Below are 56,916 nucleotides of genomic sequence, written 5' to 3'. Positions count from 1 at the left end.
TATTATTTATTAAACATTAATTCTTAGGTTTAGGCAAGGTATGATTCTTTTAAGCTTATTTCAGTTCGCTTCGCCGGCATGGATTGTTTTTTTTTTTTTTAATGGATATAGCGAGCAAACGAGCAGGCGGGTCACCTGATGTTAAGTGATTACCGCCGCCATGAATTTGCAGCACCAGAGGAGCCGCCGAAAGTTTATAGAAAGCCGAGGAAAGTTTATAAAATTTTGGTAGGTAGGGAGGTACCTACTCTTTAATTTTCCGGGATAAAAAGTAGCCAAGTCCGTTCCCGGGATGCGAGATGTCTGTGTACCCAATTTGGTTAAAATCATTTATACGGATGAGTCTTTAAAAATGCCGTGGGAACTCTTCGTTTTTTGGGGACGAAAATATTATTAGCCTTAGTCTGTCCCCGGGCAGTATCAAGCAAGAATCTTTTACCTTTCGTCAACAGGCGTTTAAACGGATGGGCTGTGAAAAGCTTGCAGATGCAGACAGACAAACACTTTCGCATTAATAATGTTAGTATGGATAATGATGAACGGACTTACACCCTATAGGTTGTTTTCTTACCACTTTGGTACGGGCAGTTAGCTCCTCACACCTCCTGGATTTTCAGGACTCTACTCCACAACTCTACTAAATGTCAACGTCGACGAATTCGATTTGGAACATTTACTTACCTTCTATTGAACTAGGTAAATGATATTGTAATACTTCGTTAGAGGAAAAGAAGAGAGAAAACATTGATGTCAGTATTTCAACCGTTTTACACCTGTTTACTTATTTAATGCGTCGCGTCGCGGTGAAACGGTTTCAATAAATCTGGAGCTGTAAGTACGCGAGTTGAGCGGCGCGCGGCTACGTCTTACCTTTGTACCTACCCGTAATGAGAATGTCATCAATTTTCGATGTATGTACTGTTCGGTATTATAAGGAACTTTTTAAAAAATCCATATCCATACTACCTATATAATATTACAAAATATGCCAAAGTGTCTGTCTGTCTGCTAGCTTTTCACGGCCCTTGCCTTCCTGCCTAATAAGTCTACTTCGACTGCTAATCATGTAGGGTGTAGTATCGTATCGGAGTATGTTTATCCCAAGCCGCCCGCAACGAGTTGCAGCCCGCAAAAATTATTGCTCAGTACCCGTCTATTGCGTATTACAACATTCCAAGAGAACTCCCAGCAACGCGACGCAGAGAGTAAAATATTACCTCGTAGAAAAAATACGGATGAAAGGACCAAAGGTGCCCCCATCAGGCTGGCAGCAATACCACGCTGAATGTTAATAGACAACCTTTGGACCAGGTAACCAAAAAAGGTAGTTTTCAATAAGTGGGGTATATTTACTGTAGAATTTATCTGGGAATTTTTTATCTTCACTAAAATGTTTTTTTTGGAAGTTTAATATTTCTTGTTTAAAATCTTTAAATAACAACAAAATTGTTCCAATGTTCGCACTAGAGTTAACCAAACCGTTTAATTCCGTGACACATTTGGTTTACTTAGTAAAGTTGAGCTGTGGTCGGAACTTGCAACTAAACGCAAACTATCGCGGTTTTGTAGTTGGTTAACTAAGGGATTAGAGTAAATACCCGTACCCTGTTTAAAATAAATTATAATATTAAACTGTGCCTTTTACCACCTACCGTGTTATATTTATATGGGCCCACTGTAGTAGGGGAGTACTGCATCCCTATGTACCTAATTGATGTCTTGTTACCCCATTCTTGCCCATTCGTGGTCTTGTCATTAATGGTAAATTGTGATTGGTCACAGATTTGACAGTTAGTATTTTTTTTATATATTACAAAAGTATCTTTTGCAATATTGAACAATGATATTATTCGTAGCGTGTCTTAAACTTCCACAAAGTAGGTTACTTCTGATTTTCTTGTGTATTTTGATTAAATTGCTTAATGCAGTTTTGTTCCACAGACATAATATCTAGGGCGAAAACATTCGTTTTACATATCTATCGACGTACTGTTATGTTTGGAGGTTTTTAACATTAGTTATTATCGTTTCATATAAAAACTTTTGTATTAATTAAAATACAAGCATAAGAAACAAGCCAGTTTCTTGAAAACAATACAATCGTATGATTTTGAAAGTAAAATAAACTGATTTAAGTAAATTCCTTTTAGATTAGTATTTTCTCTGTAACTTGAATTAACAAAAGCTCTATCTAGTAGCTATCAAGTATGTATAAAGTGAAATATACTGTTGAAATGGTGTCAAAGCACTCAAAGCTACTGACTGGTCAAGTGCGTGTCAAAATACGCAAATGTAGGATTCCGTAGTCATGCTAGTTGCTTTAAAAAAACGTTGATGGTCAATATTTCATAAACAGTAGTTTTTTTCCAAAACCCGTCTTAGAATACTGCATGACGATGCCGATTTTTTTTTTCACCTGTCTTCATGTTCAGAGGTCCCTGAATTAAAAAAAACCTCTGTATCGGTAACAGGTTTATATAACTGTGCTTTTTAACTTTACAGCTTTGAAAGCTTATTTTATTATTTTAATGACTGACACACAGACAGACGGATTGATTGAAATAATAAGAGTTCTTTGTTTTAGTTCGGTGCCCTAAAAATGCCATGAATTTAATGATTTTAAACTTATTTCGTGGTTTAACGACAATTGAGTCGAAATATCGACAAATGAATGGTAGGTACCTAATACCTATGTTCCCGTTATCTACATTATAATATGCCATGAAATTGTTTATGTGTACTACTAAAAAGCAAAAAACAATAAATCTGCTTTCAGTGTCTTACATGATCATCATTTTCATTTTTTTCTTTACTGGAAAACATATGTATTATTATTACTTAATAATTTTCCATTAAAATTATTGTTGTTCGAATTTGGAATCAACAAGCTTTATTAGCAGCTGTTAATTGTTTTTTACTTCATCAAATTATTCCCTCAAGTAAACTAGGAACTAGTCTCGTGGATCAAGACATTAGCACTGTCTTATCTAGGTATACCAAACATCTAAGTTTGTTATGTAATTTCTGTTATAAAGGAATAACTCCTACCATTTCATAAGAATTTACTAATTATTTGCTAATTATATTACGTATTATTTAGCGTTGTATGTTACCTTGAATGTAATTAATGTATTTATAATATTGATTTATCACACGGAAATCAAAAGCAAAGGAGGAGATAGTATACTATTATTATATGTAATATTGTATACACATACATATAAAAATATTGTGTGTTAACATTGTACGCATATTTTTTTTTTTAACGAAATATATTGTAAGTTAAGCATATTATATAAGTATTGGAAATAAATATTATTGAACTGTGTGTACCATTAAATGCATTTACCACTAAAGCACATAATTTTCCACTAACATTCACAAAACACTGTCTCTGGGCGTAGAACATGAAACACTCGAATAGACTCTATTCAGTTCTAATCAAGGTTGGTAAAGTTCTCGTAAATCGATAGTGAATAGATTTTGCATTTAGTTGATTGTTTCTTTCTTTTTTCAGAATGTGACGATGAATTGATGTCCATAGAGGCATTAGTCAGATCACCGTCCTTACCTATCCACTCAGCCTCCAACCATTGCTCGCCAAGTTTGTGGACTGTTGTCATGCGACTACAGAATGATATAAAAACTTTAAAGTTAGACGTTAAAAACTTACAGCTACAATTGAAAGAAGAGAAACAGGATCGGACTCTTGCCATTGCCGCTTTCCAATCTCGTAACATTTTAAAAGACGCGAAAGAAAGCAAATGCTAAAAATTGATTTCGCTTTACCTAAAGTATTATTATTACAATAAAGATAAATGTGTATTTAAACCAAGTCGTTTTATTGAAATTCTAGGAGACTGCAGTGATGACACATCACTTGATATTTTCACCTGTTTATATAATTACCTTGGGCCTTACTCTACTTGGTGGTATCTATTATCTAACTTATTATAACGACACCTAGATATTTCAAGCATAGGTTAGCTAGAGAAGATTTATTATATTATCAGTTCATGATATTTGCTTAGATAAATACGTTGAATTGATATAAAATCGCTAAGCATACAGTCAAGACGTAATGGACAAGTTTTAACTACATAATATAATGATCAATAATATGTTATGTTCAAATAGTAGATACCTGCATAATTATACGATACTAACTTTTGCCCGCGACTTCGTCGCATACATACCTACATAAATTATAGCCTATGCCCCTTCTGGAATAAGTATCCAGAAGTGAAAGAATTTTTGAAATCGGTCCGATTACAAATAAACAAAGAAATCTTTCCTCTATTAGTGTAAAATATATAGTAGGTAGTCAAGTAGGTATGCACTTGGTTAGATATATTTAATAGTACCTACCTAAAAATTTTATTTTTATATCTAGATAGAAAATGAATCAGATAATCTTTAGTGATGAGCGTCTCTCTATCGTAGGTATACATTACATATGTACCTATTAAATGGTTGTGAATACCTAATGTTCTGAAAGGTTATTAATATGTGTCAGCAGTTACAAACGGAATTGGACCAACTTAAGTTTAATCTGAACAGATTTCGAGCGAGCTTCAAAGCGCACATTATAATATATGAGCAAACTATATCAAGCTTTGCAATCCTTCAGCCATAATTGCACTATAATTCTGAATGCACACGTACCCGATGAAATTACAATCGCATAAGGCGGAATCGTTCTTTGCTATAAATAGGGGTGTAGGTATATATTTGAATATGAGTTATCTATCTAGTTTTATAAAAATAGATCTAGAGAGATTCTATAATTTATAGTAGACTAGCTGATGCCCGCGACTTCGTACGCGTGGATTTAGGTTTTTAAAAATCCCGTGGGAACTCTTAAATTTTCCGGGATAAAAAGTAGCCTATGTCCTTCCCCGGGTTGCAAGCTACCTCTGTACCAAATTTCGTCAAAATCGGTTGAACGGTTGAGCCGTGAAAAGCTAGCAGACAGACAGACAGATAGACAAACACACTTTCGCATTTACAATATTAGTATGGATTATTATTATTATTAATAAGTAATAACCTTTTGTAGTTAGGTATAAATAGTACCTACGCGACAGGTCGCTTTCCCACGCCAGGTTAGCGCGGGGGCTGCTGGGTGCGGGGCGCCTTCGCCTCGATAACCATTTCGACCTGTCGCGTATAGAGGTAATCTAAATTCAGACTTGTATAAAATGTTGACTAGGTATAATACTTCGGTTTCAAATAGGAAACTTGTAATGTACTTACCTACGAGTAGCTCGTATTGAACTACTAAACTACGTCGGGTTCTGGCGGCTGCCTCGATTCACTGGGTGCCCATTCAGGCGAATAGCCAGTGCACTACATGTAGGTGTAAAGCAAAGGGTAACAGAGTATTGTAGTCGAGATAAAAATGCCCACAACTTCTTATGGTTCACTGCAAACGACTGTACCAACGGAGGAAAAGGGAAATATTGACACAATAGCAAAAGCCATTGTAAATTCTAGGTACTCGTATATTATAAGAAAAATTGTTAAATTCTTTAATTTAAATATTTGTAAACCTAAAGGTATATCAGTAGATAGTATTTTTTATTTAAGTAGGTACCCACTTGATTTACGTAGGTACGTAGGTACGTACCTACTTATTTAAAAGGCTGAATAGCTAGATACGTTAGGTATTTATGCAAATAAGTTATAATATCTAAATATATACAAGGAAAAGGTGACTGACTGACTGATCTATCCACGCACTGCTGCACGATCGGGCTAGAATTTGGCATGCTGATAGCTATTATGACGTAGGCATCCGCTAAGAAAGGATTTTTGAAAATTCAATCCCCAAGGTGGTGAAATAGGGGTTCGAAATTTGTGTAGTCCACGCGGATGAAGTCGCGAGCATAAGCTTATAAATCGTAAGTAACTTATAAATCCTTAATCATTTATGTATTTTTTTTTCACTGAAAACCAGCGCTATAGCTTGCTGCAGCATGATGCTGAGTGGGAGACCTATATTTGGTCACACATGACACTTTATTTAGAATATTTTCACCTTTAAGTATAATTATGATGTAGTAGCTATTTAAATTAGTTTTAAGTTTTATTGTAGTGTTCCTAGTGATGTAGTGATCAAATAAAAAAGTTTTCTTTCTTTCTTTCTTCTAAGACACGCAAAATGCTAAGATGATCCCTTAAGATGTCTAAACCAACCATGACCAACGGCTGGCAACGGCAGGTGAACACCGTCCAAATTCTTTAAGAGGTAATCAAGGAAACGATCTTCTTTTAAGCACACTCACGACTGGCCTCTACACTTAAGATTGGTCGGAAGATTCACGGGCCTCTTAAGGGTGCCTGTCCACTGAAGCGAAGCGGAGTGGGAGATAGGTTGACCAGACCAATCAGATTTGTATTATTTGTGAAATGAAGAGATAAATCTTTCCACCACTGCACCAGAGGACTCCAGCCTCCATTCCAATGTAATGGAAGTGTCTCTCGCGCAAACTATTCAGTTTAGAAAGAAATTATATAAGAATCCTCAATATCATTTTTGAAGACCTATCCATAGATACCCAACACGTATGGGTTTGATGAAAAAAAAGTTTGTGAGTTTCAGTTCTAAGTATGGGGAACCCCAAAATTTATTGTTTTTTTTTTCTATTTTTGTGTAAAAATCTTAATGCGGTTCACAGAATACATCTACTTACCAAGTTTCAACAGTACCTATAGCTCTTATAGTTTCGGAAAAAAGTGGCTGTGACATACGGACGGACAGACATGATGAATCTATAAGGGTTCCTTTTTTTGCCATTCGGCTACGGAACCCTAAAAATTGGTATTAAAATTCATTTCCAGCTTCTGTACTAAAACATCAAAACAGATAGATGGTTTTATTGGTTTCGTAACGATGACAATTTGGAGCGATCGTGGCTACCGATAGGACGTCGCGTATTGGGGGCAAGAGCAAATGATATTTTAAATTTCAATTCAATGACGGCTCACGGCCCGGGCGCAGCGGTTGCGTAGGTACCTATCTGCTGTATCTACGTCCACCGCCAAAAATGAAAGATGAACATTGGATGGGTAGGTCATAGGTGTAATATACCTAAGTTTTGTAACTGAACAAATGTTTTAGTACTTATTTCATTATTAGAAACATAACTTGTGTTTATTGGAGTACTATAATGACTGATAGAGAAAAAACAATCCGGTCTTTGACAAATTGTCGTGTCTATCGAACTAATTCGAAATGTAGTAGTTTCAGAGTCAACAAAACAAAAACAACCCATGTTTGTGTAAAGTCTGTTTTAAAGGATTAATTAAAACCAATTTTGATGGGTGAAAACTCGTGGTGAAAACTAATAGAACAAAATCCAGCGCGTTCAAAAAACAAATGTTCCTTTCTGTGTTGTGGACAATACGCAGAGATACTTTCAGCTTTTATAAAATAACGGAGGTCTGGCACGCGCTGGCTCTCTCTCTATAAGGGTTCATTAGTGATTTTACAAAATCTAAATCTACGCGGGCGAAGTCGCTGCTCGTATTTTTACAAAACCCAAACTCATAGTTATTCTGCTCCTCCTCATAACTCATAGTTAACTCCTTTCTTAGTTACGTGGTTTCCTAATTAGGTACTAGTTAATTAACAATGTATTAAAAAGTTGAAATCACCGATTTGTTTTCCAAGAAGGGTATTGGACCGGGGACCTCTCTGCTTACAAAAGTCGCACCGCGTTGATTCAGAGGATTAATCTACTACGAAGAAAGAGGTAACACCTCTCTCATATAATTATTATACCTACCTATTGCTAATTTTCCACTGATACTGAAAAATAGGCGATAACCTAGTGATAAGACGTTGGCCTCCTATTCGAGAGTCTGGGGTTCGATCGACTTTTTGGAACTACTCATTATAAGAAATTAAATATCACGTGCTGCGAATTTGAAAATAATGTTCTCAAAGATTTGTGGAATCTGCCAATCCGCGCTTTACCAGCCAGCGTGGTAGATCATGGCCTAATTCCTTCTAATTCTGAGAGAAGACTCGTTTTCAGTTATAGATCGGTGATGGGTTGAGATGGAAAATAGACTTCTCATAGTTGCCATTTAAGAAGTTAAGTTCACACTGGCAGTTCTGGAAACGTTAAAAGGTTAAAAAAGACTAGGTCATCGTTGGAAAAGCAAACAGTAGCTAAATGAAAGTAGATACCTACCTACGTGGCTGTGTATGTTTGGTAGGTCTAATAGGTAACATCTACATACCTCAGTATAGTCATTATATAGTATAATAATAGTCACCGTCGTCTTTTAGGATGTCCGCTGTCGTCGTGTTACAGTTTCGTTTGTATTCCTTATCGCTTTCTTTCATACTTACCTACCTATTCATCTTACAATTTTCTTGAAAATATTACCTATCTCTTCAAATAGGGAGCGACCTACTGATATTTTTCGCGTATCGGAACAAAACCTTACAGAATCCCTTTATGTGTACGTGTCTTATAGGCAATTTTCTAGGTGGTTGTTCAAATTGAAGTTTATTTTTGGACATGATATTATTATAGAACCAAAAATAAAAGGAGCGTTATTCAGTAGGAAAATAAATTTAAGGCTCAGTAGGTGGCTACTTGCCGATAAATGTAGATAGGTAAACAAGTGAAAATAGGTCAAGTCGGAACAAATTTATACGAAGACGACACTAAATTATCCATACTAATGTGTGTTTGCCTGCTACGTCACAATAATAGTAATAGCTACGTTTTCACGGCCGATCCGTATTTAACTGATTTTGATGAAAGGTAGGTACAGACATACCTACCTACTCGTAGATCTTGGAGATGGACATAGTCGCATAGGACTTTTTGTCCCGGAAAATCAGACTTCCCACGAGATTATTGAAAAACATAAATCCACTGACATGGACGAAGTTGCAGGCATCGTCAAGTACTATAATAATCTGTGATACGTGTTTCATTATGTAGATAGACCGTAGGTATACATTTATTGTAGGTACAGACAAAAAGTATTGTAGAGATTTTGTTGAAAGTATCTAAAAAAGAATATTTGGTACTTTAGTTAAGTAGAATTACCTATTTACTGGACTGGATACTGATAGATACCTAAAGGATAGGAATAAGGATGGCATAAATAATAACACTATTTATCATATTATGTATACAGAGTTATTCATCAGTAAATATCAACAGAATTCTATACATATACAATTAATCAGTTCATTTACATTTACAATACAAAAAAATTCTTTGTCAAATTACAGTAGGTACCTATATTGTTAGTTTTAAAAAGAAATATAGATATTAAATTATTGTAAATCGTTTAGTATTAATTTAAATCTTTGGCCGAGCGCACATTAAAACACTTTTTGGTTGCGGGGGATAACATTCGTAACAAATAGCGCTTGCGATACGTAGGTATAATATGATATACTGTTTATTTCATTAGTATCCTGCATTTTAAACAAAATCATAATAACTTACATGAAATAAAAACCTACCGAGACTCTTCTAAAACTGCTTTTACAGCAACCCTGTCGGTATCAAGCTCTAGCACTATGATCGAATTCTACGGACTTCGCTTAGACCACTTTTGTTGTGTCGAAAGAACCCCCGCGTTCTTATACTTCACTATAAATACATCACAGTGAACTTACACTACGCGACGGAACTATACGGTAAGGCGTCACACTAAACGCGCGCGTACGCTTGTAAGTTTTGTTATGTATGTACAAAGAACTACATATATGAAGCACTTCATACGTTTAGTACAAAAAAGCTTTAGGGAGCCGCGTTTATACTTTAGTGTTCTTATAGACGAGCGTCACTATGCGTGTCAGCGCAAAGGCAGCTGTCAACAAAGTGCCGCTCGTCTGTAAGCACACTTACCGTTGCAGTGCGCTGCCGTCGTGTGTTGATCTCTTAATGGCGGATCACATGCTTGAGACAAACAGCATGCATGTGGACGGGTGTTTGCGTATGATTGCCAACGCTTCCGTTCGATCCGATCGGCAGGCAAGCCATCTGTGGTGTTTGCCGATGCTTGCTGTAGTTGTTTGTCGCAAGCGTCTGGCGGCACCACACGACTGAGACAAGTCGACAAACAGTTTAACGCATAGATTTTTTCTGTGGTGGCCAGCGTCTGCACAGTACACACAACGGTCATAATTAATTAACATTCTGTGGGGTCGTGTCCGCCTGGTATCTGTGCTGAAAGCGCCAACGGTCGCGCCAGCAGTGCACCTGGTTGCGTATCCGCGACACGTCAGCCGCGTAGGTGCGACAACACCCGCCTACGTACCGTACGCCAAGGTCCAGCCACTCTTGGATGAATACTTCCACCGGCTCGCATTTGTCACGGTCTATCCACCTGAAATAAGTTTGTAGGCTAAATAATCCATACTAATATTATAGATACGAAAGCGAGTGTCTGTCTGTCTGTCTGCTAGCTTTTCACAGCCCATCCGTTAAACTGATTTTGAAGAAGAGTACAAAAATAGTTTGCACCCCGGAGAAAATAATCTAGTCTCGTAATATTTTTTTAATTATTTGTATTAAAAATATTTACAGTAAAGAGAAAAATAGAGCAAACGTGGACAGGGAAGCACTTATCTCTATGAGAGATCTCTACCAGTGACCCTTGGCAGTGCGAGAGGTTAAGGGAGTAGAATAGGTACAAAAAGAAGATAGAAATACTCATGAAAAGAACATAATAGATACTATGTAATATTATATAATATATACACAAATTGATATATTTTAAACGCATCACGCTTTGGTGAGTATTAGGTATTGGCGATATTTTAACGATAGTTACCGCCTGCGGGTAGTTACCACCCACCCTACCAGCGAAGATTAACTACTATTTACCGCCCCGGTTCGATGCTACATTACTTACCACACGTTTCAAGTTAGCGCGATTATCATCACTTAATTTTTTTACCGTATTTGGGATTGGCTACAGCTGCGGCCCTGTTGACAAAGGTGTCTTCGATTCCTCTACGAAATACTACGAGTCTCTACGCCTTAGTGCTTTGGAGTCAATAATAATAAAAATCTATGGAAATACTCGTGGACCGTGCCATATACTTATTCTTAGGTAGTTCCTCTTTTTGCCACTTCACATAATATTAACTCTTTGCCACTGTAATAGGCGGCCGGTCGCGCACTATACTTAGATATAATATACTTAGTAGCGCAAACCTAAAATCAGCATAAACTGTTAGATACTCTTACAGGTTATAGTTATTATTTATACCTCATAGGTAAATTACATAGCGTATCATATTATCTTACCCAATCTGAGGGTTGTACTTTTCGCCCGAGCCCGGATAAACAATCAGCGGAATAGGGGCGTGTGGTCGGTCGTCGTTGATCCCTTGTATCAGATGCGACACAGACGACGGCGCGCAGCAGTTCGCTCCCACAGCCACGAGTTGATCCGGATTTGCTTCCCAACATTTTTTGGCCACTTTTTGAAAACTCTCGCCGTGTGCTATACTTTGGTTATCCTGGAAATTAACACACGACTAAAATATCTTTATCAGCAATGGTATTTATAGGTAGGTACACTAGGTGCTAATTTTTAATTAGGTATCGGTATCATGAAAAAAAATTATCTTAACACGTTTCTGCAGTTTTAAAACGGGCCGAATTGAGAACCACCTCTTTATTGGAAGTCGGTTAAAAATATTGAAATGGAGTGCCAATATTCATAAAATTAGCAATACTTAATTAATTGGTCAAAATATTGTTAGCGTTAGCGTACGTATAAGTCAGTCTGGGAGAGAACGCACAGCCCACGCGCTAACCCGGTGCGGGCGACGTGCGGGTGTGCGGGGCGTCCCCCTGCCTCATGCTCTCTCCGATGCCATCTCAACCTGTCGCGTACCATATGTACCTACCTACCTACGTACCTACATGCGTACGCGCGGCGTTGACATGACGTTTTGTTATTAGTAGCGTAAGTAGGAACTACATAAGTATAAGTATAATGCTTAGTGCACAGATCACTAAGGTTTAGTGTATTCACACATTTAGTCTAAAATCATATTTTAAACAAAACATACTTTAATAAAATTGTTAAATTAAAGTTTTAAAAATGTTTGCTATTTAAAACAATAAGCTTTTCCTGTATTCGCTCGTAAAACTTTTACGGCAGGTATCTAATTTAAAATTAGTATTGTGGACTGTGGTACGGTTAACCTAAGGTATTTATAGGTTTGATATTTGCAGCCTTTGCTCTGATCGCTACTGTGACCTATTCTGTATCTCAGTGGGCACGTAGTAATTTAGTTGTACACTACACTAAGCAAAGGTCCAATAAATAACAGTTAAACTCCGTAATTGTTATTGGCCAACTTCTGTAGCTAAACGAGGTGACATCAGAAGCACTGAATCTTCGTGATAGACACCGATAGAAATTACCATACCCTTTTTGTAGTAGGTATACAACGGCCATTACCAGTCAACACACATTAATCCTGATTCCTGATAGGGACCAGTGCCCGTAGTACAAGATTTTACGTCTCACCAAACGAAACTAAATTCGAGAGTCGAAATACTTCCGCGTTACAGTAAAATGGACCTAAACAGCCTTGAATTGAAGTCAAATATTCAATGCCACTGATTTTAATTTCGCAATGTTTCCGCTTGGAGCGCTGGCTGTAGGAGTGTAGACAAACTTGAGCTTTAAAACAAGGCATTTAAGATCCAGTTTACTGTAACGCGGAAGTATTTCGACTCTCAAATTTGGTTTGGTTTAGTGAGACGTAAAATCATGTAGGTACTACGGGTACAATTTGGTAGGTCAGACGATTAGCAGATTCTTCAAATGTTCCGTATGATAATATTATTGTATAGGTACAGATGTGTGTAGGTATAGGTACGGTGAACTATCTACTTATTTACCTAATTATTATTGATGAAACAATGATGATCGTTTCATCACCTACCTATGTATATACACGAGGGTATCTATCTACCGATTAAAACGTGGGCACGTAGGTACACTGGTATAGTACGTAGGTATATCGGGAATACTGGTCAACTATTTATTAATAACTAGCGGATGCCCGCGACTTCGTACGCGTGGAATTCGATTTTTTAAAAATCCCGTGGGAACTCTTTGATTTTCCGGGATAAAAAGTAGCCTATGTCACTCTCCAGGTCTTTATCTATACCCATGCAAAAAATCAATCACGTCAATCCGTTGCACAGTTGCGACGTGATTGAAGGACAAACCAACAAACAAACACACTTTCGCATTTATATAAGGGTACGGATATTTGGCAAACAACTTTGTTGATTTCACGTGTCCTACAAATTAATCACAATAGTTAAAACAGCACACATATAGATGTAGATAACTATACCTATTTGCTGTTTAGATATCAAATGTCATTGTTAATTAACTAATATAATTGATTAGTATGGCTATAAGTTAAAGCAAATGAATAAAATCTATATCTACCTACATAAATATTATATAACACTAGCTTATGCCCACGTCTTCGTCTGCGTGAACTACACAAATTTTGAACACCTATTTTACCCCCTTAGGGGTTGAATTTTCATAAATCCTTTCTTAGTGGATGTCTACGTCATAATAGCTATCTATCTACATGCTAAATTTCAGCCCAATCCGTCCAGTAGTTTGAGCTGTGCGTTGATAGATCAGTCAGTCAGTCAGTCAGTCACCTTTTCGTTTTAAATATTTAGATTATATTTGTTGGAACACTAGCTGATGCCCGTGACTTCGTCTCCGTGGATTTAGGTTTCAAAAATCCTGTGGGAACTGTTTGATTCTCCGGGATAAAAAGTAGCTAGTATGTCCAGGTCTTTAACTGTATCAATACAAAAAATCACGTCGATCCGTTGCGACGTGATTGAAGGACAAACCAATAAACCAACAAACAAACACACTTTCGCATTTATAATATGATATGATAGTATAAATTTTTATGTAGGTAGGTATACTCGTAGATATCAAAGCGTCTCTTGAATTCGGTTCTTTGTAACTTATCGGTTGGCTGACCTCGTGACAAGGCACAATCAGGGATTAAAGATGAAAGATCATAAAAGTAGGTAAGTTAAATAAGTTTCTCTGTACATTTTCTAAATTTTCTTCTTCATTTATCGAATGGCTCATCACAGCGTTTTCTACTTGCGAAATAGAAAGGTTTTGTATGCTACGAATGGCTACGAGTATTTCCGTGTTCGTTTTGGATGAAATCGACCTTCTGTCGGACATTAGGTCCCTTAGGTACAGAGATAGGCACAATACTAACCTTACAACTAAATGACAGCCAAGCTTTTATATTAGGGAATTCTCGTAGCAAGTCGCATAGCATTTCTGCTTCCTCTTGACAAGGTATCGTCTCCAATGCTAGTAAATCTACTCCAGCTTCTACTAGGGCCTGAATCCGTGGTCGGTGCCACTCGCGCATAGTCTGTAAAAGAGGAAAATATAGATTTATCTACGTATGTATATATTTCCGTTAAAATATTTAGTTTCAAAACTACACAGGCTCAAAGATTTACATACAAATCTTTAAAACCGCGTTACTTTAAAACTAGATTAGGTATTAGTTTCTAGAACGTGCCTGATAAATTTCATCGAGTTTGATTGGTCAATATTCAAATGAGGACCAAACTACATTTGTATGGAGCGCGCTGATAAATTGCTTCAGTTGTGAAATATTAATTGCTGCATGTTGGAATTGTAAACTACCATGGAAAACATACAGGAAATATTCCTACGAGTAGATATAAATCAATAACTATACCTAGTGCAAAATAAATACAGAGATCGTGATAGGTTAGTAAAATAAAGTAGGTACCTAATACCTATACCTACTTTCGTCGTTAATATTCACATTTTAACGTATTTTTATACGTCACGTATAAGTAAGCCAAGAAAATCTAGATAAAAACGTGAAAAGGAGAGATTTTATTTATAGAGCACATCTAAATTCAAGGCAAGCGGTGCGCTAACTACTTTTTGGAAAACCCGCCGAGACAGCCGTATTTGCAACGCCTTAAAATTCTCATTGCCTTACTTACAGCGAAACTCTACAAATAAATACTTAATTAATTAATTAATGTTTTGTTTAGTTGTAGGTTGCAATGTTTTCTTAAATAATGTTTTTGAAATCAACCCAAGAAATCTGACAATACCTCGTGGCACTCTTGTCTGGAGAAGCCAACCGCAGTTTGATCATTTTGTTGTATGAAGTAACAATTAAATAGGTAAATAGTTTTACCCACTATATATCAATTGTCCAATAACTAGAGGATGCCCCGACTTCGTCTCCGTGGGTTTAGATTTTTAAAAATCCCGTGGGAACTCTGATTTTCCGGGATAAAAAGTGGCCTATGTCTTTCCCTGGGATGCAAGCAATCTCTGTACTAATATCGTCAAAATCGGTGGAAAGGATGAGCCGTGAAAAGCTAGCAAACAGACAGACACACTTTCGTTTTTTTAATATTAGTTTGGAAGTATGGATTGATGATATCACAGTTTAGGTATATGTACATTAGCTGTGCCAGAACTGGGGAATTGGAACCTAGAGTTCAATATCAAGGTATATTTACCGACAAGATCAATGAATCACGATTGGCTGATCCTGAGATCTTCAAAGGCCGAGATCTATGAAGCGTAGGTAGGTACTTTGATTTTGCTCAAACTTTACTAGAGTCAAAACTAGATTTAGTATTACGTAGTTAACAATAAATACTTTGATTCAAGGTCAAGCCACGAGTTACACAGTCTGTCACAGCGAAGTTATTTCGTCAACAAATTCGTATACAATTAACTGCTTGGACGTATCTACACCACGGAGGATCTACAAATTAGGTTGAAGCCCCAAGAACCCTTCAAGTAAACATCGTAGGAACTATGTTAATTAGGTTGTAAAATATGTACTTCAACTTTGATACAACCTAATAAGGTTATACCTACCTGCCCGTGAGGCTGTACCCCGCTTGAAAACGTTAATTTGTAAATGCTCTTCGCAAAATGAAGGCATTACGGCGTGCGCCGATCAGCAAGACAATTTTTCCTGAATTTATCAGCTCTCCAATGTAGTGTCTTTATAAATATTTTTCCCATTTTACCTCTTACGAGGATTTTTTATGTTTTACATCACTACGTAGGTACCTACTCATTACAACAGGTGACAAAATTTCACCGAAATGTGAAAACTAGTTTTTAAAAACAATAGGTAGTAATCAACAGAATGGCTATACGTTTGGCAAACAGATATTCTGTTACCGACCACATCACATACTAAATATCCATGGTACATTGACTTATATATTACTTCGTAAGGACAGGGCCATTGAACAAGCAAAATGGCACCGATTCATTGGTCCTAAAATGTTTATTTAGCACCACTTGCAACCTCAGTGACGTCTGGATTTCAAACGGGTCGTTCATTAATATCTAAGAGGTGGCGGTGAATTATTTGGTTCCAAAACCGTGAAAAATTTTGTTCGCTTGGGCATATCTTGTCATTTATATCGATGCCATGGTATGACTGATGATGATGACTAACTACCTACCGACTAGAAATGGAAAAGAATATGAAATGACCTTTAAAGGCCTTTACAGATTTTTATCAAACAAATACTTACCCCTATTTTAAAATAAAAAGCGCATTAAAATCAGTATATCTATGAACTATGATGCCAAGGACAGACAATAACAGGGAACAAATTTTCAGCACCTCTCTTTTTCGCGTTTTTCGCCTATTTACAGTAGGTAGGTACGCTCTTCGCGGTAATATTATTTTTCTTAATTTTCTGAGTATCCCAAGATCACCCAAGACGACAAGATCCGGGCGCTCTGCCTCCGTTTTTAATTTACGTCTATCATTTCTTTTACTAAAAATTAAAAAGCATGACAAAGCATAAATGTCTTGGCTGTATGTTTGTTTCTGATATCTATTTGTCCTAGCTTTAATTAATTAAGCGTCCGCCCCACTCAAATATTGTTGGGGAAGAAAAAAAGGCGATGGAAATGGAAAAGGAGTTTTCATATAGCCGATGTAAATTTTAATTTGCTGGCAACTTTACGACCCCCTTTACGATTTAGCCGACGCTTTTAACCTTTACTTCGCTGTATTTGAATTCATCTCGCTGAGGGTTTTTATTTTTCTTTTGTAATTAAAATAAAGGACTTTTTGCAGACGTGTCAATTGTCTCTCAGTTTACTCTGGTACTGATGACTATTCACTTCGTACGCGTGGATTTAGGTTTTTTAAAATCCTGTAGGAACTCCTAAATTTTCCGGGATAAAAAGTAGCCTATGTCCTTCCCCGGGTTGCAAGCTACCTCTGTACCAAATTTCGTCAAAATCGGTTGAACGGTTGAGCCGTGAAAAGCTAGCAGACAGACAGACAGACACACTTTCGCATTTATAATATTAGTATGGATGATCAATTATTTATCAAGAACTAAGGTATGACAATCATTCCGGTGTACAAACCTCGAAAATTACTAATATGAATAAGTTATTCTTCTTCTTGTTAACCTAGCTGTAATAAAACAGTGATAGTCTAGTGGAAAAGACGTCGGAATCCTAATCCGGGAGTCCGCGATTAGATACTGGGCTCCCCGATTAGGATTCCGACGAACTTGATCTCTAACTTCTCTAAGCTATGTGCATTTTATGCAATTTATTATCTCTTGCTTTGACGGTAAAGAATAACATCGTGATGAAACCTGCATGCCTGAGAATTCTCCAAAATGTTCTCAAAGATATATAAAACATTCTGAGAGGAGATCGTAGAGTACTCAGAGTATGAGAGAGACAGAGAGAGAGAGAGTGAAAGGGACTCAGTAGTGTGTTGGCGATGGGTTGATGTTACTAATAGCCATAGGGCACAAAGCGAAAACTAAGTACCTTCGTTGATTGATTCGTTCCATCTCGTAAAGAAGTGTTTTACACTCAGGTGAATGCAAATAACTTTCTTAGTAATCGAAGCTATATAACTACCAAACTAATCGGAATTTCCGAGTCAACATTAGCCTTATATCAACCTGTTACGAGAAAGAAAAGAAAAATAAATAAACATTTCCAACGCCATTGTTCCACGTACAAGCCTCGTGAAAGGAACACTTTCGGAAAAGAAAATTGACGAAGAACAATAAAAATTCAAATTACAATTTTATAGCCTCCGCTGATAAAAAAGCTTTAATACAAAATCGATTTGACGACTGGGCGCTTAAAATCTAGCCAGGTAGAAATAGAAATAGACAAAGACCTGACTCGCAACGAGGTTAATTTATAATTAAACAATTTCCAATAGCCAATGGGTATTATTAGTGTTACTCGTATTTGTATACCTAATTTATTTCACAGTTAGATACAGCAAATGTGGTATTGAATAGCAATTTTTTCGTTTATGTATACTAGCTTTTATTAGCCCTTTTCTTGCTGTATTTAAAATTGGATTAGTCTACACAAGTTTCTATTTTATTGAATGTAATTTACAATTTATTTTCGTAATTTATAGACGTTTCGCGTTGTATGTACCTACCTATAAACATACATTCTAGTTGTCTACCGGGATTAGGCTTATGTATAAGTTAATGCGATGGTCGTACCTGAACAGATGTGGTATCCGCGTAGCTGCCATCGTATTCTGACCCGTCGTGCAGATGTGCACCATACGGTCCCACTGATCCCACCACCAGTGGGATGAGATCTGTGTGTAAAAAAGTTACGTTGCGTTTTCCGATAAACTTTAACTACCAAAAAATAAAGGAGTCAGTTCTTGTGGTTCCTGTGTAGGTAGGTCTTATAGCACAAGTAAATGAATAAATCCGAAAACCGTGAATTTGTGGTTACATCACAAAAATTTAAAGTGTGTTCATGAACAATTAGTATTTTCAATTTTCAAAGTATGATCACTATACCAAGTGGGGTATCATATGAAAGGACTTTCCCTGTACATTCTAAAACAGATTTTTATTTATTTTTATGCATAATAGTTTTTGATTTATCGTGCAAAATTCCAAACATATATGACTGTAGTACGGAACCCTCGGTGCGCGAGTCTGACTCGCACTTGGCCGGTTTTTTTTTATATGGTACTTAGATCAGAAACATATACATATATATGATTTATTGTACTAAACAGTTAGATTTTAACTTTTTAACACAGAAATATGAAATCTTGTTTACCCAGTTCCTCACAATGACTTTAACATTCTTAGATCTAATAAAATCGCTTGATATCTTTGGTATACCTAGAGATATGTCTATTGATGTATTTAATGAAAGTGATTGTTGTAGGGATCCTATAATGTAATGAGTAGGAGTGTTCCTTTAACTTACGCACCATTTATACCACAGTTTTAGATAAATGTTTAGTCGAAAAATCAAACCTGGTCAATGTCCGACGCGTATGTTCAAAATAAGTACACACAATCCGCAATCAATGCAATTCGTGTTCCGGTTAACAACACCAACCCGGACGTCCCGGCTGCCGAGCTGTTCGGCCAGGCTCGGCAGTCCTCGGGACTTTTCGGAATACACTGTTTTCATGACTCAGTGAAAAAGAGGATTGCTAGCACATGGGGCTATAACCTATATCTAATGAGTACCTAGTTATTTATGAATTCGTGAAGACTACGGCACAGATGCTACAGCATGCATTAATGATAGCCATATTTTGACGAAACATTCATGGACACTTGCTGGTATGTATGTCCACGAGCTTCTATTTAATAATTATTTTTTGCTACTATCTATTAGATAGGTACCACTAAGTAGCAGCCTATATTACTTAATAATTGAATCGAATGGCTGTTCGCAACCTTGTTAAAATCTGCCCCCACCGCGCTTAACTGTAGACTGTACAAAAATTTAATCGGATAAACCTCGCTTTATAAGGGCACACGAAATTACCGCAGAAAATCTTGGAGTTTCATTATTTTAGAATTTATTTGCCTGTCATAAAAAAGCTCAAGTTTCAAAAAAGGGAACTACCACAGGCTTAGGATATGTAATAGTACAGGTAGGTATAAACTTTTTCCTATTAGAAATTAGAATCGCATCGATCTTGGACTATAATTCGCTCCGAAAAAGTCTTTATTAATCTTATTGGCGGCATTCACAATATCCACTCTGATTTCCCATTCGAGATAGCGAGATAGTTTTGTTAATATAAGTATACTTATTCCATGTTTTAGGGATCTCGCGCACTAGAAGGTAGTCCAAGTCCAAGATTATGGTCGCATCAGATCAGATGAAACTATTCATTCTATAGCGCACTTGTCACTTAGTCCAATGGCCTTGGACTTGGGTTAGTTACTAGTGCGCGAGATCCATCATACTAACTGTAGTACAAGTATCAAGTACCTACACAAAAAAAATAGAAAATATAAGATGTACCCACAGCCCACAGTATACATATCTACTTAATAGAAAACTTGTGATTTAGTGAGACGGATCCCGGGTTTATACAAAATTTTCATTATAATATGTACCCACGGTCCACACAATGTTTTTCGACACTTCATTTTCTATGCTTTAACATTATCCTTATAATACTGTAAGCCCTCGGAAAGTAATTAATGCGTGCTTGCACCCGTCCCTCGGGGAACACAAACCCTAGCTATGTTGACACCGCCGCGGTTATTTTGGAGCATAATATATCGAGAGTCATAATAACTTTATTCATCAGTTACACCGTTACGAGTACCATTTTTGTGTTCAAACGGCTGGGATTAAAAACTTGTTAGGTCTTTGTTTTAAATAACGTAGATAAGAAGAATCACTTAGAAAGATCAGAAAATTCACCCGAGCAAAGCCGGGACGAGTCACCTAGTATTTTTTGAATATTTTTGGGTTTTATAGTAATACTTAAATTATTTGAATAGAGACTTCGTATTGGTTGAAAGATACTATTATCATTCTAAGTAGGTATTCTGTGGTATCGGGAAGGAAAATGTAGGAGGACAAACCATCCCACCGCGCTGGTCCGAAGACATCGTCAACTTGGAGGGGCACTCGGGTGAGATTTGCACCCACCACCATTGAATTATTATATTGTCTACTAACGGCACCACCGTAAAAAATTACTTGCAAATGAGTAGGCCTGTAAGTATCCAACGATGAATAAAAATCAAAGTAGATGGACATTCTTACCATTTTGTATATAATCCTGAAATTCTTCAAGGTATAACGTTCTCGCTTGTTTGGCCAGGTCCACTGCGCGCATGATGAGATCATAACTTTGCTCGGGAGTCATATCCAGGTGCTCCACGAACCCGCCTACCGACGCCTGATACGTGTTTGTGATGATAAGATGGGCACCCGCTGCAAATTTACATAATATTAACAGTTAGGAGGGATGATAGCCTAGTGATTACGATTTGGTCTCCTATTGGGGGGGGGGGGGGGGGTTCGGAGTTCGATCGTGAGCACGCACCTTTAATTAAATATAACTTATTAATATTTTTTTAGTTTTAATTTAGACTTAAGTTTATTTCATAGAATTGTTAGTAATCTTTAGTACAATAAAATATTTAAGGAGGCATATTAAATATCACTTGCTTAAACGGCGAGGGAAAACATTGTAAGGAAATCTACATGGTTTGAGATAAATGAAAACAACGAGGAATATGTATGAAAATATGTAGGTATCATAGGTACCTTTGTAAACAGAGAAGTTACGTAAAGCCTTGTGTACGTAAAGGGATGCAAAGGTAAACTTTCTCAATTAATATCAATTATGGAGTACGTACTACCTAATTGCAAGTGAAGTTTCCGTTGGAATAGCACCTGTCTATAATCTATCCTGATAAGAGCCCTAACTCCTGCACCGCTCGTTATCCATTATATTTTATACCACTCTTTTAGTTCATCTAAATCACAAAAATATTATAATATAATAATAATACTATGTATCAAATTATATTTCCCATAAATATGGTTTAACTTGTAAAGATGAGTTACCATTGTTAACAAAGAGAAGGGTGAACTAGGGATATAAACAATTCATTAAAACTTTGTAATGCTAACGCAACATGATCCCCAAGTTCAATAAGCACCGGTTTTGGGAAAAGGAATATTTGTTGGGTTAGGTTGTAGAAATTAATTATGTAATAAACAGAAGGCGGGCTCCGAATGAAAACGTATTAGAGAAACAAGGTGATTAATGACGCCGTCGTCATGTATTCCGAGCTGAAGTACCGACGACGATCACCTACTTGTACCATAAACCGCACTATGTAGTCGCGCCTTCTGTCTCCTCTACTATGCTAATGTAAGGCATTTAATACGTAAATCCACGAACGATAAACAATGCCGCTATTTCTTGGCAACGTACATAGCAGCAATCATATATACTTAATTAAATAGCTTATGAGCTTAATACTTTTACCCATAATCTTATATTATTTTTAAAAGCTTATATGTTCAACTAGGTAGATATAGTTAGTTGAGTCCATTTTAGTTAAGTAGGTTCAAATGTACCGCGATTCTTTAAATTGTGAAGAATTCTCTAAAGTTTCTGATCTGAGGAGTAGGTATTATTTGGGTACAGCTATTATAGATGTTTACACATCTAATAGCTGTACCCAAATAATTGATTTAACCGTGTTTCCTCCATTCTAAACTTGTACTCATACTGGCTAAGTAAATTCTGCTCGTTGGTACATCAAGCCATAAACCAAGAGCTAAACTGAGGTTGCTTTTTATATTTATTCGCATCATTCTCCTAGATAGTCGGGCGGTAAAACAAGGTAGTAGGCTTTTCGCCCCTAGGGAGTTATTTGCTTGCAGACACTTTTCAGCTTTTCCTTATGAAAAGAAACGGTCCGTTTTGTGGCGAAGAAAAGCGCTTTCATAGGACGATGACACGAGACGAGGTCGCACTCTCGCTCTCAGATGCAAGGAAATGACAAGCTAAAAGCGACCTAACGTGTAATTCGTCAAAACACCCATGCACGTATGTATCTACCGTATACTGACAGAGCACTTGTATGTACATACGTATTTAGCAGTCAGCTTCGTGTAATGTGTCTAGATATTCATTCGCGTAGCGCCTTTGTAGCAGAGAACAACGCAATTACTTTGTACTTCAGAAGCTTCGCCGAATGGGAGTAACCCAATTAGAAGACATTTACGTACGGAAGCTTCGAGACAATTGATAATATGGTTTTTCGGACCGCTTAATGTTGGGCACATCTTTACGTGATTGAACTATTGCTTTCCCAAGTGCTAGCTTTATCCCGTGACTACGTCCGCGTAGACTTAGCTTTTAAAAATATTCCGTTGGTTCCTCCTTTCTTAGTTGAGTATTACCTCATCTTATAGAGAGAACCTACATACAAAATCTTTCTTTATATTGGTCAGTCCATACATGCAAGATCAACAAAAATAAGTAGGCATGAAGACACGGTGTGAGTCTAGTTAGGTATAGGTACTCATCCGAAACAAGTTTGAAATGTTTTAAGTAAAAAGTTGTCCTTCTTAGTAGTTAGTACATATAGAGATCTAAGCTTCTACAATAGCGAGTTCATGAAAAAAAATTAAGGTAGTTTTAATTTCGTCTATTTATTATGTTATGCAAAAAATTACATATTCCGCTGTGTGACGTTCTCTATAAAACTAACTATTTTTACAAGAATTTTTATTTCTAATAAACAAACATTTGTACGAGTATGTGTTCGCCTTAGTAAGTTAACCTACATCTGACTCTTGCAACCCCTCGTCAGGCGCGGTATGACACGATCCTGTCCCTAGAGTGTTTTTGCACAAAGCACGCCAAGGAGGTCCTGAGCATAAGGAACGTGCGAGAAAAACTTATCTTTTCAATATTATGTTCCAGCATTTTTCATGTTTTTCTGAAATGTTGACATGACGACGGCTTCTATGTTAGTATCTAGAGCTAAGTTTTACAAAATAAGAAGTAGGTATCAGTTCTATATTTCGATTCCCTGGTCGGTCAAATTAGACCTTTTATCTTTTTTTAAACACATCATAAGTATAGTACAAAGCTTGGACACAAAACGCTCGTCGGCGTCGTGTCCACGCACCATCATCGCCGCCGCCGCGCGCCGTCACTCTTTGAACTGGGATGTGCTTTTGTAGATACCTCCTATCCTATGCTTTTAATAACTTTAATTCTTGTAAAGATATTTATGTAACTGGTTTCTGTCTCTAACGATTTGGATGTTTCGTTTTTAAATAATATTTTATTTTATTTTCAAGTTTATCTAGATAACTGTTATCCGTAAGTTCAGGCGGGAACTCAGGGATAGCAGCAATCAAATCGAAAGATGCTCAGTGAAGCTCGGTCGGGCCCATTTACTTTCCTTGAAATATAAGTCGTACACTCGTACGCGCGCATTCTGTGTCCTGCCGTGCATTTTCTGTCGCTTGTCGCTGCCGTCACGCTTTGACTGTTTAGTTAGATCAGTGTTTCTTATCTATTTCTCTTGAATTCTAATTGTTTCAGTCGCTAGGAAACAGGAGGGGAGAGAACCTAAACACCTAAAACAAGATTGCGTTTGTTGTAATAGCTTTGACTCTGTTGAAGGTTTCGTATTCCTGTCTGAAGCTTAGCATATTTTACTCGAATTTGGAACATTAGATACGCTGAATGCTAGCTGAATGTGAACATTTGCCTGTCTCTCAAGTTCATATTTTAGCAGAGTTCTTACATTACTAGAGTCCCCGAAAAAAAGTGTGCTATACAGTACAGTAAAATATCACTGGACCTAGTTTTACTCCGTCACTAATAACTTTATCATTATCCCTAATATGATATGTTCTTTTTAGAAAGCTCCGCGCACACGGTATTTTGTACCCCTCGTTTTTTTGCAGGAAAACCGTTTTTCTTTTTTTACAGTGATAGTTCTTGACTTTCGTGACTTCTAGCAAAATAGTTGAAGGCAGGGTGCTGTGTGAAGGCTGCTCCCCCTTAGGAGCCAGAACTCATATTTTAATAACCAAGGACCTATCACGTCGAGTATGCATATTCTTTTGTGTATGTGGCATTACATAGGTAATATTCGGTAAGATTTATCCTGCATATAAAGTACAGCGTTAATGCCGTGCCAAAGTAAAATATTATATAGATACTGATTTATGTTTTCTTAAAAATAAGTATTTATTGTTAAGCTATGTCTTTGTAATCATCAGGCAGGGGCGCTTTTTTGAAGCCTACTACACGCCTGTAAAGTAAAAGGTTTGCTACTCTAGTACGATACTTAGATAATATGACAATATCTCCCTGTATTTCAGTGAATAAATCTGTCTGACGTTTGGTTCAATTACCCGACGACAAGTGAGGTACATTATTTTTTCATTCTTGATTAAAACGAAAGTTATGTGATCTCGTTATTTTTAATGGTCGAATATCTTCTTTTTTGTTTTATCTGTATTATGTGTGGAGTACGTGAAAAGGTTTGCAGTTTAGCCGTTTTTATTGAAATTATATCTAAATGTACCTATATAAATCACATTCATAAGTACCTAATCATTATTAGTTGTATGTATAATGTAGGCAGTCCTAATATCTAGGTAGGTAAGTATAGCATGTTTTATTCGTATACTCCTAATAAAACCATTATTACGTATTTAATATAAGATCAATTTATTATGAGAATAGAAAGCGTTCAAGTGCTTGCCTAATTAGTAATTATGCTTTTCTTTTGATTAACACGTCGCGTCTTACTTATGGATACTAGAACTTTTATAATCAATCCTAGTAAGTACCTACCTACTTTCAATATCATAATATACAATGTTAGTTTCGTCACAGCAATCGCAATTATTTTTATACCTCCCTACTAATTGTATTATTGAGCAACGCAATTTTTGTTGGCCTCATCGCAGTTTTAAACTGAACCAGAAATAATCTTAAATTGTTTTCATCCATCCCTATAATAAACTAGCTGATGCCCGCAGCTTCGCCCGCGTGGGTTTAGGTTTTCAATAATCCCGTGGGAACTTTTGATTTTTTAGGACAAAAAGTCGCCTATCCGTATTAGCCCGTCCCCAGGATGCAAGGTATCTTTGTACCAAATTTCATAAAAACATTTAAACGAATGATTCTTTGAAAATCCCTTGGGATCACCACGATTTAGGAATGCAATTTATTTCTTACAGCATCAGGGTCGAGTAACCGGGTACAGCAACGATAAAGTCTACTTGGTAGGTAAGTACCTCCAATATCAATTTATAAACGACATTTTCTAAATTCCCTAAGTTTAGGTGGTCGGGTCCCCGGCAGCATCAGGACTGTGGAGTTGGAACTCAAATCCAAAATTATGGGACAGTGTCACAAAATTTCTATATCAATTAAAAATGAGACTACGCAAATCGGTTCAGTAATCTCGGAGATTTCGGTGTACAATAGGTGGAAAAACACAACTCCTCCTTTTATTAAAGTCTGATAAAAAAGAAGCCTATGGTAGCCTAGTAGCCCTGATTAATCTTCTACTTGTCTGTGAAAGTCCCGTCAAAATAGGTACAGTCGTTCCAAAGATTAGCCCGTTGAAATAGACAGATAGCCAGACAAAAATTTTAAAAACGTGTGATTCAGTTATGGTACAGTTCAAATAACATATATGAGCTTAATATGAGGTAGTTATTTAGAAATTACAGACAGACACTTCAATTTTATTTAATATAGATTAGGTAGGTATAATAGGTATACCTAAGTCCCTTTATTTAGCCGTTCCAGAGATTATCCCGGACAAACAGGCAATAGACTTTACAATTTAGCAATTTTGAACATTGTCCGGGACAGACAGATAAATAGACTATGGATTGTGGTTTTTTTTTTAAATTTTAATAACATAGTCGAATTTACAGACTTCCAATTTTAATTATGGGCATAGACTAGAATAGTGCAGGCACCTTAAATAATAAGTACTATGTAGACACAGTGTTTTCGTACATGCTATCATTTTTAGTGGGGTTAGGTATAGGTTATTAAATACATAGACCGTATACCTAGTATACCTACCTACCTATTAAAAATATTTGACCTGCTGCTTCGCAATGTTTATTGTACCTACTGGCAGTTATCTGTAACCTTGTCTGCGTAAGATAAGCGCTACACATAAAAATATGACATTTGATCTTTATAATATATCAGTTTTATTATTCCTCGTTTTAGTCCATCTGGCTATGGGATTTGTCTGACCTTAATGGTAATATTCCATATTACCATACCGAAAGTGTATCTTTTTAACCGACTTCAAAAAAGGAGAAGGTTCTCAATTAGACTGTAGGTGTTTTTTTGTTTACGCGAATACCCAGTCCATTATGAACTGATTTGGTTGTTTTTGTTTTTGTTTTGTAGAATATACTTCAGAATAATTTTTGGAGTCGGTGCCAATCCGGTGCCAATGTGAAGTCGCAAAGCAATCAATGGTTCATGCGGGTAATTGACACCGGCTCCAAAAAATGTTATTATAGAAGTACATTAACTCTTGTACCTATAGATAATAATAAATATATATTCAGTAATTAGCTTATGCTTGCGACTTTTTCCGCGTGGAATACATAAATTTCAAAGCCATACATTTCACCCCTTTAGGGGTTGAATTTTCAAAAATCCTTTCTTAGCGGATGCCTACATCATATTCGTCATAATAGCTATATCTACTAATACTAATATCTACATGCCAAATTTCAGCCCCATACGTCCAGTAGTTTGAGCTGTGCGTTGATAGATCAGTCAGTCAGTCAGTCACCTTTTCCTTTTATATATTTAGATAAAGAAAGTAAATGAGAAGATAAATTAAATATTTTTTAATTTTTAGTTTTTGTGGTTTTTTTTTGAAAAATTTAGTTAGATCTTTACGTCTCAACTACTCATTACCCACCTACTCAACGTAATCAAAAGTAATCTCAAAAATATTACTTTTATGTTTTATTAAAATTAGATTTATTGGGTTAGAACATTACTTATCTGAAAATACAGAATTTATACACATTTATAGACCATCGACCTGTCGCGAACTGTATAGGTATATCAATTTAATAATCTAGCTTAAAACGTTCTAGCTTGCCTAAAAAAAATTTTCTATTATTAAATTCTGTACTCATACTACATAATATAATATATTTAGCTATATTCAAATAGTTACCTCTAAGGAAGTCGAGATGAGTATTCACGACCTCATTGGGGTGAGTGTGCAAGAAGCGGGCGCTCCAAAGAGGGTCGCCGTCAATGACGTGGCCTACGTGACAAGATAGCTGCGTGGAGAACCCGCCGTCCAGGACCACAATGTGCGGGGGCTCGAGCCCGTCCTCGTTACTTGGAGTCATGGTTCAAATCTGTAACAAAAATACCACTAAGGAAATAGCTGTAGTAGATATATTATGAGAAATCAGTTGAAACACGCCGACTTTTATTTTACTTTATTCAGATTCAAGTTAGCCCTTGACTGCAATCTCACCTGGTTTTAAGTGATGATGCAAACTAAGATGGAAGCGGGCTAACCTGAATGGGGTTTTAATTAAACCTAGCCAGCAAGATCGTAAGAGACGTCTCAGTCGCATTTTTAGTACTACTGTACTAAGTCCTAATGCCAGTGTGGACTTATGGTATCCAGTTATGGGGCTGTACCGGAAAAAGCAATACTCAAATAATTCAGTGATTCCAAAATAAAGTACTCAGGGGTATCATCAATGCACCATGGTAGGTCATAAATTAAAATATTCATCGCGATCTTCAAATGGACTTCGTGGACACAGTTATTAGCAAACATGCTAAATCCCATAAGCACAGGTTCCATCATCAACGTCGAGGCTATCCAGTTCCTCGACAGTACAGGCCCAATACGAAGACTTTTTAGACTAAGCATTTTGAGCTAGTGTAGTCATAGTGAAAGTGTAGTGCTAGTGCAATTGAAAGAACACAAGAACAAAGTACTTATCTCGCAATAGAACCCCTTAACTATAAACTAAGAGGCTTCGGCCGTGGCTAGTTACCACCCTACCGGCAAAGCCGTGCCGCCAAGCGATTTAGCGTTCCGGTACGATGCCGTGTAGAAACCAAAGGGGTACGGGTTTAATAAAAAAAAAAAAAAACTGCCATACCCCATCCAGGTTAGCCCGCTATCATCTTAGACTGCATCATCACTTACCATCTGGTGAGATTGCAGTCAAGGGCTAACTTGTATCTGAATAAAAAAAAAAAAAAAAAAAAAAAAAAAAAGATAAGTCAATGGACCGATTCTTAGGTATATTAAGTATCTACGTTTATAAGCTTAGGTTAATAAGTATATAAAATTCGCGCGCTCGCCCGCACCGGGTTAGCGCGGGGGCTGTGCGGGTGTACGGGGCGTTCCCTCCCCGATTGCCATTGCCGCTTGTCACAAAATGACAGAACACTAATTCGGACATTTGTGTAGGTATATATAAGGCAATGAAGTTAAGATTTCGTATAATTTTCCTAGTATGAAAATATTACAATAAAATTTAAACCTAGCCCTTCTTCGTTTTGGGCTGGTTTCCGCACTTAAACGTTTCCGTCTGTTGTGCGTGTAAAGCTAGCCTTATCTAATTATATATACAAATCATGCTCGCGTGTAATGGTGCCAAGAATTCTGGCTGAATTTCCGCGCTGGACAGCCAGGTCGATCCGTTGCGCAAAAAATGAGTCAGCCCTTCTGTCACCAGATGGAGGCTATCAATCGCGGAAAATGTCTCGTAATTTTATCTAGTAAGTATAGTATTGAATTAAACCATATGAATCTCGATTAATTGATCATGTTACGTAGATACACTTCAGAATATTGGCTAACTTTTTCCCACCCTAATGACACGATCGATTAACTTAAAACAGATCTGACAGATATTAAACATTGAACAGCGTAACCGAACCCTCTGTTTGGTATCTTACCATTCAATCTCTCGCAAACTGTTTGATTCTTCCGAGTTCCCGCTTTGCATTTACATTTATAACAAGGTTCGAGCTGGTGCCCCGTATAACCTCGTTCCATCTGGCTTATATAAAATTATTGGGAAAATGAAAGTTTATTTTTCGTAGAGTAGATACTCTAACTGCTGTTGCCTACCACTATGTCAACACCGAGTTTTTTTTAACGTGGCAATTAAAAATTGAAATACACATTCTGTTAAAATTTCAAGTCTCTATTTATTACGGTTCATGAGATACAGCCCGCTGACAGACAGACGGACGGATGAACAGATAGTGGAAGCTTAGTAATAGGATCCCGTTGGCACTCTTCGGACTCATAAAAACATCAATTATTGTAGAATTTGTTTGTAAAAAAAAAAATCTTGACCGCTGTCTTAAAACTGAAAACTTAGAAAACATTCTACAAAATATAATCCCGAGTTTTAAAGAAACTGAAAGAGCTATTAAACCGTTACCTTTGGAAGTAGCTGTATTCCATATTGCCAATTCGACCGACGACGTACCTTCCTAAATTCTAGCGGACTACGGGAACCTGCTTGTGGTGAATTTATAAAGCATAGACGTAGATATACTTATCCATCTCTGCACACAAAAAACAAAATATGTAACACACATACCTACAGACCTGAATATCAGAAACTTACGGTTTATTTTGTAACTTTAACTTCGCATACCTGTAGATAACATTAACAGTGTAGATATCTACTAGTTACTACAAATCTTGGATTTTATTAAAAACATTCTTGTCTAGAGTCTAGATCGTTCACCTAGATTTATCTCAATAGTTCCATCTCCCTCAGAACTCTGTTAATAAGGAACGTGAAATATTGAGATGTTTCAGTCTGCTTTCACAGCGTAATGCGATCAATATCATTAAGGGTTCAGAGGTGAAATGGAAGGAGGGTGCGCTTTCATTGACAAAGGCAGTTATTAGTTTTCCGTACAAAGGCGTGAGAACTTTGGTTTTACTTTTGCTTGCTTTTTGCGGATATAAATCAATTCACATTATTCTCCGGACAAAAACCCTGTCATCCATAACTACGTATTTTCAGATAAACGTTTGTTATTTATATTTTTCACCGATTTCATAAAAGGTTGTCAGTTCGATCCATGTTCGCAATTTTCACGCTTTTGACTTGACCAATTTAGATGCAGAGTTCAATTATACCTGTAGCCTATTTCCCAGAGAATGTTTTCTGTAGCTGACTCTTTTCAATAACCAATCCATACTAATATTATAAATGCGAAAGTGTGTCTGTCTGTCTGTCCGTCTGTCTGTGTAGCTTTTCACGGCTTAACCGTTCAACCGATTTTGACGAAATTTTGTACAGAGATAGTTTGTATCCCGGGGAAGGACATAGGCTACTTTTTATCCCGGAAAATTAAAGAGTTCCCACGGGATTTTCAAAAACCTAAATCCACGCGGACGAAGTCGCGGGCATCATCTTGTTTACTCTAAACCCATAATCAGCAAAAAACCAGAATAAGTATAATAATTTTTGAAGTTGGCGCTATAATCCCCATTTTTTTCGCGAAAACGAATGGCTTCCACGATAAATTAAAAATACCTAAATCCACACGAACAAAGTAATTGGCAATAGCTAGTATTCTACAAACAAGACTATAAAATATTTCTTAACAATGACAACCCAAGCTTGGGTAGGTACCTTAGTAGGTAAAAAGGTGTCTTAGTAGATAATTCTACCTAGTGGTACCCACTAGGTAGAATTATCTACTAAGACTACCTACAGGAAAAATACAAATCATGAACTAACAGTCGCTTTCCTTCATTTTGATACCCCTGTGGCTCAGCTGGATGTCAAGTCACATGAAGTATATTGTTGTCACTAAAAACGATATTTTAACACCTACAATTCCACCTTTTTTCAGCGACACTTTCAAGCTTTCGTATGCTGATTTATGTTTCATTAAGATGTTATTACACTTTTCGTTACTTCAGTATTTCATGATGAAGGTTAGGGAATGTTGGAGATTAAAAAAAGAGCTGGATTCATTAGCAAATTACGTGCCCACAAGAAACGACTCCTAGGGACCGAATATGATAAAATACTGGGCATAGTTAATGAAATGTAATGAAGGACCAAACTGACCAACTTTTTCATCACAAAAACACTCTAGGGGTAGGATAGACAAGACTGCAACGAAACTACACTCAGTATTTTACCATAATATCACTAGATGTGTTTAGTGAAATGATCGAATCACTAGATTTATTTAGTGAAATGATCAAATTAAGTTGATATTTTAACATCTGCCGATGGAACATTAGGGATGTGATCAAATACCGGTTTTATTCTATTTCCCTGCGACATATAATATATTGTGTAAACGAGTCGTTACGAGTACGATAGGCTTTTATCGCAAAGGGAATTTCTTAACTTTCTACCTACCTTCAAGGGACGTTAAAAACAGAATAACAATTTGTCAAGTATTAATATAGCAAATTAATGTTGGTACTCACATTAATTATTTGAAGCCTGTAGCCATATTAGGTACCTATCTAAGTGTACATAAATAGGTGTCTATTTTGAATTTTGAAATATTATTGTAATTTGTGAATAATCACACACTATCAAAATGATCGGACTTTATTATATTTTAATCGTAAACATAGGTACCCATGTTGTTTCCCATGATACTAGGAAACAATATTAAAAAATAATTATTTTCGGTAGTAAGTGGGTGGACGAAATTACGCCGTTGAGTTCGAAATAACCTTCGCTGTTGCCATGAATTTACATAAGTGCAAATAACAAGAAATCGGTAGATATAAAGTTTAACAAATAGGTTATAATATTATAATTTATACCTACACGTGAATTCACAAATAAAAAGTATACTTACATATTAATAATGGGTAGAGTGAATTAATTCAAACACCGAACAACTAAGTAGATATGTATAGGTATTATTGAAACTATGTCTGTTTTGATCTCATTGTAAAGCAACGCGCAAACAATCACTAAACGCGTATCGCACGTTGTACCTACAACAACACCACACTCACACTGAGGTTAATCATTATCTCTACGGACAAAATGAATTTAAAAAAAAATATATTTTATTTTATGCGACCAAGTCACATAATCTTTTATTTAGTCGTTAGTCGTTACTAAGCGGGCATACAGATACAATTCATTCGATTTATACTTACTTTCACAATAATATTTATGATGTCCAAATATCGGACAATGACCTCGAAAGTTTGTGACTCTTCATTGCATTAGCTCGAATATGAATATCTATTATTATAAGTCAACAAATATCGGACGAACACGTCTTTTGAGCTGCGGTGACCACGGCTGACGACAGTTTCATTGGTTTGAATATTACTTTGGTTTTTTTTAGTTGCATGGTTTTACAATAATTTTTTTTTTTAATATTACAGTCTGTATTGTATTTTCTCTGCGTTATTTAGTCCATGCGAGCACTGGGTATTCATCAGTGGCTAGTGATTGGCTAATAGCACGCGGTTCAAGAGACGAGCGCTATTATTAGAGTTATCAGCTTGGAGCAATGTACTCAGATGTAGCTACCCGCCACCCAAATGTAGCTTTCTCGCTGTTTTAGTAAAATTATCATGATAAAAAATTAAAATTCATTTACTATGTTTTTTAATCCAAAATCTATACAAGTATTATAGTTAGGTATGCGAAATTGTGACACACAGACAGACGTCTGTCTGTCTGTGTAAACATAGACAGATGTATACGTCTGTCTGTCTATGTTTACACGGCCAGTTTTGATGCAGAGATAGATTTAGGTTTTTCAAAAATCCCGTGAGAGCTCTTCGATTTTTTGGGTTAAAGGAAGTAGCTTATACCCGTGTCCAGGATGCAAGCTATTTTGTAACAAAATATAAAATAAGTACGACTTCGTTGACGTGGATTTTAGTTTTTTAAAAATCCCTCGGGTACTTTTTATTTTTCCGGGACAAAAGGTAGCTCTAATGTCTGTCACCAGGATGCAAGCCATCTCTGTTCTAAATTTCGTCAAAATCAGTTAAACGGAAGGGCTCTGAAAAGTTATCAGACAGACAGACAATACTTTCGTATTTAAAATGTATGGACTATTCTTTACTACCTAACAGTAAAATTATTACTAGACTGAATAAACACTATGTTTAGCTCGCTATCGGTCATTCACTGGCATTACGTGCCATCCACATGTTTTACAAAAATTAGAACGCAAAGCGTGGTCGCAATAACAACACTTTTGGCACGCATTCAACAATTACACATGCGCGTAAGCCGCCACGTACCTGACTAGAAGAATTATTTTTGAAAATTACCCTCTTTCTTTATACATTGAACATGCATTGAACAGACTAAAATAAAATTCGTATCAAAATCACAACATATTCGTAAGTATTATCGAAATAGGAGGTGAGTCTGCCGCGACTGTCAGGTTAGTTTCAAATAAAAGTGACAATCTTATGGTCCGGCGGGTCACAACAAATTTGGTAACCATCACCGATATGGATTTTGTTAGGTTCAGAGAAAGAGGGCAACTCTCTGAAGCTAAATATACCACTCTGCCCGCGCTGAGTGGTTTCATAAGTATTTATGGCGCCTGAAAGACGTCTGATCGCTACCAAAAATTACATGATATGGATATGGCTGGTGATGGTATTTTAATAAAACTCTTTCAATAGTATCGATATTAATATATGTAGGCTCGTCAGCACCAGAAGTATGTTATTATGATCGAGATTGAAGACTAAACCACTAAAAGTAACCTTAGGTAATGGTTAACCGGATACGTCAGGATTACAACCTTTAGATTAACCGAGCCTTCGTGGGCATACTAACATCATTCTTGCACACTACGAGAGATATCACAGACTACCCTCAACTATTAACCTACCGTCAATAATGAGTCATGATAACAATGTCTCTTATGAGAATAGACATCGCTAACTAACACTAGCTAAGTCCCTACCTAGCGACCGGCTCCAACCATCCCCATACCGGCCCCAGACCAACCAGCTAACCTAGCACACCACACTTAGTTCAATTAACTTCAACTACAACAATCACGTTTGTCTAATACAAATTGGAACGATACAAGAAGGACTTACCAGATAAACAGCTATTCAACACACTATACCATCATTCACACAATCACGTCACTTTCCACAACCTAGTACTGAACCTTTAACAACTGAAACCACATTAGGTCACAACAACAATGATAATAATAAAACCTACAGTACGATACACATAGTATCCACTGAGAAGTGCCCTCGGCAAGAGCCACACGAATAATGATCTCCTCGTACCGCCACATTCACTTTTATTGTCTCAAAATGACGGTGGGGCGATTACGTAATGTTCAATGAGCAAAGTGTTTACATTTAAATGGCAGCGCGCCTGCATATATAATTCTGCACACTTATTATGAACAATAAATACAATTATGAACAACACGTATTGTAGTACTTAGGAGACACTTTTACTAACCTTTCGGTTTGGATGCTCGAACAGGATTAACTTAAAAACTAAAGAGCTGTCCGGACCGAATATCATGTTTTCCATTCATTCAACTGAACTAAAAAGAGTATGTGATTGAACTGAACTGAAACTGAATTGACCAATGAGACTCCACTTAAAATTCCATCCAATGCGATCCTTCTAAAATTCAAGGCCGTTTTAAAAAGGTACGTGATTTGACTCAAACAATAAATTATTTAAGTCAAATCTTGCACCCTTAATTTTTAAACCGTAACAACATGTTGGACTGACCAATGAGATCCTCTCAAGATTCCATCCAATGAGATTCTTTCTAAACTTCAATGTTATTATTAAGAAAGTACGTGATTTGGCTCAAACCATAAATTATTTAAGCCAAATCACACACCATCAGTTTTAAAATCATCACAGAATATTAGTATTATTTGGAAATCATGACAGTATAGAAAGTAAGTACTAGTTGTGCTCATGAAAACCGTATAAGGACTGATCACGATTCGGTTGCGTTTTCGAGCTATGCCCTTCCAAAGTAGGTATATGCAAAAATAAAAATGACGAGAAAAGTGGCTGTTCCTCATGTAGAAAGTAAGTGCTAGCCTTTACACATGCAAATAACGTAAAAACTTACCAAAAATTTATTTGCGTTATGGAGCAATGCTGGTTCAAAAAATCTGCTTATATGGAGCCCCAAAATAGAGTTGAATGGATTTGGCTGTTGATAGTGTAATCAGTAAGCTCTAGTTATGTTTATACATAAACCCCGTTAAGGCTGATCTATGATTTTGTTGCGTTTTGGAGCTATGTCTGTGCAAACATACATATTGTTAAAATAAAAATGATGAGGAATATGGCTGTTGATGGTATAAATAGTAGGTAAGTACTAGCTTCACACAAACTGACGTTTTTGACATATAGCATCTAATTCAATCTCCACTTTAAAGCCCCCCCCCCCCCCCCCCCCCCCCATTTCGTATGAAAGCTCCCCTGAAATAAAGTCCTTTAAATATAAAGGCAAACTAAATAATTAAATTCTATGCAATATTTGGCCATCAGCCCATCAGTTTACAGTTTACATATTATGTTTTTTGAAGTCGTTGTAAGGCTCCGACAGACAGACAGACAAGTGCAGTTTCGCTCTTGTGACCGACAAGACCTCGCTTCGCTCGGTCAAAAATTTGGCTATGGTATGTAATTACTATAAAGTTACTATTATCTAGGTTTCATATTTTATAACGAAATATATCTACCTGCTTATGAAATTAAAGATGCCCTATGATAGTTAGGACGCCCGCCTTCCAATCGGAGGTCGGGGGTTCGATCCCAGGCACGCACCTCTAACTTTTCGGAGTTATGTACGTTTTTATATCACTTGCTTTAACGGTGAAGGAAAACATCGAGAGGAAACCTGCATGCCTGAGAGCTCTCCATAATGTTCTCAAAGGTGTGTGAAGTCTGCCAATCCGCACTTGGCCAGCGTGGTAGACTATGGCCAAAACCCTTCTCACTCTGAGAGGAGACCTGTGCTCTGTAGTGAGTCGGTGATGGGTTGATCATGATGATGATGATGATAGTCTTAAAAATATATCATCAATCAATAGAAAAATCAATGTTTGTAACACTGACGCTACTTTATATAATTTATTCAGCTCAAAATCACAATAGGTAGGTACCTACCAAGCTGCCTCATGCAAGTCAATTACGCCTATCATCCGCCGGGTTTGTACTGAATTTACCCACAGATAGGTAAAACATGAATTGGATGCAGGAAGTTAGTATGTCAGAGTTCCAGGCCTTAGAGATGCAAACAATAAAAATCGGGCACCGGAAAAGCGTCCCCTATGTAATTACATAAAGATGTAATTGATATTAGAATCTATATTTACAACATAATTTACTTACAGACAGGTAAAACATGAATTAGATGTAGCAACTTAGAATGCAAGAATCCATTGAGTTACAGACCTTAGAGATGCAAACCCACCGCACCGGAAAAGCTATGTAATTACACAAAGTTGAGTTTATATTAGAATCTAAGTATAATTATTATAACAATGATAGTTATTATATATAATTAAAAAAATATATTTAAAAAACCGACTTCTAAAACCACTACAAAGTAATAAATAATTTTTATTTCTATACGTGTATGTATATAAAATATTTACTACTTTGTAGTGGTTTCGGAAGTCGGTTTTTTAAATATTTTTTTTTAATTTTAATCATTTTAGTGTAAGTAGTCATTGCTTGACACCTAAAATATCAATTCACCAGCAAAACTTTCCAAATCCACACGGCTTAGCAGTTCAGTACCTTGCAGCATCAGGATTGAAGAGTTGAGACTTGGAATTCAATAATAAGTTCACCAGGAACAGTTCTTTATGCTTTAGGAGTGCTGTACCCTGCATCATCAGGTTTGAGGAGTTGGGACTTGGAGTGGAATCATGAAGCCGTAGCTTGATACCTAAAATATCAATTAACCATCTGAAATTCCTGAATCCCCATGGCTTAGGAGTTCAGTACCTTGCAGCATCAGGATTGAGAGGTTGGGATCCGAAGTTTAATAATTTAGTCTATGCTTGGTACTTCAAATAATATTTCATCATTTGCAGTTCCTGAATCACTATAGTTTAGGAGTGCTATATCCTACATCATCAGGGTTGAGGAGTTTGGACTTGAAGTCCAACTATGAAGTCGTTGCTTGGTACCTACAATATTATTTCTTTATGAACACTTTCTGAATCTTAGACGGGCAGTAACCCTGCAGCATCAGGATTGAGGAGTTAGATCCAGAAATTTAAATGGGACCACCACGGAAATTTCCTCTGTTAGCCAAAAAATTTTACGAAAACGCTCAGCGTTAGCTTAGCTTAGCTACTTTCGTGGGTTTTGTATCATCTGTGTTACTCATCACCGAGCACGAATTATATAAGTACACCATATTATGTCAATATGGTATAATGTCGTAGATTTAGAATAAAACTGTAACTTTACCTAAATATATTTTGAAAATTGTATGCGCAGGCAGTATTATCATCGATATAGAGCCCTAAATGTGACTTTTTAATATAGTTGTCTTATAAACTATTCATGAGTTAATTAATCACAGACGAAGAAAAGCAGGTAGGTATACACAACGATAATAATTTACATAATTTAAAAACCGTGTTATTCTGTTCATTTCGCGGGACATCTAGTGACTATGGCATCTTTGTGCCAGAAACTATTTAATATGATTAGGTATGTAGCAGCGAAATTGAGTAATCCAGTTGTATCGTTCACAAAACAGACAGAGAGTTGTTTGCGCCGGATCGGTTATGTCCTATATGTATATTCCCAATCCAAAACCTAACCTCAATGCGCTAACGTACTTGCTTATTTATCATTTGCTCCAGTTTTGTGTTTCATTTTTACAGTTCTTCATTAACCAGAACATATTTTATCAGAGTTCATCTAGCCTATACAATTTTATAGGTAATTAGTCACACAAATCTTACATCTAATAAATATTTTGGGTCTTTCGTCTTTGTTTTCAAATTATTTCTGCTGAACCGATTCTTATGAAAATTCGTACACAAATACCAGTTCTATGACAATTATACACACAAGCGATAGCCACCAATGCATTCGCTTCGAGAATATAGATTCTTATGAAAATTTCTTTGTCTACTGTGTAATAAAATTATAATGTCAGTTTTCTAGGTCAAGTGTTTAAGCTGGGCGTTGATGACTCTTTCAGCAAGTCAGGACCTTTTGTAAATGTACATTAGGTAGTAGGTACCTATATCTATATATGTATAAAAGGGAAATCTTACTGACTGTATGAATGATCTATCTACGCACAGCCCAAACTAATGAACGAATCGGGCTGAAATTTGGCATGCAGATAGCTATTATGACATAGACATCCACTAAGAAAGTATTTTTAAAAATTCAACCTTTAAGGGGGTAAAGTAGGGGTTTGAAATTTTTGTAGTCAACGTGGACGAAGTCGCGAGCATAAGCTAGTTATATGCATTATTAGTCAACTTTTTACATAACAACTTTATTTTATCACAAAATATTTACTAAAATAACCTGAAAGAAACCATTACCTGTATAACACACCTATACATCGATCTTAACACTATAATACCATCTACTCGTGTAATACCATGTTGGCCTCAACTCCTCAATTCTGCCGAGACAGTTATGTGGTTAACCACACTTAACCGCGATGATTGTGAGTCAATATTATTTAATACCAAGTAGGTACAATAGGCAGGTATAATCCGAGTTCCAATTTCTTCTAAAAATCCTAATACGCGACAGGTAGAGATGGAATTCGGGGTGGGAACGGCCCCGCACACGGTGTGGGCGAGCACGGGCGCTGTGCGGGTGGGCGGAGCGTCCCCCCGCCTAATGTATAATAAATTTTTAGGTAAAATTAAAACTGTTTAGAAGGTTTTAACTGGGACACATTTGTAAGATAAAGGAAATTTTGCGAGACTAATATTATGAAGTTTGATATCTACTTATTGTAGATGACTGATGATGACACTAGGCACATTAGCTAATAGATAAATAGCATTATCATGATCATCACAAACAGTTTTTACACATACAATTAAGTATTTGTATTTCTTATCTAAGTAATAAGTAAGGAGCAATGCATAATTTAAGTCACTCTGGTTATGTTGAGAATTTTAAAGGAAATCCACAACAATTGTAATATTCGGGGTAATTCACACTAGCACAGAGTCAAAGTGAAACGCAGCGAAACGGACGATGTAAAATTTACCTATTATCATCATGACCTCTATTTTTAAAAAGTAACGCAAAATTTCTACTAAAAAAAAACAACGACAAACGCGCGTGTTCTAATAATGATGGCACAGTTTGTTATTTCCGCGTCTGTCTCAACTCACTATTTTGAACCAAATGACCCTCAGTTATTTTTATATTTGCGATGAAAATATTCAGATCAAATTTATCATCACGCTTCGTATATACCTACTCTATTATAATAATCATATTTTATTTTAAATTTGAAAATATCACAATAAAACTTAAGGCAAGCCTTATCTAATTACCATACAAATCAGTCCCGCGTGGAATGGTGCCAAGAATACTGACTGCATTTCCGCGCTGGACAGCCAGGCTGATCCGTTGTGCAAAAAATGAGCCAGCCCTTCTGTGCCAAGTTGAGGCTATTAATCGCGGTGAAATGTCTCGTAATTTTTTTTTGCACTAAGACTCCATGGCCCCAGGGTCTCCACGGCAAACAAAATATGACTTTCGATAAGAGAGGCATACCTACCTACTAGCGCCGCTTGCCGTTTTCAGCCATTTCTGCTGCGGCTCCCGGTCTTGATGCTGTTTCCCTGATATGACACGTGGCCAATGTGTTAACGCACGTTGCGTCCCACATTAGCAACTGCCCCCGATTCCAAGGAACCAGCGTCCACCCATCAGGGCGCTTACCATCATCCCGACTGATCCCTGCCGGCTCAATGAGCGCAGGAATGTCTGTGGTGGCAAGATCCCTTTTGATCGTAACGTTAAGAGAGCCATGCCTAAATAGTGAACCGGAGCTCCTTTGGCAAGAGAGTCCGTGAATTCCAAATTTATCAACCTCTTTTCCATACGGACATCTGTGCTGATGGCACAGTGGTGTTCATTTGGCCTAGAGCCACATGAAAACTCGTTATCTAAAAGTGTGCTGAGATTTTTGGATGGTAAGGCATGAAGCCAATATCCAGATTATTTTCCGGACAATGCTAGAAGCCTAGCACGATTTCTGTCACTTGTAAGATTTTAGCAAACAATATTTATTAATAATAGTTAATTCAAAAAGTGTAATCAGAATCATTCTAATTAATTAACAATTTATAAGTGCAAGATAGCGCGCGTGCAATAGGTAGGTATGGTCTATTAGGATTTACATAAGCATTCACAATCAAATTTTTGAATATTGAGAAAGCGCTGCAAAAATCCAGTTCGAGAACCGAGATTCTAGAGATTTCTATAGTGGTGCTAGTGAATAATATATTATGCTATTTACGATAATGATTTGACCTTATATAATCCCAGTACGATGTGCACTGCAGATCGCATACAAATGAGTAAATAGGGTTGTTCCAAAAATACCATATCTCATTTTTGAGACAAGAATTAAGGGACCTATAATTCCTACATTAAGAATTAGGTAGAAAAGACAAAGAATATCCTCTTATTAATTAAGTTTATTGATACTTGGGAGTACTAAGTTGATTATTATCAAGAGCTTGAAGTTGCTTATTACATTAAAAATAGAAATATTAATAAGGGAAAACTAGAAATTCATACAAACCAGAGGTCATAGACATTAGACGAACCTAACATATTATTACAGTGATATTCATATAGGGTTATAGCCGTTTAGGTAAACATATTATGGAATTGTTGCACTTGTCATTATAGGTCTTGTATAACAGTGCGCATGATGTAATTAACTTGCTTCATGTTTTAATTATCTTTCATTTCATATTTTAGCATGAACTGATGTGAAACGGAATGTATCCAACTCGACCTTTCGCGTACTATAGGTACAACTGTTACTTATATTAATTGAATTAATTGGAAATTATAAAAATAATTATGGCGTATCTCAAATGCTCAAGCCTTACTGTTTTTCGGGATAAAAAATAATGTCCAAAGCCCAAAGTATCTTCTATCTATATATATAAAATTCAAAGTCCTGACTGACTGACTGACATAGATATCAACGCACAGCCTAAACCGCTGGTCCGAAAGGCATGAAATTTGAAGGGTATATTCTTTGTTAAGAGTAGGTATCCACTAAGAAAGGAATTTTCGAAATTCCACCCCTAAGTGGGTTAAATAAGGGATGGAAGTTTGTATGAAAGTCGGTCTTTTTCAAGTTATTTGCATGAAAATTGGTATTTGGGTTTTCGGTCACAAATGAAGAAATATGTGATATGACGATTATGATGTCTAATATTATTATAATCAACTTGAAATTTGGAACGACTATGAGAAAATCCCCCCCCCCCCCCCCCTTAAAGGGGTGAAATGGGGGTTGGAAGGTTATATGTGTTATTCGGTGCTGTTCAGAGTGCGCGTCCTGATGTTATAATATTTGTTTCTGAAAAAAAAATGTTATTTCTTTCCTGTAGGCCACGCGGGCGAAGCCGCGGGCAGAAGCTAGTTCTTTATAATATTCCTTAAAGGACGAGGATGGTTCTTACGGAGAGAAATTTTTTAAAAATTTGATTCGACTGTTAGGCGAAACGAAGTTCGCCAGGGCAGCTAGTTAGCTATTAATATACCAAATTGTATTGAAAACTAAGCTCTGATATTAGACATATTTTAATATACACAATACATAGCAACACTTTACCACGCTAATTTTTGTCCATTTATCTACTTTTAAGTTTTAGCATTGGCCTAGAAAAATGCACTCTAGTGCAACCCTATAGCGATATTAGCTTATGTACCTAGAAGCAGAATATGATATCCGACAAATATGTATCGGTATAGGTTATCTCTTTAAAAACAATGCTTGTTTTTTATTGCCAAAGCACAACATTTATTTGAGCTTGCTTAATTAACCTTTGATCTTAAACTATAGCGTAAAATAAACTTATAGGTATCGTCGTTTATAGTTTTCAAATTCATGCAGAGTTTTGTAACTATTTTCCTTCGATTTATTACGTACCTACGTACTTAGTGTAAAAAAATCATTTTCTTGTTTTTAGGGTTCCGAACCTCAAAAGAAAAAGAGGACTTCTTCAAGGATCACGTTGTTGTGTGTCTGTCTGTCTGTCTATCAAGAAAACCTATAGCGTATTTCCCGTTGACCAAGAATCATGAAATTCGGTAGGTAGCACATATCACAAGTAATGTAATAAATCTGAAAACCGCGAATTTGTGCTTGGACTGTTATCTCCCAAAGCCACCATGATTCAAATAGACGTTCCTCCCATTGTTGGGGACAACACGCAGATAAACTTTCAGCTTTTATAAAAAAACTAAGGTCTGGCACGCGCTGGCTCTCTCTCTCTCTATTATGAAATTACTCGTAATTATTTAGGAAGCTTTCACTAAAAAGCTATTTTATTTTTTAAATCAAGTGTTAAGAAAGGTACCTAAGTAATCCTAAAGACGTGTTGATAAAATTAAAGCTTTCGTAATTGCAACATTAAAACTTTTTAGGGCACTGACCTAAAAAAATATAATAACAGTTGTCGAAACGATCAAAGCGACGCAACGTTAAAACTCTTCACATTTGCTATTTACTGTGACTACAATTCTTCTGTCTTAGCATATTCCTTGTTCAGAGTTCATAACCAGGATTAGATTAAAGATTACCATTCCGCTAATTTACTTGACAAGTTTCTTTGCACGGAGCGACTGCCATTTTACTTTTCTCAAATTCTAGGACCTAGTTGTTTGGAACATACATACTAACTTTTATCCGGGAGATCTTCCATGTGGGTTTAGGTTTCCATAATCCTGCATTTTCTAGGGATTTTTATCCCGCTAAATATTTTCTCTCTTTAGATAGAAAATATCCTTCCCCTTAATCAATTTCTAATACATATACCTACCTATACTTACTACTTTAGTAATTTTCAAATGACAGCTGTATGGAACTACATAGTACACATATAACCAATATTTTCTCAGCTAGCACAAAACACACTCAAAACTTTCAATTTCTTTAGAAATTCATTTAGTCATACGTAACTGTACTTATTGATTGTTATCCTGATATTTTAATTATTATTAACTGGATTGTCCACTACCTGGAAATAAAATAAAAAGTTTGGCAATATGCATTATAGTTACTTTTTAAACAATTTCTAAAGAAAACAATCCGTGCTATTTCTGGAAAACACAAAACAATTAAAAATGTTACAACGGGTCATTTTCTCCCGCAGGTATTTAGGGTTCATTTGATAGCAATTAGATAGTTCTACAACCCCTCAATGGAATCGTAACGTTTTAGCGGTCATAGCAGTCGTGTTTAAAGTAACCATGAAGGCACGAGTATAAGTAGTGAAAGAAAATACTGAGTCGTTTATTACTCTCAGTAAAATTTCTTACGAACTTTATCCATTCAGTTTGTTTAGTTTAAATTGTTTGTTGACTTTGTTTGTGTTGTGGTTACGTGACATCTTTAATTTCGTCGGCTTGTATTTGTGTTATTTACAAACATTTCTTATTAAATAGTTACATTCAACTCTGTTTATTTTTCGGTCACAGATTAATTGTATATTTTAAAATACATTTAAAATTAATTGCATGCTTTTATATTATGCATGGGTTTCTATTATATAGAAAACATTAATTCTTATTTAAAAGTAAGTGAATAAGTCTAAAATTAAATTAATCGGCTAACCTGAAAATCTCCACTGTGTATATCTTAAAAATTCAAATAATATAAAAGTGTAAACTATCTATCTGTGGTCTACGAGTGGTCTACGACGCCAAAGCACATTAAACACAATCAAGTATGTTCGGTACGTGGCCGAAAGTAATGTACATCGACCTTTTGAACGAGATAGCAGATTTGTAGAGCGGTGTCCCTGTCGTTGAGACCGACAAAACGTCATACAGGTATGAGTGACAGAGACGACGCTCTACAAAGCCAAAATGTTACTGCCCCGCCTACGACGCGTCATTAACCTCGTGGCACTTATCTACACAAAGTTCATTGCCTCTAGTGTCTGCAAGATGTTTAATTGTGTTACGTTTTAACTTATCAGTAATCATCAGTACCTGTCTTCGTTTTAGCTAGCGTTCTACTTACACTATGATTATTAAGAGGACTTTTATGAGAGTCTTGATCACTTGAGAGTTTTTTAAGAACAAAGACCGCTATGTCTGGAAACTTGAGATTTTGCGGGATTTTGCGGATTTTGTGGGTTTCTCTATAACGTCAGATTATCCAGTCGTTGGTAGGATCCAACACTTCAAAATTGTTGATGTTTCAAAACTTCCACCCAAACAAGCCGGGACAGAGCAGCTTGTTTTAATTAAAAAAACTACCTATTTAACATCAGCTGATGGTAGTACTGTAATTAAACGAATCTTTGCTCACGTAGTTCCATATAAACTACATGTATATAAACATAAAACACTAGAATGAAATTAATTCTGAATGGCGAAAGTGAGAATGTTTACGCGGCGGATATTTCAAATTGTTTTGCTCACTCTGACGGGGCTCGGTCGTGGCGAGGCTGAACACTCACAATCCACCACTACTTGCGAGGAATTCGAACGGGGCGCGCGATTTAATTCTTACGATATTACGGATTCTAAGTGGAAAATCATATACTTCTGGTCAGAAACTACTGAAATCAGACCAATAATATTCTCGCTAGTCGATAAAAAGGTTTGTTAATTTATTTCAATTTCAAATCTTGTGAATAGGTAGGTAGGTATATTGGGATTCCAAGATGCTGGATCCATATGAAACCTGCACAAAAGTCCATGTAGTGTGGAAAACCCTCCAAAAGACACAAGTCCATCGATTGAGACTACGATGGCGGCAAAAATTATATTACATGTGGTTAGTTACATATTCCTGTGCGTATTCCTGTGTTTTTAACCAACTTCCAAAAAGGAGGTGGTTATCAATTCGGCCCGTTTTTTTTTCGACTTTTTTATGTATGTACCTACATCGATTTTTTCCAGGTTTCTAGACCGATTTGCAAAATTTTTTTTTAATCTGCAGAGGATGTTAAGTTGGTGGTCCCATTTAAATTTCTGGATCCAACTCCTCAATCCTGATGCTCCAGGGTGCCTAAGTTATCAAGATTCAGGAAGTGTTCACAGTGAATTCATGTTGTAGGTACCAAGCAACGACTTTATGCTTGAATTCCAAGTCAACCCTGATGATGTAGGGTACTCCTAAACTATAGTGATTCACGAAATGCGGATAATGCAATATTATTTTTGGTGAAAAGCATAGACTACACCATTGAACTTTAGATCCCAACTCCTCAATGCTGATGCTACAAGGTACTGAACTCCTAAGCCGTGGGGATTCGGGAATTTCTGATGGTGAATTGATCTTTTATGTATCAAGCAATGACGACTTACACTAAAAAGCTTTAAAAAAAATTAAAAAAAACCGACTTGCACAACCACTACAAAGTAAAAAATAACTTTTTCATCTCACTCGCTCGGAAAGAATCCGTTCGCCCTTCGAAATCTGAGTGGAAAGTGGTAATTTTGCTCGCTAGCGCACAAAGTACGAGTTGAAATTCGAACGTGACGAACTGTGGTCTATGGTTGCGTACCTACTTACATATTTTTTTCTATTAAAAATACCACATAATGAAACGTTCAGAAACGCGGTTCGTCCATACAGACTTTATTATTATTATTATTAACTAAATTGTTAAGTAACCCGTGTGGTCGCATTTATAATATTAGTATGGAAGTGACACTTCATACCTAAGTATCTACATTGCCACCCATGCGAAGCCGGGGCGGGTCGCTAGTAATATTATAAAAGCGAAAGTACGTCTGTGTCTGTCTGCTAGCTTTCATGGCCCATCTGTTTGACTGATTTTGATGAAATTTGGTAAAGTGACAGCTTGCATCCCGGAGACTGATATAGGTTATTGTTTTCCCGAAAAATGAGTTCTCACGAGATTTTAAAAAACCTAAATCCACGCTGATGAATACGCGGGCATCATCTAGTCATGAAATAAAAATAATTCGATTTTTTATTGTAGAAAATAAATAAGTTCAAAACTGTTGTGGATGCTCTCGAACCAGATTTAAAACCAGAATGGCACAAGGCGACTCTGATGATGGAACCGCGGCCTGGTGTACAAGTGCTGCTCCTTTACATGGGCACACCTGGGGCATTTCGAGGAATTGTCAAAATGGAACAACGGCATAAAGGTAAATAGGCTAGAAAGAAACATATCGCAGGTAGTAGTATTTGTAGACTTGACAAACTCGTTCTTCAAAATAAAATCTCGGTTAAAATCTAACTCCCCTTTCACACGGCAGTCCAGTTTTTTGCAGGATCCCGTTTTCTGCAGGATCCCGTTTGATGGCGAATGTGTTTGTATGCTTGCGATCACACGAGCATCCCGCATGCGCGATGCTCGCTGGCATATAAAAACACATTTGCCATCAAACGGGATCCTGCAAAAAACTGGACGCCGTGTGAAAGGGCTGAACACTTACCAAACTCGCAAGTTATCATAACACGGCAATAAAAAAGACATTGCAAAATATTTAGCGTCACTGGCAACCAAAAATTTCAAACATTTACTAAAATAAACATAATAATGTGTTTTTATGTGTCAAGTCCTTTTTTTCAGTCCTCGTCAAGATTGAACTGCGTAATAAAGGTGTGACGGTTAATACCCACAGTATGTACCCTCCCGCGCCATTTCCGGCCCTAACTTTCACGACTTGACTCATAATGATAATAAACAGGCCGCCTTTTAAACGGTTTTTTTTTCTCTCATCATATTTTGTTAACGTTTACTGTAATAGGGAAACTCGTTAGTCATCATTCTACGAATAAATAATAATATAACATAGTTAGGTATGCTTATTTACAAATTCATTAGCAAGTGAAACCCGTGCAAGGAAATGTTATGATTACCTGAGTATTTATAGAGTTATGGATTACCTTAACAAAGCAGTCATATTATACTTACTATACCTAATTATTACATTAATTTTATAGACAGTAAAAATATTACAATAATACTTTAAGCTAGCATTATCTAATTACTATAGAAATCATGCCCGCGTGGAATGGTGCCAAAAATACTGGCTGCATTTCCGCGCTGGACAGCCAGGCTGATCCGTTGCGCAAAAAAAGAGCCAGCCCTTCTAGACAATACCACGTAATGTAGGCTAGCCTGCGCAGTATACGTTTACGTTATAACCCATACTCAAAGGCACCCGTGCGTAACCTTACTTACTTCCCCTCCAAGTACGTTAGTACGTACTATTATAATATGTATATTCTGTGCTCCAAGCCAAAGCTCTTACGAGAATGACGGAGAAGAAATTGAATTTTATTAACATTCCTCTTATTATTTACAAAAAACCCTAACGTAATTTTACGACTTCAACACTTCAATTTTTCTAAACTATGATCCTCTAATGTATTCAAATTTCAATCAGTGTGTTAGCATCAGTCGTTGCTTTTTATTTCAGGACGCCCATATCCGCCACCCTACATAAAGCTCGCTGATTTGCGATTTAAATTAGTGGAGCGATACATGGGTATGATGTGCTGCGAAGATCTTACAGCCTTCGTGTTTGTACGAGTTGATGAGGTACCATCTACAGAATTGGAGTGTGTGGGTGTAGCTTCCCTTCTTGGCCTTAGAGGACCCGGTGGAAGATCATACTTATATGTGAAAAATTTGACGCGAACTGATCTATAGTAATAATAACTTAAAGCTTGTGAACTTTTGTCTTACCAGACTTAAGTTAATAAAATATTATTTAATGCTATATTTAATGAGATAAAATATAATGTTGTAGATACGACATCGTTCAAAAAGTAATGAAAATGACAATATTTAGGGGGGGGGGGGGGTTCTTACTTAGGCAAAATAATTATTGTGTTGTATTAGATCAGATCTATGTCAGAATATCCACACATGATTAATTTGGTATCTTACAGGTGTCAGTTGTGGTAGGCATTTGTTTGTGACTTGTCAATACGTTTCGGTAAGAATCATTGGTAAATTCATGCGGTGTCATACTTCGATTTTGATTTGATTTATACATAAATTGTATGGGTAAAGCTAGCACTTACTTTCTGTATAAGCACCAGTCATTTCTCTTATCATTTTTATTTTTTGCCTGTTCTTTGGAACGACATAGCTCCTAAACGCGACCGAATCTTGATCAGTCCTTACACAGTTTTCATAAGCACAACTAGTACTTTTACACCTTGTACAGTGCGACAAGGCTATATCTTGGTGCGTGGTGAATATCGGAACTAACGTTGCCGTCAAGTGTCCCCTTTGTTCTTGCCCCCCCCCCTGTCAATGTCATTCAAGTGCCAAGAAAGCCTTGTCGCACTGTACATGATACATCGAATAAACATTATTCTATTCTAGACTTACTTTCTATACTATCACCAGCCATATCCATATCATCATATCATGTAATGTTTGGTAACGATCACTCATCTTTCAGGCACCATAAGTACTTATGGCAACCACTCAGCGCAGGCAGTCACATATTTGGCTTCAGAGAGTTGCACTCTGAACCCGACAAAAGCCATATCTGGGATGGTTACCAAATGCCGTGACCCCCCTAATCTATATGCTTAGATGCCATCTTGTGTCAAAATTCTCTTTGCCTGTTATCTTTCGTTCTACCAACGCTTTCAATGCAATTTTAAAACGATTAAGTAGTAACTCGAACACAATATATCACTGCTCGAACACGATGTCTTTGTTTACGAGTAATGTTTATAATATATTAATGTAAATAACGGGTATTATATACCACGATTAATTTGATGTTTTTATTTGTCGATATTTCAACCCACAGATTAGAGAAACTAATTCACTCATCTGTGTTTCAACCCAATAGGCTACTTGACTCATATCTAATTTCGTCCAATAAATGATTATTTATTATAGTATTTTGCTTAAGATAACGAAATATATCAATAACAATTATTAAAAACGCAGGATGGATATATAAATCCAATTTTAAAAAATACAGTTTTTATTTTTATTTGAAACGCAGAAAACGCTGTCAGCCATGATGTGACGTCATTAAATATGTAAACAAAGAAATGTCATCCCTATGTCACGCGGGGACTAATGTAGTATCCATATATATAAAATTTAAAGTCTTGACTAACTTATATATCAACGCACAGCCTAAACATCTAAACAGCTGGTCCTAGATACATGAAATTTGGTGGGTGTGTTCTTTGTAGGTAAAGAGAAGGTGTCCACTAGGAAAGGATTTTTTGAAATTCCACCCCTGAGTGGGTTAAATGGGGGTTTGAAATTTATCAAGTCCACGCGGGCAAAGTCAGGAGCATAAGCTAGTTTTTATATATTTCTAAAAACTCATAGTAAACGTAAAAAAATATCGTTTTCTCTTTATAAATTGAATAAGTTATTAAGTAAGACTTACAACAAAGTGATCTTTGCAAAAATAAATTTGGGTTGCAGTCGTTAGTGATATAGGATCCCTTTAAGCAAGTCTTCGCGTGTTACGTATATTTATTTCACTGGGCACTCTAATCCACAACTTTCCTGTGATCTTTATCGATGCGTTTTTACATTCTCGGATGATACAATAACGATAATTACTATATTTTTCATGTAAACTAGTATAGAAGTCATGTTTATTAAACTTTGGGAGGTTATGCTGTTGTTTACTAATGCATGACGTCAGAGCACAGATAATCTATCGGCCAAACATGGCCGACAGTGTTTTCACCTGTCTAAGAAAAAAATATTTTTAAATTAAAGTTTTACGGTTTTTAGGGCGCAAAAAAATATAGTGTTAATTTTTTTGATCTAATAGGACAAATATTAACCATTTAAGACCTACTTAAAAAAAGTGTCAACTAGCCTATTGTGCAATTGGGTTGAAACACAGATGAGTGAATTAGTTTCTCTAATCTGTGGGTTGAAATATCGTCAAATAAAAACATCAAATTAATCGTGTTATGTACCCGTTTTTTGCATGGGTATAGTTAAAGACCTGGAGAGTGACATATGCTACTTTTTATCCCGGAAAATCAAAGAATTCCCACAGGATTTTAAAAACCTAAATCCACGCGGACGAAGTCGTAGGCATCAGCTAGTCTTTCCTATGTGCGTAAGGTGATAAGGACATATTATATTATCTAACTACTTATTAAAAATAATCTACCTATAAAGAATATCCTGATTCAGACTTAGATTATTATTACTGGTAAGTATGGTATGCTTACGGTACGGCTTATGGTATGCATAGTTGTAAATTTGTCCTAATGATAATAATCCTTGTGGTGAGCGAAGCGGTGACTTGGTAGACCACGCAAACCACTTCGAAACCTAGTTGGATTTTACTTATACTATACGTGCCTATACTATGTAGATATACATACCTATTTATCTAGCTAGGTTGTATCAGAATAGCCACACGGTCGAGAGCAAGCTTAAAAATGGCAACTAGATTTTCAAATATAAAATATTTATCAGTTGTGTACACTTTTGTTTGCAATATTGCGGGTTTGCAATATTGCGGAAGTTTGTATTGGTAAAATGTTTTCATTGCAGTATTTTCATGTGAAATAATTTGATCAGAATAACAGAAATTGCCCTATAAAAATATTATCATTGTAGGTATATAGCAAATGAATGATATTTGCTTGTAAAGTATCGGGGAATTACAATAATACCTAACCTAGGTAGAATTTTAACCTAGAAAAAAATACACGTTGGTTTTATTTTGATTTTGATTTAATTTATTAGGTGCAGATATCTAATCACACTTATATTATAGAGGCAAAAGTTTGTGTGTGTGTTTGTTACTCTTTCACGCAAAATATTTAAAAACGAAATTTAGAATGAAAATAGATTATACCCTGGATTAACATTAATAATAACAACTAGTTAAAGTTAGTATAAGCTACCTGGAGAGTGACATGATGCTACTTTTTATCGCGGAAAATCAAAGAATTCCCACGGGATTTTAAAAACCTATATCCACGCGAACGAGGTCGCGGGCATCAGCTAGTAATTCATAATTATTGACTAGCTGACCCGCTCCGGCTTCGCCCGGGTAGACTTACCTATTCCATAGACAAATATGAATGTGGCTATGGGATAGAGTAGTGCTAGTGTGTACTTTTAATGTACTAGTATAGGATCCCGCTATAGAACGACCTTCACCGAGCTGGTTAATGGATGAAACGTATTTTATATTCAATTTAATATGTCAATAAATATATTGCATATGGGTTGCTTAAAAAATTTCAGTCCAGGACTGAAATTTTTTAGGCATCTTTCGTCATCATCATCATCATTTAGGATCTTAGACCATACGCATATTTGCTAGCTTGTACCTCAAGCCAATTTAAAAATATCAGTTGCTAAAGGCACGTAAAATCATTACTCACTTTTCTTCATGTCTGAGTGCTGATTTTAATGCATATTTCCTGAGATCATAATATAAAAAACCGTGCAAGTGTGAGTCGGACTCGCGCACCGAGGGTTCCGTACTCGGGTATTTTTCCGACATTCTGCACGATAAATCAAAAACCTTTATGCATAAAAATAAATAAGAATCTGTCTTAGAATGTACAGGTAAAGTCATTTCATATGATACCACATTTGGTATACCTAGTTATCTTAATTTGAACTTTGAAATACTAATAGGCTACTTGACTCATATCTAATTTCGTCCAATAAATGATTATTTATTATAGTATTTTGCTTAAGACAACGAAATATATCAATAACAATTATTAAAAACGCAGGATGGATATATAAATCCAATTTAAAAAAATACAATTTTTATTTTTATTTGAAACGCAGAAAACGCTGTCAGCCATGATGTGACGTCATTAAATATGTAAACAAAGAAATGTCATTCCTATGTCACGCGGGGACTAACGTAGTATCCATATATATAAAATTTAGAGTCCTGACTAACTTATATATCAACGCACAGCCTAAACATCTAAACAGCTGGTCCTAGATACATGAAATTTGGTGAGTGTGTTCTTTGTAGGTAAAGAGAAGGTGTCCACTAGGAAAGGATTTTTTGAAATTCCACCCCTGAGTGGGTTAAATGGAGGTTTGAAATTTATGAAGTCCACGCGGGCGAAGTCACGAGCATAAGCTAGTTTTTATATATTTCTAAAAACTCATAGTAAACGTAAAAAAATATCGTTTTCTACACTATATTAATATTATAAAGAGGAAAACTTTGTTTGTTTGTTTGTTTGTTTGTTTGTTTGTTTGTACTGAATAGGCTCAAAAACTACTGGACCGATTTTAAAAATTCTTTCACCATTCGAAAGCTACATTATCCACGAGTAACATAGGCTATATTTTATTTTGGAAAAAAATAGGGTTCCGTAAGATATTTGGGTTTTTCGGACACAAGGTGTAAAAAATCAACCAGAAAAGTTACTTATTTTGCGTACGCTGCCTAAACTATAAAAGATAGAACCATAAAATGTTCTAATTAATTGTAGATCTTATAAATATCTACAAAAAAGTCCGCGACACACTATACCCATCTATGTCGAGTGAGGCACAGCAACCATTTTTTTATTTAAAAATCTTGAATTTTTTTTGGACTACATTTAAACGCGTTTATTTTACTCATGCTATTAATCCTTATCAAAATAAATGATTTCATCACTAAGAACAGTTTATGGAGATAATATTTGGTCTTTGAATGATTAAAATTGGACGTTTGGTTTTGAAGTTATGGCGAAATTAAAATATTACGATTTCTGCTGCACGGCCCGTTGTATTATATAAAGAGGTAATGTCGTTAAGTTTGTTTGTAGGGGGTAATCTTTAGAACTACTGAACCGATTTTAAAAATTCTTTCACCAGTAGAAAGCTACATTATTCCTGAGTGACATAGGCTATACGGGATCTTTAAAAACCTAAATCTACGCGGGCGAAGCCGCGGGGATCAGCTAGTCTCTTTATAAATTGAATAAGTTATTAAGTAAGACTTACAACAAAGTGATCTTTGCAAAAATAAATTTGGGTTGAAGTCGTTAGTCATATAGGATCCCTTTAAGCAAGTCTTTGCGTGTTACGTATATTTATTTCACTGGGCACTCTAATCCACAACTTTCCTGTGGTCTTTATCGATGCGTTTTTTACATTCTCGGATGATACAATAACGATAATTACTATATTTTTCATGTAAACTAGTATAGAAGTCATGTTTATTAAACTTTGGGAGGTCATGCTGTTGTTTACAAATGCATGACGTCAGAGCACAGATAATCTATCGGCCAAACATGGCCGACAGTGTTTTCACCTGTCTAAGAAAAATATTTTTTTAAATTAAAGTTTTACGGTTTTTAGGGCGCAAAAAAATATAGTGTTAATTTTTTTGATATAATAGGACAAATATTAACCATTTAAGACCAACTTAAAAAAAGTGTCAAGTAGTCTATTATTTGTTCATGAACACATTTTAAATTTTAAATTTCATGATTCTAGGTCAACGGGAAGTACCCTATAGGTTTTCTTGACAGACACGACAGACGGAGAGACAGACAGACAGACAGACAACGAAGTGATCCCATAAGGGTTCCTTTTTCCTTTTGAGGTACGAAACCCTAAAAACTACGACTCAGACTATAAGTAAGATAAACTACGAAGTATGTTATTTTTTGTGAACTTCAAAGTGTCTGGCGGAAATTGCCGCCCATAGAAGGTGTCTTATTGCAGTGCAGTGTTGAATATTAATCTAAATATATAAAAGAAAAAGGTGACTGACTGATCTATCAACGCACAGCTCAAACTACTGGACGGATCGGGCTAAAATTTGGCATGCAGATAGCTATTATGATGTAGGCTAAGAAAGGATAATCTCGCTAACCATAGGTGGAAAATTTATTAATATTGACTAAAAGTTCGCTCTTTATGAAGATCCTTTAAGTTAACTGGCTATATTGCTCCATGTAACTAGTAGGCTGTGAAATCTGGATTAGAATAATAAGCAGACCCTGATTAAATGCCCGGTTCGGCCCTTATAAATACCAGGAAAGTAAGGACAAGGACCGTAAGATTGCAATCGCTTAAATTTTCTAAGGCAAAGGAGACACAAAAGCTTACCCTAGCCACATGAGTAGATACTGTGCCCGAGGCATACAATGATAGAGGCAAATTAATTCACATTAAACTGAAAAAACATACTTATTACTTACTTAGGTACTAGATGACATCCGCGTGGACTTAGTTTTTTTTTAAATCTTGTGGAACTCTTTGATTTTCCAAGATAAAAAGTAGCATATTCCCTTCTCCACGAACGTAAGCTATTCTATACCAAATAGATGATGCCTGCGACTCTGTCCACGGATGCGGTGCGGTTTTTTAAGAATCCCTTTGGGAACTCTTTGATTTCCCACGCGATTTTTTTGTTGATGACAAAAAGGTTAAAGAGATTAACAGGCCGTGAAAAGCTAGCAGACAGACACTCTTTCGCATCAATGGAGGTCAAGACTCCCATTTGTTCGAAAGACTGATTAGGCATACCTAATACTTACTAAGAAGAGCCGACAAAAAACTTAATAATTAACTTTTGTTGTATAAACTTAATCCAATTCATAGATCACAAATATCATACCTACTTAGGTAGGTACTCCTTATTTTTTCTTAAAAATAAGGAGTATAATATTATATTGGTAGGTGAACAGAATGTATACAAATGTAAGTAAAATGTATGCCTTTTAGTACCCACTCTCCTTTGATTCATGATGTTTTTAGTGAGTAATGCGCAAAATAAAGTACCTTTGTGGTCCCCATCTAATAATAAATCACTGATCCATGCTAAATCCTACCTAATCTTCAACACTGGGACCACGTTTGTAACAAAACTAACGGCCCCTATGGTAGGTTTCATAAAACAACTTTTATACATATTTTATTTACTTAGTACTACCGTTTGCACCCGGTTTCGCCTGCGTCGAAATATATAAAACTATAGTTCGGGGTTGAAGTGAACCGATTTTGTTCAAAGTCAGAACAGAATACCTAAGAAATAAGTAAGTAGAAAAATTATTACGTAATTAGGTATTTCTCGAAATCCTTTCTTATTGGGAGTCTACGTTCTAAGTAACTTCCGTGCAAAAGCAGATGAGTCTAGAGTTTTAGACCCAGCAGTTTAAAACATAGGTAGGCATGTACATTGAATATGTCAGTCAGTTTCTCCTATATGTAATCACTACACACTATAAATAAAAGTCCGTGTTTGTTCTAGCCGTGTGTCCTAATCGGAGAAATTACTGTATGGTATGGACTTTCATATGGTTTTCACCAATAGAACAAAGGATTATTATCTAAAGAAAGCTATAATTTATGAACATTTGAATTAAGTCGGAAAAAACATTTTATTTTTTAATTCATATACAAGTTAACTTTTGACTGTAATTTCATCTCATCAGAAAGCTTCCGTGGGGTGCGCTGCGTAAACAGTATATTTATTCATGGTAAATAGTTAAAGTTACATGAAAACTTATAGTGGTTTTTAGTGATAACTTAGGTAGTTTATCTCAAGTAACCCGTGAGAAGCCGGGACGGGTTGCTAGTTTACTTTACAAAAATTATAAAGAACGTAGAGACACTACCTACCAGTAAATGCCAGGGACTTCTTTGTTTCACTCAATCACAAATGTAAATTAAAAATTTAAATTTTCCCCGGTATAATTGAAATGTAAGTAGGTCTGTACCTATAGATTAATTTATAAATATAATACTGTCTATCGATGAGACGATGCCTGTAACTTCGTCCATGTGGATTTAGGTTTTTGAA

General features: G+C 36.2%; 2 protein-coding genes and 1 long non-coding RNA gene across 4 annotated transcripts; 1 reads left to right on the top strand and 2 right to left on the bottom strand.

Annotated features, from left to right (window-relative positions):
• Positions 1-9,144: 9,144 nt before the first annotated feature.
• On the bottom strand, positions 9,145-33,208 carry LOC117986538 (homocysteine S-methyltransferase-like). Of its 2 annotated transcripts, none has more exons than XM_069501608.1 (7): positions 33,093-33,208; positions 28,119-28,308; positions 21,157-21,327; positions 18,609-18,709; positions 14,288-14,449; positions 11,295-11,509; positions 9,145-10,368 (listed from the first exon to the last, which is right to left on the bottom strand). In XM_069501608.1, exons 2-7 carry the CDS (start codon positions 28,297-28,299, stop codon positions 10,167-10,169), a joined length of 1,032 nt encoding a protein of 343 aa, XP_069357709.1. In that variant the 5' UTR covers positions 28,300-28,308; positions 33,093-33,208; the 3' UTR covers positions 9,145-10,166. The 2 variants fall into 2 exon arrangements, with proteins under 2 accessions (XP_069357709.1, XP_034829274.1); XM_034973383.2 differs by lacking the exon at positions 33,093-33,208 and adding an exon at positions 32,783-32,961.
• A 4,391-nt stretch (positions 33,209-37,599) lies between these two features.
• On the bottom strand, positions 37,600-38,240 carry LOC138403027 (uncharacterized). The gene is made up of 2 exons (XR_011237332.1): positions 38,167-38,240; positions 37,600-37,719 (listed from the first exon to the last, which is right to left on the bottom strand). It is a non-coding gene; the product is annotated as an uncharacterized lncRNA (long non-coding RNA).
• A 7,328-nt stretch (positions 38,241-45,568) lies between these two features.
• Positions 45,569-48,938, top strand: LOC117996467 (uncharacterized). The gene is made up of 3 exons (XM_034984528.2): positions 45,569-45,787; positions 47,139-47,310; positions 48,592-48,938. Exons 1-3 carry the CDS (start codon positions 45,569-45,571, stop codon positions 48,822-48,824), a joined length of 624 nt encoding a protein of 207 aa, XP_034840419.2. The 3' UTR covers positions 48,825-48,938.
• The last annotated feature ends 7,978 nt before the right edge of the window (positions 48,939-56,916 follow it).

This window comes from Maniola hyperantus, chromosome 1 (assembly GCF_902806685.2).
Source record: "Maniola hyperantus chromosome 1, iAphHyp1.2, whole genome shotgun sequence".
NCBI lineage: Eukaryota > Metazoa > Arthropoda > Insecta > Lepidoptera > Nymphalidae > Maniola > Maniola hyperantus.
Note: the sequence above shows the minus strand (reverse complement) of the source record. Positions and strands in the feature narration are given on the sequence as shown.

What these genes read in the sequence shown, in the direction of transcription:
- LOC117986538 (XM_069501608.1), bottom strand. Translation starts at nt 28,299, where the DNA reads ATGACTCCAAGTAACGAGGACGGGCTCGAGCCCCCGCACATTGTGGTC. An exon ending in GGCTGTCATTTAGTTGTAAG is followed by an intron (nt 11,510 to 14,287) that starts GTTAGTATTGTG and finishes GTTAATTTCCAG; the next exon opens with GATAACCAAAGTATAGCACA. An exon ending in AAGTACAACCCTCAGATTGG is followed by an intron (nt 10,369 to 11,294) that starts GTAAGATAATAT and finishes AACTTATTTCAG; the next exon opens with GTGGATAGACCGTGACAAAT.
- LOC117996467 (XM_034984528.2), top strand. Translation starts at nt 45,569, where the DNA reads ATGTTTACGCGGCGGATATTTCAAATTGTTTTGCTCACTCTGACGGGG. An exon ending in TCTCGCTAGTCGATAAAAAG is followed by an intron (nt 45,788 to 47,138) that starts GTTTGTTAATTT and finishes TTTTTATTGTAG; the next exon opens with AAAATAAATAAGTTCAAAAC. An exon ending in AATGGAACAACGGCATAAAG is followed by an intron (nt 47,311 to 48,591) that starts GTAAATAGGCTA and finishes TTTTTATTTCAG; the next exon opens with GACGCCCATATCCGCCACCC.